This window comes from Miniopterus schreibersii (assembly GCF_964146895.1).
Source record: "Miniopterus schreibersii genome assembly, chromosome: 19".
In the NCBI taxonomy this organism is placed as follows: Eukaryota; Metazoa; Chordata; class Mammalia; order Chiroptera; family Miniopteridae; genus Miniopterus; species Miniopterus schreibersii.
Window position 1 is genome coordinate 35,735,877 of NC_138119.1, and position 72,089 is coordinate 35,807,965.

At 44.9% G+C, this 72,089-nt stretch overlaps 1 pseudogene across 1 annotated transcript; it reads right to left on the reverse strand.

The window, feature by feature from the left end:
- Positions 1-32,039: 32,039 nt before the first annotated feature.
- On the reverse strand, positions 32,040-32,629 carry LOC308549382 (large ribosomal subunit protein eL29 pseudogene; annotated as a pseudogene). The gene has a single exon. The product of its transcript is annotated as a large ribosomal subunit protein eL29 pseudogene (transcript).
- Positions 32,630-72,089: the final 39,460 nt, after the last annotated feature.

A 72,089-nucleotide genomic window follows, 5' to 3' on the forward strand; every position in this document is an offset into this window, starting at 1 on the left:
TGCCTTCGGGGCATGGTCGCTGCTCCTCACTGGGCAGATGTGCCAGCTCAAGCCAGGTGCTGCCCTGGGGGCTTCTGTGGTGCCCGAGGGCAAGAGTGGGTGCAGACTCGCTCCCAACCTATGGAGCCTGCGCCCCCGCGAGCCACGCGAAACCTCCCGCCTGGCGCTGTCTTCACGGTATTACTTAAATTTATTTATGGAAATGTCTTTTTATTATTAATAAATAGATGTTTATGGATAAAAATAATACAAAAATATGCTTAACACTCACAGAATCAATGTTTAATTTTAATGTAATCTTTTTATTCTTATTTTCTTCCTCTCCCTCTCCCCCTTGCCCATTCCCTTTCTATGTCTTTCTATGTATACCTGTATCTATAACTTCAGAAAAATACACATCTTAGTTTAGACTCAATTTTTAATCTCTTTTTATTACTATCACAGCACAAATATTTTTCCTTAGCTTTCAATATATTTGAATATACAATTTTCGATGACTGCATAACATTCCATCACGTGGAAGTGCACATAAAAATGCATCAGGCCTGGCTGTGTGGCTCAGTTGGCTGAATGTCAACTTGTGCACCACAAAGGTCGCCGGCTCGATTCCCGTCAGGGCAGACACCTAGGATGTGGGTTTAATCCCTGTTCGGGGCACGTAAACGAGGTAACTGATCAATGTCTCTCTCTCTCTCTGTAAAAATCAATAAAATTTTTAAAAATGTATTTAATCTCTTATTGTTAACATTTAGATTGCTTTCATGATTATACCATTATAGAGGTACTATGTAGGATGAGCATATTTTACATAATTATATACTACTCTTTGCTAATTTCTTCAAGATAAATGTTTAGATTTTGTGGGGGAGCTTTTGTTTGTTAGTTTTCTGATTTGTTGTTTGTAATCCTCACCTGAGGATATATTTTCTTCCCACACAAGCCCCAACTGAGGCCGGGGCTCCAACCCGAAACCCAAGTCCATACCCTTGCCTGGGAATCAAACCCACGACTCTCTGGTGCGCTGGCCGATGCTCTATCCACTGAGCCACACTGGCCAGGGCTGGGTTTTGTGTTTTTTAACAAGTTTCTTGAGAATTCTTCTTTGAGGGGAGTTTTTTCCTTTTGTATGGATTTTATCTTTCTTAATAAGACTACCTTTTTAGCATTGATAAGTATTTAGAAATTTTAATCAACCCATTAGTTTTAGGCCAATTTCTTTGATATATTTCTTAATTGATATAAGCTATTATTAAACCAAGACTTATGCTCTGTCAAATAATATATATTTCCTAAGGGTGTAATCAAAATAGTCACCAACTTTCTACGAGTTTATTCCTTTAACCTTTGAACCAACACCGGGTTCTTTCCAGGTGCATCTGTTCGGGATCTGGAGTCGGTGACTGTGCGGAGGACCCGGCTTTGGCCCAGGTAAGCTGGAGTCCGGGCTCTGCCACTCCATGTCCTGGGGAAGTAATCTTTCCTCTCTAAATCTCATTTTATTCCTCTAAATCAGTGGCTTCCAACCTTTTTCATCTGGTGGCTCTCATAAACTAATTACTAAACTTCTGTGGCACACCAAAAAATAGGTGTAATTGTCATTCATTCACACCAGACAGCTCTTGTTGCCGGGCACGTGTGGCTCAGTGGCTGAGCGTCGGCCTGGGATCCAGGCGGTTGCGGTTCGATTCCCGGTCAGGGCACATGGCCGGGTTTTGGGCTTGATCCCCAGTGGGGGCCATGCAGGAGGCAGCCGATCAATGACTCTCATCACTGATGTTTCTATCTCTCTCCCTCCCCCTCTCCCTTCCTCTCTCTGAAATCAATAAAAACATATTTAAAAATTTTTTTAATAAATTTCAAATTTTGTATGGAAATTCAAAAAACCTAGAATAGCTAAAACAGTTCATGTGTTACTGCCCTAATTATAAGATCTAAAACGATTCTAAAGGAAGCATAGGAGAAATCTTAATGACATTGATTAAGCAAAGATTTCCTAGATATGACACAAAAAAGCATGAGCTACCAAAGAAAATGTTTATATATTTGCCTTCCTCAAATTTCAAAAGTTTTGCTTTTCTAAAAGACACTGTAAAGGAAATGGAAAGGAGAGCCACAGACTGGGAGAAAATATCTGCAAAAGCATATTCAAAAAAGAACTTCTGTCTCAGAATCTAAAAGCCTTCTATGATTCAGCAATGAGAAGACAGCAAGCCAATCAAAAAATGGGGAAACAGTTGAATATTTCACCAAGGAGAATGTACAGATAACAAATAAGCATGCGAAATATACTCAGCATCATTAGTCCTCAGGGAAACGCAAATTAAAAGCAAAATGAGACACCAGTACCCCTCCTCCGGGAGGGCAAAAATTACCAACCCAAGTTTTTACTTATTTATTTTAATCCTGAGGATATTTTTTTCATGGCCTCTCAGAGAAAGTTGAAGGGAGAGGCAGAGAGAAACATCGAAGTGAGAGACACATCAGTTGGTTGCCCCCAGCATGTGGCCTTAAGGGGCCGGATGGAGCCTGCAAGTCGGGTGCGTGCCCTTGGCCGGAACCGAACCCCGGACCCTTCAGTCCACTGACAGACGCTCTAACCACAGAGCAAACTGGCCAGGGCCCAAGCCAAGTTTTGGCAAAGATGTGGAGCAACTGGAACTCTCACTCGCTGCTGACAGAAATGTAAAATAACAACCACTTCAGAACACAATTTGGTGGCTTCTTAAAAATTTGCACATACATCTACCATGATACCCAGTAAACCTGCCTGTGGGTATTCACCCAGGAGAGAGCAGGATGTGTCCATTCAAAGACTAGTACGCGAATACCTACAGCATGTTTATTTGTAAAAAACTGGAAACACTAGAATGTTTATCAATAGGTAAATAGCTTACAAATTGCCTTATATCCATGCAATAAAACATTAATATGGAAAAAAGGAAAGAAAAGGAAAGAAAAGTGCAAACTATCGATACCTGGAACAAATGGGTGAATCTCAAAATAATGGTGCTGCGTGTAAGAAGCCAGATTTTGTTAAAAGGAATGCTGTATGATTCCATTTACCTAAAATTCTAAAAAGTGAAAACTAATAGATAGTAATAAACAGTAGATCAGTGGTTGCCCATGGATTTGGGGGAGTGATGGGGACACAAGGAATCTTTCAGGGGAGATAAAAATATCCATTATCTTGACATAGTGATGGTTTCACTGGTATACATGGACCAAAATTAACCAAATTGTACACTTTAAGTGACTGCAACTCATTGTATATCAATTGTACCTCGGGAAAGCTGTTAAACAAATCAAGAGCTTTCTTTATGTTTTAAAGACATCTTGAAAAGGCTGGTGTAGAGATCATGGAAATGGTCCCCCAGGAAATGAGCATCCTAAATCCCTGGACTCTGTGCCAGTTGTAACTTATTATTTATACAGTAAAGCATATGAATTAGAAAACAATTTAACACCCTGGCCGGTTTGGCTCAGTGGTTAGAACGTCGGCCCCGGGGACTTAAGGGTCATGGGTTTGATTCCCATCAAGGGCACGTCCCTCTGCTGCAGGCTCCATCCCCCGCTGGGGCGCCTGCAGGAGGAGGCAATCGATGTGTCTCTCTCACACATCGAAGGTTCTCTCTCCCCCCTCTCCTCCCTCCTCTCCACTCTTTCTAAAAAAAAAAATCAGTGGAAGTGGGTGAGGGTTAAAAAAGAAAGAAAACAATCTTGCCATGATTGCCTTAGTGTCCATGACAGAGGAAGAGCCAGCGCAAGAGAACCACTGGAGGAGGGAGGCAATTTACACAGTAACTCAAGCCTGCATGTGAGTGCTGGGCCCAGGCTCTGCATTTATAACACTGAGCCAAAGAGCTCACCCCACCAGCAGAGCGGAGAAGCAGAGAAGCTCCTTATCCACACTGTATGATGCAAGACGCATCAAGTCCCCCAAACACCTCCCTCGCCATACGGCCTCTAAGGCCTAAATGTTTCTAATGGGTCAGAAGCTGACGTTTAAAGCTTCTCTCAGGAAAGCTATTGCTAAGACATTCTATGTTTATGGGGAAAAATCCACGTAAGTGACCTGCTCAGTTCAAACCTGTGTTGTCCAAGGGTCAACTGTAGTTGTGTTGCCTGGGAACCTGGATCTCTTTAGCCTTTCCTATGACTTTTATTTCATCAAGAATGCCATGTCATATTCTGAGTTTTAAAAAGTCAGTAATTAAGTATTCTTTGGGAAATTGGCAGAAAAGGTAGCAGCAAATATCCTGCCTAGGTGTTTTATAGAATATTAAGAATGAAAATTGGGAAATCTCTGGTAATTAGAATAGTGAAGACTTCCAATTCTAAAAATGTCTTTTACAGTTCTGATGTCAAATATTAAAAATGGAACTAACTACCCTGGCACTTTGGCGTTGGCAGAGAAAAGCAGGGGGATGCTTCTCAGAGCAGAGAAGTTCCGGTGGAGGTCTTGCTGAGGACAGTGAAGCCTCTAAGTCTGAGAACAGTGTAAAACTATCAGGAAGCTAAGGTCAGTCAAGGTATCTATCGAGAGAGAGTCCAGAAACGTTGCGAATGTTCTTGGCAGTGTGCAGGTGAGTCAGTTACAGCCCAAGAAAAGTCTCCAGAAACAACTGAGAGTTGTTCTCGAAAGACTTATTCCATATACTGCTTTGATTTCTAAAAGAAATAAACTAAATATTGATCATTCACAAGAGGGGAGCCAGAAAGGAAATACCGTCCTCTCAGAGACAGTAGCCCCTGGACTAGTGAAGGAAGTTCTGATTGCTGACCTTCAATAGTGAGAAAATGAAATAAGTTAAGGGCAAAAAGAGAAATGAGCAGGGGCATAAATAGATAAACTGAAAACATTGGAAAGATTAAGGAAGAAAAAACACACATGGCTGAAAGCTATCAAATCAGGAAGGGTATGGAGAAGGTGAACCTGGAGTCATTTAATCGTAGCTTACAGATAACCTGTAAGGAGGACAGACTGAGCATTATTAATTCCAGTTTACAAATTGGGAAACCAGTGTTTAGAGAAGTTAAATGAGCAGGGTTATACAGCCCTCGGAGGCGAAGCCTCTTCTGCCAGGGCGCTTTCCACTCTGTGCCCAGGCTCTGACTCAGTGCAGGGAACTCATTACCACAACGAAGCAACGCTTAGAGGCGGTGGGCAGACAGTGGGACGCGAGGAAAACTCCCGAAGACTCGGCCCTCAGCGCTTCCCTGCGATAACCAGCATGTGCTAACTGAACAACGCAGAACTAACTAGGGCAAACGGGAAGACTAGTGTAGAAAGGACGCGGGGCTGAGTCCCGGGGAATAAGGGAAGGAGCTATCAACATAGAAAAGGGTGGAAGAAGGAAAATTTTTCATAAAGCTGATGGTCTTCATGTAAAAGACACACCCGACCCCTTGGGGGGCCGCACACCAATTGCAACAGCACTTAAAATCACTCCAGATTCACCCTGCAAAAGCTTTCAGAGACTACAATTCTTCCTTTGAAATATTAGGAAAATATAATTCTTTGTAAATGCATACTTTTTGGAAACATCCCAAAGTCATCTGAAACAAGTTATTTTCCGAACAAATTCAGTGGGTTTCGTGAGCAATGAAGCTGAGCGATGCCGTCGGGGAGTCGAGGGTTCCGAGAGCTGCCTGGAGAGGGAGCAGAGCGGGGCTGGCCTCCCTCCAAGGCCCCGAGCCCCGCGCCCGCACCGCTCCCTCCCCCTCTCCCTCTCCCTCTCCCTCTCCCTCTCCCTCTCCCTCTCCCTCTCCCTCTCCCTCTCCCTCTCCCTCTCCCTCTCCCTCTCCCTCTCCCTCTCCCTCTCCCTCTCCCTCTCCCTCTCCCTCTCCCTCCCCCTCCCCCTCCCCTTCTCCCTCCCCTCCCCCTCCCCCTTCCCCTCCCCCTCTCCCTCCCCCTCCCCGCCCCTCCCCCTCCCCCTCCCCCTCCCCCTCCCCGGGAGCCCATCTCCGTGGCTTCCTGGGAGACAGTGGGTGTTTCCCGATTCTCTTCAGTGGGGTGAGTAATTGAAAGCGGAGCTGTGTTAGTGCTTCTTTGAAGGGTGTAATTAGGTAATATCCCGCAAGACGGGAACTGTCAGAAGGCTTATAGAATGCAAATGAGAGGGCTGCAGGCTGCTCCGCACCATCTCATTTGCAGAATTTAAGGCGAAACAATAGACATGGACCAAGAAGCTACATATATTCAGCAGAATTGCCGGAGAGCCCTGACTCCTGGCCATCAATCACGGGCGAGCATCCACCGCTAAAAGCCTGTCTTCGCTGTTCTTGGACCCGAGATCGAAAGGCGGGTGATAAAAGGTAGTAGGCTGAATGAATTAACACACTTCTGCTATTATATCGTTGTTCTCAAGCTTTCCTAACCAGGAGCTGTTTGGGAGCATCTGAGCATATGGTCAGTCCACACCCGAATTCTCTTGCTCACAAAGCTGTCAAGAAAATACTTCCATTGTCTTTCCTTTCCTTTCCTTTCCTTTCCTTTCCTTTCCTTTCCTTTCCTTTCCTTTCCTTTCCTTTCCTTTCCTTTCCTTTCCTTTCCTTTCCTTCCCTTCCCTTCCCTTCCCTTCCCTTCCCTTCCCTTCCCTTCCCTTCCCTTCCCTTCCCTTCCCTTCCCTTCCCTTCCCTTCCCTTCCCTTCCCTTCCCTTCCCTTCCCTTCCCTTCCCTTCCCTTCCCTTTTTCTTGCTTATTGAATTTACTGGGGCGTCACTGGTTAATAAAATTATATAAAATTCAGGTGTACCATTCTGTAACACATCATCTGTATACTGCATGGTGTGGTCACCACCCCAAGTCAAGCCTCCTCCCGTCACCACTTACCCCCTGCACACTCTTCGACCCCCCCTGCCCTCTGGTAATCACCACACTGTTTCTGTGCCTATGAGGTGTTTTTTTACTTAATTCCTTTACATTTTTCACCCAGCCCCACAACCCGCCTCCCCTGGCAGCTGGCAGTCTGTTTTCTGTATTTATGAGTCTGTTTCTGTTTTGTCTGTTACTTTCGTTGCTTAGATTCCACATATAAGCAAAACCGTAAGATACGTATGGTACCTGTCTTCCTCTGACTGGCTTATTTCACTTAGCGCAGTGCTCTCAAGGTCCATCCACGTTGTTGAAAAGGGAAGATTCCCTTTTTTTTTCTTTACCCGCAAGTAGTACTGTGTGGTGCAAATGTCCCACAGCTTCCTTAGCCACTCATCTACTGGCGGGCACTGCGCTGCTTCCAGATCTTGGCCACTGTAAACAACACTGCAGTGAGCACGGGGCGCATATATTCTTTGGAATTAGTGTTTCAGGTTTCTTCAGATACATTCCCAAATGTGGGATCGCTGGGTCATAAAACAGAAGTGGGGGGGAGACAAAGGAACATAGGTGAAAGAATAGGTTACTTTAATCTTGAATCATTTACTTGCCCAGTATGGAGGGGGAGTCAACAGTTGGTCCCCACTGGGGTCCTTCTTTAAGTGAAGGTCACATCTGTAATTCTCGACCTCATCTCTCATTTTCACGCCGGGAGTTCTGGGGAACACAGAGACGCGCAGCTGAGTGTCAGCCGGCCCTGGAGAGCTTTCTTAATCTGCTTTGCCGGTTTTACGGTGGATAAGACTAAGTTAAGTGTATTTGGATCAGCTTGGATCTGTATTTCTCCATATGGCTTAACCCACTCTTTTCTACATTATTTGCCCCTTGACACTCTGAAAGAGAGGAAAAAGAGCTTTTTAGATTTGGGTTTTAGAAAGCCAGAAGGAATGAGTTTTGTTAGCCCACTTTCAGAACTTATCCACAGTCATTTATTGAGCACCCACCTTGCTGGGCACAGAAATAATCCCAGTCTCTCCTGAGGAGAGAGCTTGATGACAGAATTAATAACACCGCAGAAAGGGGCCACAGGACTGAGAAAAGTGGCCCGTGGAAGGAGGGAGCGCAACGGCCTAGAGGCAACCTAGAAAGACAGTGTCGCCGCATAATCCACTCGAGCCTTCGTGTTACCCTCCTGGAGTTTCTCAAGGCACCGGTTTTGGTTATTTTAGGTTTTAGAGACTATTAGTAACAACATTATACCCAACACACTTGCTCTCCTGAAACCGGAGCTGTCCTTTCTCCCATCAACTTCTGTAACGCAGAAGACACGCCAATTCAGCGCGCGTTCCCAACGCCAGCCTTGCTTCTGCTCTTTAATGAGTGGGCTGCTCTCGGAGATTGACATTGGAAACAGCCACACGTAAATGTGACAGATCAGGACACAGAAGCATCCTTTTCGTGCTCGCCACATTATCTCAGCACCCAGAATTCAGGAATTAATCTTAAAAAGTAACTGGCATATGAGCTGTTGGAGCTGCCATTGAAATTCAGCTGTTCCTGTCCCTGAGACCCAAGATATTGGTTTAATTGTGTCAAGTTAAAGAAAAAACAACGATAAACTGGTTATATGTAGAAGAGGGTATGTGGAAAAGAGTGTGACTGGACCATAAATTTTAATCAGGTTACGGGAAACGTCAGAGGCTAGCAACTTTGCCTTGGGCATCACCGCATCTGAAAGTGGGACTGTGGAGCTAGGTACCTTGAGCTGCCTCTGCCAGGAAGTGTTTTGTATTTATGTTTCTGAGCAACACATTATATATATTTACTACATTGTACAATTAGCAAAGATATAAAGCATGTGTTATTCTAGTCCTACTATCATGTAAACAAGCAGCGCTGGCTGCTTTGACCCAGCGGAATAGGTATTTCTCAGAGCCCTGGCAACGCTCATGTGCATGACCTACGTGGCACATTCACTCACACAGTTTCCTCTCATTCATTCCTACATGTTCTTTAAAAGTGGGGCCCCCGACCCTACCCACTAGGCCTCTCCCTAGAGAATGGCTGTGACGGCAGCAAGTCATTCTAAAGATCTGGGGCCGAGTGGTTAAAGAGAAAGGAGCCGTTTGGTGAAACCAGACATAAAAGGGGACATTAAAAGTAATTAACTGATGTGTATTAATTACTTTGGCAATAAGTTATCTGGCAGTAAGCCTCTCAAAATTCACTGGCCTTGAGTTGTTTACAACTTTATTTTAACCCAGCTTCTTTTTTTAAAAAATATTTTTATTGATTTCAGAGAGGAAGGGAGAGGGAGAGAGAGAGAAACATCAATGATGAGAGTCATTGATCAGCTGCCTCCTGCAGGCCCCCTGCTGGGGATCGAGCCTGAAATTCGGGCATGTGCCCCAACTGGGATTTGAACAGTGACCTTCTGCTCAACCACAGAGCCACGCAGATCAGGCCACCCAACTTCTGGATAAAAACACTTAATGAGGGAAAAAACATAGTTATATACAAAACAGCTGGTTGATGGAATGCTCACTAAGTTGGTCGTCTTTGCCCCTGGGTTAGGTTACCCACACTGATTTTGCTCTGTATTGATGCTTAACTGTAGAATTACTGCAAGACGCTTGGCTAAACCTCATGCAGAAAGTGTGTGCGTGTGTGCGCATCCTAAGGACTGTGCTCCCGGGAAGCAAGCCATGGCTCAGAGAGCAGGTCACGTTCCTGCAGGAAGCGCTCCAGCTTAGGAGTCGAAGAGGACTGGGGTCAAATATCAGCTTCTCTCCCCTATAACTGTATTATTCATACAAAAAATAGAGGGAGCATTGCCCCTAGTGACCCGCATGGCTGACATCTTGTCTGTCGCAGCACACGGCATCTCCCCTTCAGCTCCTCTAATGCAGTCTCTGTCAGAAAGACAGCAGCGCCTGTTCCTGATGTTCAAAGTTACTCTTAAAAAGGCATCTCAAGGCTGCAAAAAACTAGAAATCAATAGAAAAATCATTTCACTCTTTAGCTTCTCTAATAGAGAAGTAACTCGTTTATTTCCCCTCTTTTATATTGAGCAGTATATAAAATATTATAAATCCTACTGATGCCTTCCTCATAGCTGGGTTACTTTTATCACTTTTCTTGGGATAAAAAAGAAATAAAAATATGGTGGAATCTCAGTGTTATGGAATAAATGTTTATGTTAAAATTTATATGTTGAAGCCCTAATCCACATTATTATTTGGAAGTGGGGCCTTTGGGAGGTAATCAGCTTTAGATACCGTCTTGAGGCTGGGGTCCCCATGATGGGATTGGTGTCCTTATAAGAAGAGGAATAACCTAGAGCTCTCTTTATTCCATGTGAGGACACACCAAGAAACTGGCCATAGGCATTCCAGAGAGTTATCACCAGGACCCAAACATGCCGGCACCTTGGGCTTCCCAGATTCCAGAACTATGAGAAATAATTGTCTGTTTAAGACATCAGTCTATGATGTTTTGTTATAGCAGCCTGAGCCAAGACACCCGGCTACACAGTATTTCTCCAGAGGTTAACCTTTTCTTTTAATTTATCTTTACTGTTGAAAGTACTACATATGTCTCCCTCCACCCTGCCCCACCCGAGGCCTTCACCCCACTATTGTCTGTGTCCATGGGTTATGCACGCATGCGTATGAGTTCTCAAGTTATTCTCTCTGCCCCACCCCACCCCCGCCTTCCCTCTGAGATTGGTCACTCTGCTCCATGCTTCTTCGTCTCTGGATCTATTTTGTTCATCAGTTTATTTTGTTCATTAGATTCCACATATGAGTGAGATCATGTGATACTTGTCTTTCTCTGACTGGCTTATTTCACTTAGCATAGTACTCTCCAGGTCCCACCATGCTGTCTCACTGGGTAAAGGTCCTTTTTTTTCTTTTTTACAGCTGCATAGTATTCCCTGGTGTAAATATCTGAGAAGATGCTTAATATGATTTCAATCGTCTTGAACTTATAGAGACTTGTTTTGTGTCCTACCATGTGGTCTATCTTTGAGAATGTCCCATGTGCACTTGAGGAGAATGTATATTCTGCAGCTTTGGGGTGGAATGTTCTGTAAATGTCAGTTAAATCCATCTGACCTGGTGTGTTATTTAGAGTCACTGTTTCCTTGTTGATTTTTTGTCTGGAAGACCTATCCAGTGAAGTCAGTGGGGTGTTAAGATCCCCTACTATGCCTGTATTGCTGTTGATCTCTCCTTTCAAGTTGAAGGTTAATTTCTTAACAACCTCATACGTCTATAACACATCTGAGAAACAAGAAGTATTTTTTAAAAAATCATGAAAATCCCCTACCACCACAACCTTGCCCCTGCCCCTGGCCCCTGCCCCAAAAAAGATAATAAAAGCTGACAAGAAATGTAGATCTTTGCTGGTTGCACGTGTGTTGACACACATGCAACAGCTGCCTGCATGGCAACAAAGAAAGGGCCAAAAGCACTTTAAAAACAGAGCTAACTATTTTGTGTTTTAATTTCTATTTTAAATTGAAATATAAATGATGTGAATGGAAGTCACCATGAGACTCATTTACGTCTAAGAACTAGGATGGAGCCAGGAGGTCACGAAGAGCTTGCCTTAAATACGCCCCCGATGACCTTTCGAAGCAGCTGGGAGACCGCACCCGAGCTTCGCCCCCCGCTCGCCGTGCCAACCAGGCCACCTGAAACCCTCAGCCTGAACGGCGCCCGTGCCGTCCGCCAGCAGCACCTTCACTGCGTAACTAAGGGGGGCTTGAGCTCCGGGGCCTCGGTGCTGCTGGCGGGGCGCATTCGGAGCCTGCTTTCCTCTGTTTCTGCAAAGTTGGCGTTTTAGCTCTCACCGCTAAGTGAGTTCCCAGTCTCTGTCCCTCCCGGTCTGACTTACATCACTTAGCATCATGCCTGGGGGCCTACCCATGTGGTCACAAACGGCAGAATTTCCTTCTTTCTCGTGGCTGAATAGTGTTTCATGATGTATATTTATCCACCGCATTTCCTCAGCGCCCGCGTCCCCGCGCGACACTCTGGCTGTTTGCGCACCTTGCCTGCTGTGAATGCGCTTTAATAAACCCAGGAGTGCAGGCAGCTCTTTGAACTCTCCTGTTTTCATTTCCTTTGCAGATAAACCCAGAAGTGGAACTGCTAGATCACATGGTAGTTCTATTTCTAATATTCTGAGGAACCTCCATACTGTTTTCCAAGTGGCTTAACCAACGTACATTCCCACGAACAGCCTACAAATGTTTTCTTATCTCCACATGCTCACCAATACTTGGTATCTCTTATCTTTTTGACAACAGCCATTGTAACAGATGTGAGGTGATATCTCATTATGGTTTAGATTTACATTTCCCTGATGATTAATGAGTTGACCACCTTTCCATGTATCTGTTGGTCACTCAAGTGTCTTCTCTGGAACAATGTCTATTTAGTCCCTCTGTCCATTTTTTAAAATTGGATTTTGTTGTGCTGTGGTGTTGTATGAGTTTTTCATGTAGTTTGGATATCAATCCCTTATCTGCTATGTGGGTTGCAATACTTTTCCCCATTCAGCTTGACTTTTTATTTTGTTGATGGTTTCTTTTGCTGTACAGTAGCCTTTTAGTTTGGTGTAGTCTAACTTGTTGATTTTTGGTTTTGTTACTTGTGCTTTCGGTGTCATATCCAAAAACTTGTTGCCCGACTGAGTCCAATGTCATGGAGTTGTTGTTTTTTCTGTTTTCTTCTAGGAGTTTTAAGGTATCAGGTTGTATGTTTAAGTCTTCAGTCCATCTTGAGTTAGCTTTTATGAATGATGTAAGATAGGAACCTAGTGTTGCTTTCTGCATGTGGTTCTCCAGTTATCCCAGCATTATTTGTTGAAGAGAATGTCCTTTCCCCACTGAGTGTTTTTGATTCTCTTGTTGAAGGGCCTAATTTCCAAGTCTCTCTTCTGTTCCAATAATGTGTCTGATTTTATGCCATACCATCTTGTTTTGATTTCTGTAGCTTTGTTGTATAGTTTGCAACCAGGAAGCATGATGCCATTCGGCTTTATTCTCCTTTCTCAAAAGTGCTTTGGCTATTTAGATTTATTTATGGTTCCATAAAATTTTAGGATTGTTTGCTCTATCCCTGTGGAAAATGCCATCAAAATTTTGATAGAGATTGTATTGGATCTATAGATGGCTTGGGGTAGTATTAAAATTTTAACAATATTAATTCTTGGAATCTTTGAACATGGAATAGGCTCTCTTCTGTTTGTGAGAGAGGCCACTGTTTTATAGAGCAGCTCAAGCTGGTCCACTCATCGAAGGGATAAAGTTCCTTATACGCCTCAATACTGATACAGGCATCACTGATGATGCAATTCTTTTTTCCAGAAAGATAATCCTCAGACATCAATAAATTATTTTTTAACTTTATTTTTGTTGTTTACACTATTACAGGTGCCCATGTTTTACCTACTTTGCTTAAGAAAGGTATGAAATACCTATTTTTAGATCATCCATGAAAAGGGACAGTTTAAGATTCAAGATATTTTAACACTTGAAGGAACCCTTTCCCCATATATAAAACGTTCATGTATGTTGACAAGCTCATTCTGGGTGACAGAGGCACACCTCTGCTTGATAAGCTCTGCTAGTGAATCTCACAACATTTTTAATTGGAGGGCCTTTTTCTTTTATAAATACGAATGAGGCTGGTAATATTTAGGCTTGCAATTCTGAATACTAACCAGGCGAGAGCTATAAGTGTTCCTTTGTGTCAGTTCTAACAGACCTGAATAAATGATTCAGCTGGTTTTTCTTGCGCTATTATCAGATTTCATTACCGTTGGTTTATCTGTGGCACGTGGAGTAACTGGGATGAGTTCACTGGCACCCCCAGTAATACGGTCTGTGTGGGACTGGAAAGAAGAGACATAACCACATAGTTTCAGAGTTGGAAGGGGCTAGAGATACTGGATCCAAGAACTTTAATTCAGAGATGGAGAAATTGAGGTCCAGTGACTTGCTCAAGGTACATGACGGGTTAATCCACAGCCAGGACCAGAATCGAAGTCTCCTGATTCCCTGCCCAGTCCAGCACCTGCAACGTTATGCCTCTCAAATGTGAGATAATAGTGAAGCATCTGTAGCAACTTTGAGATATTTTCAAAAATGCCCCAGAATCCATGAGTCAATTGAAAATCACTATTTACATTTTTAATGAAAGCTGCTTTTCAAAGAATAAAAATGCAGAGTGATCTTCATTCATTAACCACTCTAAAAATGCCTAACTAAGTACCTAGTACTAACTACAATTTAGTAAAGGAGAAGCCAATAAGGGAGATAAAGAAAACAGTTCGACTGATGCTATTGTGTAGTTAGTATGCAGCAAGTTTCTGAAAGCACGTTCCTGGCCCAGGCTCCAGGAATGAGGGGGCACAGAGGCTTTCACCCAGCAGCAGCTCTCAGTCAGCTGGTCTTCATTTCAGAATCCTGCATGGGGTTTCTTTATTAAAAGAAACTATTGCTAGAAATAATCTCTGAAAACCACAAGAGTGCTGGACTCAACTCCTCAGCTGGGATTTTCTTGCTTCCTTGGATTTGAGCAGACTCCAGCCTCTTGCTGGAAGACAGAGTCCACACTGATTTTCACAGCCAGGTGTTACGCAGGTTTCCTTTCCTGCCACTGGTTCTTTGGGCTAGGGTGCCTGGCATGGTTTTGAGACCCTTCACTCCTCAGGGGGTACCTTTGCAGTTGAGGTATCCCTCCCAATTCTCAAACAGCGCATGTGGTGCAGGGCCTGCCCTTTTCAAGTCTTTGCATTTCCTACCAGTCTCTTTGTGGCTTCTTCTGTAAATCCTTAGTTATAAGTCTTCTGTTCAGCTAGCCTTCAGCTGGTTACTCAGGTTAATTGTTCTATAATTAATTTGTAATTCTGGTTTGGTCCTGGGAGGAGGTGAGTGTAACTTTTCACCTATTTCACCACCATCTTGGATCTTCGTGTGTATAATTTTAAAATCTGATTTTCTCCACTAATGTATTGTAAATATTTCCTCATTTAAATAAATTCTTTAACACCATAATTTTAAATGACATATTATAATTAATTTAACAATCTATTGTGATTAATGAATGAAACAACTAAAAGACAAATGAAAAAAATAACAGATGAGGTTTTGTTGTTGTTTAAATGTTTTTATTGATTTCAGAGAGAGAGGAAGGGAGGGAAACAGAAGGAGAGAGAGAGGCAGAGAGAGAAACACACAATTGGCTGCCTGCCGCCTGCCCCCTACTGAGGACCAAGCCCTCAACCCCAGTCTGTGTTCTGACTGGGAATTGAACCGGCATCCTCTTGGTGTATGGGGCAGTGCTCAACCAACTGAGCCACAGAGACCAGAGATGGATGGGTTTTTAATTCATAGTTTCAGATGAACATACTGGCCTTCCCCCAAATTAGTTAATGAAATCATTTCCAGCTTTCCTTAAGGACAAATGAGAAAGAATGCAGAGCAAAATTAATTATCCAGAAAAGCATGATAGAAACTACATCACCACAAAAAGTTGAAAGAACCTCCAAAATCATCAGTTCAGTGTTTATATCTATAATCAGTCAAGCTCTCTGTAAACCACAAGAACTTAACTCTTTTCCCCACTTCTCTTTATCCACAGATACTGCCTAAATTTATTTTTGACAAATTCCTCTTTCTAGTTCCTCCATCTTCTTTTCTAAGAAGTTTATGGAATCGGGGGCTTCACTGGTGCTTCATGAAGGAAAACACAGACCCTATCCCTTTCCCATTTATTTCCTGCTACATCAACATTGCACACAATTTTTCTAAAGTCTGTTCTGATTTGATTATTAGACTCATTAGCCACAAATATTCCAAATCCAATATAAATTACATAAAAAGATTCTGATATAGGGGAATGCACTGCCTTTCGTATTCTGATATTAACAACTGAACCCATTGAAGATCTGACTGTTAAAGACAGGTGAATCAGCCCGGCAGGTGTGGCTCAGCAGCTGAACATCAACCTATGATCCAAGAGATTGTAGCTCAATTCCCTGTCAGGGCACATGCTTGGGCTATGGGCTCGATCCCCAGTAGGGGGCGTGCAGGAAGCAGCCAATCAATGACTCTCATCATTGATGTTTCTCTTTCCCCTTCTCCCGTCTCCTCTCTGAAATCAATAAAGACATATTTTAAAAAAGAGAGAAAGGTAAATCAAGGCTGATGAGACTTGGCCACAAAGAAATAGAGGTAAAAGTTTTTACACTAAAAATATGGTGTCAGAATTTAGGTTGTAATTATTATGTTCTTTGCTTTTCTGCTTTCATTAATAGATTTCTAACAGGCATGTGAGATGAGAATAAATAAAAACCAAAACTAATTCAGGCAGCTCTTCAAATATAGATATTGAGCCTTTTATGGCAAATAAAGGGGGTGAGGGGAGACAGAAAGGAGGGGACTCATTGCTTTTCATAAGATCTTCATCCATGACCTCTACAGTCACTTCTTTGAAGAAGCTGGATAAATCCCCTGCCTGCTTGCCTCAGGAAGCCTCAATGCTAAACAGTGGCAATTAAAAGTTTCATTGGGCACTATTAAACTATCAGTCAATGAGTTGGAGTGGCAGTGGCAAATGAGTGGCAATGAGGATTGTTAAATAGTCACTGTTTGCAAGATACATCAGTGGTAGGAGTGTGCAAATTAAGATTTCTCCTGTGACACCAAGTGACTAGGAAACTTATTTAATCACATCCCTAAATAATTAGAAGCTCCATGCCTTCATTAAGAACCAAAAATAAGTACTTGCACTATGTGCAGGTAAATGACAGCAGGGACATGCAAAAGTTGTTTTCTAGTTCAGACTCAGAAAATGTCATTTTTATTGGTTGAAGAGAAAAAAATCCCTATAATAATTTTGTGATAGTGCTCTCATTAGGAGCCATGAGGGAGCTCAAGAAGCCCAGAGCTCTCATAAAGTATCCTGTTATTTCCATATCTTCCTCAATAACAGTTTTATCGTAAAACTAACATAATGAGACTTTCTATGCTTTAGCCCTTTTATCTGGGGATTCTCAGTGACATTAAACACATTCAGGTTAAGATGAGCTTCATACCAAAAGTCTCCGGTATCTAGAGATCTACACAGTTTGCATTTGATAGGTTATTTTTCAAAGAAATTATATTTAAGTTTCTTTGGAGGTTGTTTTGGAAAGGAGTGCAGAGGTACAGGAGAGTAAGTTCATCTTTTAACCGGTCTTTAATGGGGGGGTAATATGTCCACTCAACCACTGGAGGTGGTCTCTTGCTCCATCTCTGCTGGGATGAGCCTCTGCTACAGATGCTAAGTTCTATACAACCTTGACAGTCTTCAGTTTAAGTGGAAGTAGAAAGAGGTGACTCATTCCCTTTCCAAATATGTTCTGAGCTCCTACTAGGCACAAAGCTCTTGGATAAGCACTGAGGGGGATAGGGCATTGAATCACTTGCAAAACCTGACTTTAAGAGCTTATGCACTGATATAAAAGATAAAGCAAGTTCCTCACTGATAGAAAAGATAAAGCAAGTTCCTCAACAATAGTAATACAAGATGTAGAGAGAGGGTGCTTGCAAGTGCCTAAAAGATTTCTGGAAGGCTATAGAAGACACTGCTAAAGTTGCCTGGGAAAAGTGGTTGGGGACCAGGAGAGAGAGATTATATCATCTAACAAGAGCAGAATACTAGGCCACAAACACAACTTAACAAATTTAAAAGAATAGAAATAGACCACATTCTGAGCCACAAACACACCTTAACAAATTTGAAAGAACAGAAATCATACAATGTGGCTCTTAGACCAAAATGAAATTAACTAGAAAGCAATAACAAAAGATAATTGAAAATCCTAAACGTTGTAGGATTGAACAATATACTTTTTTTCCACGTTTCCAAATTTAATATATTTTCAGTAGCTGTTGATACTTTTTAAAAAATTTATCTTTATTGTGGAAAGTATTACAGGTGTCCTATTTCCCCCCCCCCAATTGACCCCCTTCATCTCGCTCCCACCCCCTCCCCAGGCCTTCACCTCCTTTTTGACTGAGTCCATGGGTTATGCGTGTATGCATATAACTTCTTTGGTTAATCTCTTCCCACCCTCCACCCCCCTTCCCTCTTCCCTCTGAAATACGATCATCTGTTGCATGTGTCAGTGTCTCTGGATCTGTTTAGTTCATCAGATTCTTTTGTTCATTAGCTTCTTGTTAAAGAAGACCCTTCAACATTTCCTGTAGTGCTGGTCTAGTGGTGATGAACTCCTTTAGCTTTTCCTTGTCTGAGCAGCTCTTTATCTGACCTTCAGTTCTAAATGATAGCTTTGCTGGGTAGAGTAATATTGGTTGTAGTTCCATGTTTTTCATCACTTTGAATATTTCTTGCCACTCCCTTCTGGCCTGCAAAGTTTCTGTTGAGAAATCAGCTGACAGTCATATGGGTGCTCCCTTGTATGTAATTAATTGCTTTTCTCTTGCTGCTTTTAAGATTCTGTCTTTGTCTTTAACCTTTGGCATTTTAATTATGATGTGTCTTGCTGTGGGCCTCTTTGGGTTCCTCTTGTTTGGGACCTTCTGTGCTTCCTGGACTTGTAAGTCTATTTCTTTTCCCAGGTAGGGGAAGTTTTCTGTCATTATTTTTTTCAAATAGGTTTTCAATTTCTTGCTCTCTTTCCTCGCCTTCTGGCACCCCAATAATATGAATGTAGGGCCTCTTGAAGTTGTCCCAGAGGCTCCTTATACTATCTTCATATTTCTGGACTCTTTTTTCTTTTTGCTCTTCTGGTTGGGTGTTTTTTGTTTCTTCATGTTCCAAATTGCTGATTTGATTCTCAGTGTCTCAGTCTCTACTGTTGATTCCCTGTAAATTATTCTTCATTTCAGTTCATGTAGCCTTCATTTCAAATTGGTACTTTATTATGTCATCGATTTTCTCAATTATTTTTGTCATACTCTTCCTAATATCCTTGAGCATCCTTATGACCATTATTCTGAACTCTGTATCTGTTAGCTTGCTTGGATCTATTTCATTTAGTTCCTTTTCTAGAGATATCTTCTGTTCTTTTCTTTGTGACATGTTTCTTTGCCTCCGCATTTTGGCTGCTTCCTGGTGTTTGTTTCTAAGTATTAGGTAGAGCTGCTATGTCTCCTGGAATTTGTAGAGTGGCTTTGTGTAGTAGGTGTCCTGTAAGGTCCAGTGTCTCAGCCTCCCCAGTCACCTGAGCTGGGCCTTCTAGGTGCTCCCCTGTGTGGGCTGTGTGCACTGTCCTGTTGTAGTTGAGCCTTGGTTGCTGTTGGCGTCACTGGGAGGAACTGACCCCCAGACCAATCAGCTGTGAGGACCAGCTGCAACTATGGCCAGAGAGTTGCTGTGCTGGAGACACCCTATGGAGCAGGATTTATTTCAGTGGAGCTTTGGTGTTCACCAAGTGCCCCCCTTGAGTGTGTCACTCATGGATGTGGTAGGGTTGTAATCCAGTGTGGTCAAGTCTGACCACAAGATGCCCTATCTCTGAGGCCTCCCAGGAGGTGAAAAGTCAGCTGCTACTTGTGCTGGGCTTGGTGTTGCCCAGGAGAGGCCAAGCTATGAGCCAATGCAGGCTGCAGCTAGTGCCAGGCCTGGGGCCACTTATCAAACAGTATGGGGCCCACTGCTGCTTGTTTGAGAGATTTTAGGAAAGTCCTAAGCATAAGGCTTGAGAGGCCACTTGCACAGGAAAGCCACTGGAAATGGCTTGGATGAGCCTGCATGTAGGGAGGGGGTGGGGCCTCCGGGAATCATGGGGTGGGGCCAAAGGTGTGAGTCAGGTGCTGGTGATTCAAATATGGCGCCTGCCTGCCTGCCGGCTGTGTGCAGGGAGGGCTCACCAAAGGACCAAGGGTCTCTGCCAGCTCTTCTGTCTGGGAGAAAGCCACTCCTCCAGCTCTCACCCCAATTTCAGGCGAGTTAGTTCCTCCCCAAGTGTCCCAGGTTCCTTTTTGGCTGCTGCCTGGCGCTGGGGCTCAGAGGGAGCGCGTCTGAGTGAGTCCATGTGCAGGCCCTTTAAGAGGAGCTACTGGGGCTCCAGCAGTCTTTGCGACCTTCAGAGAGTCCCCGCTGGTTTCACAGCCGGAAGGTGTGGGGATGTCTCTTCCCAGCCCTGGAGCCCTGGGCTGGGGGCCTGATGGGAGCTGAGACCCCTCACTCCTCCGGGAAACCTCCACTGCAGAGATTCCCTCCTGGGTTTCAGCTGCGGCACCGGGTGTGGGCCCATGGCCTCGTCTCTGTGATTCAGCCCTGCTCCGCCAGCGTCTCCGCCCCTCCTACCACTCTCGATGCTCCTTCAGCTCCCTGGTTGTACGGCTTCTGTTCAGCCAGATTTCAGGAGGCTCTGAGTGGTGATGGTTCTGTATTTTAGTTGTAATTTTGATGTGTTTGCAGGAGGCAGCAAGTGCAGCTGTTACCTATGCCACCATCTTGTTTCTCCCCTAAACAATATACTTTTAAATAATACATGGGTTGAATAAGAAATCCCAAGAGAAATTTAAAAATATTTTGAATTAAATGAAAATGAAAACCAACTTATCAAAATTTGTGGAATACAATGAAAATAGTTATTTGAGGGAAATTTATAGCATTGAGTACATATGTTAGAAAAGGAGAAAATCAATAATCAATAATCTAAAATCAATAATCTAAGTTTCCACCTTAGGAAACTAGAGAAAGAAGAGAATATTAAATCCAAAGTAAACAGAATAATAGAAATAATGCCAATTACAGTAGAGATCAATGAAATTGAAACAGGAAATCAATAGAAAAAAATCAATAAAACCAAACTCTAGTTCTTTGAAAGATTAATACTCTGAAATCTTACCATTTGTGACAGCACAGATGCACCTAGAAGGTATCGTGCTAAGTGAAATAAGCTAAATAGAGAAAGACAAATACCATATGATACCATTAATATGTGTAATCTAAAATACAAAATAAACAAACAAAATATAAACAGATTATAGATAAAGAGAACAAACTGATGAAGGCCAGAGGGTATGGGTGTTAGGGGATGAAGTAAAAAAAATCTTTAGACTAAATAATTAATACTTTTCTAAACCATAAAAGCACCAGGCTAGATGGGTTCACTGGTGAATAATACCAAGCATTTAAGGAAGAAATGATACCAATTCTCTACAATCTCTTTCAGAGGATAAAAATAGAAGAAATGTTTCCCAGCTCACCCTGTGAGGCCAGTGTTGCCTGAATACCAAAACCAGACAAAGACATTACAAGAAAACCTCAGACAAAAATCCAAGATGGTGACAGATTAAGTGGAAGCTACACTGATTCTCTCCCAGGACCAAACTGGAATTACAACTAAATATAGAAAAATCATCCTGAATAATCAACTGAAGACTAGCTGGAGAAAAGCCTTATAACCAAGGACGTAAACTGGAGACTGCATAGAGACTGGTAGGAAGTGCGGAGGTATGAGAGGGCTGGATGGGCTCCCACAGGCAGCAGCAGAAGGTCCAGAGGGATATCTCAGTTTGGGGGGCGGGTTCCCACTGAGACTCTGGGGCCTAACCCTCAAGCTGGGCTCCCCAGCCAGAGCCTCAAATCTGAGAAAGGTGCCCACATAACATCTGTCTGTGAAAAGCAGCAGGATTTCTGTCTGCCAGGGTGACCCAGCTGTAAATGCAAGCACCCTCTTAAAGGGCCAATGCACAAAGTTTCATGTGCAGCCACTCACCTTGGGCTCTGGCAGAGAGGGGACAGGGTGGACTAGAACTGTGTGAGGAAAATCCAGGGCCGTAGGCTCTGGAGTTGAGCTCTTGGAGGGCACCCATCTGGATTCCTCTGCTGAATCATTCTCTTATACGGCAGAAGACATCTTTCTCAGGCAGACATTTACCCCCCCAAGCAGCTTTTGCCTGGAAGGGGGGAAGCAATTGCCCCAAACATTGGAAAACCTCTTGCACCACGCTGTGGAGTTTAAGCCCTGCTGTGGTCTATAGCCTGAGGCTCATTAAGAGACTGCAAATAACAATCAGACTCTGGGTGCTTTGAGTCATTGCCTCATCTGCTTCTGGACCCAGGGCTTGGAAGCCTTGGTGCTCATCTTGGTCCTTTCCAAATGCACCCAGCCCCAGCAGAGGAAGCCACACGCTTCAAACAGGGTTCTCAAGGCCAGTCACAAAGAGTGTCTAACATTGGCCTGCGCCAGAGACCTTCCAAAAAGACCTGGAGTCCTAATAAATCTACTTAATACATAGAAACAAACCCAAACAGGCAGCCAAAATGAGGAAACAAAAAAACAAGCCTCAAATGAAAGAACAAGAGAAGTCTCCAGAAAAAGAGCTAAATGAAATGGAGATAAGCAATCTATAAGATATAGAGTTCAGAATACTGATTGTAAGGATGCTCAAAAGCATGAGAAAAGATATGGAAACTATGAAGGAAATGAAGAATGACAGAGCAGAAATTAAAATAAACAACAACATTGGAAGGAATAAACAGCAGATTAGGAGGAGTGGAGGATCAGGTCAGAAAATTAGAACACATGGTAGAAAAAAATCACTCAATCAGAGAAACAAAAAAAACCAAAACAATTAAAAACAGAAAGACAGTTTAAGGGAGCTGTGGGACAACATGAAACATAACAGTATTTGCATCATAGGAGTGCCAGAAGGTGAAGAAAGTAAGCAAGGGTTAGAGAACCTGTTTGAAGAAATAATGGCAGAAAACTTCCCTAACCTGGTCAAGGAAAAAGTCACACAAGTTCAGGAGGCACCAGAGTCCCAAGCAAGAAGAATCTAAACAGGCCCATGACCAGACACACCATAATTAAAATGCTAAAAATTCAAGACAAAGAGAGAATCTTAAAGGCAGCAAGAGAAAATCATTCTGTTACCTACAGAGGAGCTCCCATAAGGTTGTCAGCTGACTTCTCATCAAAAACTCTACAGGCCAGAAGGGATGGCATGAAGTATTCAAGGTAATGCAAAATAAAGTTCTGAAACCAAGACGATTCTATTCAGCAAGGCTACCATTCAAAATAGATGGTGAAAAAAGAGTATATATATATAGAGAAACATAGGCACAAAGAATTAAAATGGCAATAGTTAAGTATCTATCAATATTTACCTTAAAGATAAATGGATTAATTGTTCCAATCAAAAGACATAGGGTAGCTAAATGGATAAGAAAACAAGACCCAAATATATTCTGTCTACAAGAGACCCACCTCAGAACAAAAGACTCACACAGGATGAAAAATACTCAAAAAACTTCTGGAGGACTTGTGGATATTGACAAACTGATTTTAAAGATAATATGGAGAGCCCAAAGACCCAGAATAACTAAGACAATGTTGCAGGAGTAAAACAAAGGTAAAAGACTGATATTAAATGATTTCAAGACTTTCTATTAAGCTCCAGTAATCAAGACAGTGTGGTACTGGTGAGTGAATACACAAATATATCAATGCAACAGAATAGAGAGCCCATAAAGTAGATTTGCATAAATATGGTCACTGGTCTTCAATAAAGGATCTAAGGTGATATAATGGAACAACAATAGGCTCTTTAAAAAATGATAGTGGAACAACTGGGCTTCAACATGCAAAAAAAAAAAGGATCTAGACACAGACCTTATATACCATTCACAAAAATTAACTCAAAATGGATCAAAGACCTAAATGTAAACAAAACTACAAAACTCCTAGATGATAACATAGGAGAAAACCTAGGTGACCTTAGATATGGCAATGACTTTTTTACAACACCAAAGGTATAATCCATGAAAGAAATAATTGATAAATTAAACTTCATTAAAATGAAAACATCTCTATTTTGTTTATTTTATTCATTAGATTCCACATATAAGTGAAGTCATACTTGTCTTTCTCTGACTGGCTTATTTCACTTAGCATAATACCCTCCCGGTCCCTCCATGCTGTCCCCAAACGTTAGATTTCCTTCTTTTCTATGGCCAAGTAGTATTCCATTGTGTAAATGTATCACAGGTTTTTTATCCACTTATCTACTGCTAGGCACTTGAGATGCTTGCAAATCTCGGCCATCGTAAATAAAGCTGCAATGACCATGAGGGTGCATATATTCTTTCGAATCAGTGTTTTTGGACAAAACAGAAACAGATTCATAGATACAGAAAACAGGCTGACAGCTGTTAGATGGGAAGGGTGTTGGGGGGCTGGGTGAAAAAGGTGAAAGAATTAAACAAAATAAAAAACACAACCCTTATAGACACAGACAATAGTATGTTAATTACCATAGATAAAGGGGGTTGGGGAGGTAGAAAGGGTAAAGGGAGAAAAATGGTGATGGTAGAAGACTTGACTTTGGGTTGTGAACAGACAGTAAAATGTACAGGGATATATTATAGAATTGTATACCTGCAACTTATATAATTTTATTAACCAATGTCACCCAATAAATTCAATGAAAATAAAAAACATTAAAAACTTCTGCTCTGGCCTGACTGGTGTGGCTCAGGGGTTGAGCATCGACCTAGGATCCAGGAGACTGAGGATCGATTCCCTGTGAGGGCACATGCCCAGGTTTCGGGCCCGATCCCCAGTGTGGGGCGTGCAGGAAGCAGCTGATCAATGGCTCTCTCATCATTGATGTTTCTGTCTCTCTCTCTCTCCCTTTGTCTCTCTGAAATGAATAAAGATATATTTTTTAAAAAACAACTTTGTTCTGTGAAAGGCAAAGGCAAGAAAATGAGGAGACAAGCTACAGACTGAGAGAAAATATTTGCAAAAGAAACATCTGATAAAGGACTTATTCAAAATATACAAAGAACTCTTAAAACCTAAAAAGAAGACAAACAACCTGATTAAAAAATGTGCCAAAGACCTTAACAGACACCCCCCCACAAAAGACATACAGGTGGCAAGTAAGCGTATGAAAAGGTGCTCCACATGATACATCATCAGGAAAATGCAAATTAATACAACAGTGAGATACTACTACACGCCTATTAGAATGGCCAAAACCCCAAACACCGACAACACAAATGCTGGCGAGGAGTGTGGAGCAGCAGGAGCCCTCATCCATTGCTGGTGGGACTGTGAAATGGTGCAGCCACTTTGCAAGACAGCTTGGCAGCTTACGAAACTAAACAGACTCTTCCCGTGTAATCCAGCTCTCAGGCTTCTTGGGATTTACCCAAAGAAAATGAAAACGATGTCGTACAGATATATATTGAAGTTTCATTCATAACTGCCAAAACTTGAAAGCAACCAAGATGTCCTTCAGCAGGTGCACGGATAGACAGTAGAACATCTAAACAATGGAATATTATTCAAAGATAAAAAGAAATGAGCTATCAAGCAACGAAAAGACACAGGAAACTTCAAATGCATTTTACTAAGTGAAAGAAGCCCTATCCAGAAAGCAAATACTGTTTGGCTCCAACTACACAACATTCTGGCAAAAGCAAAACCATGGAGAGGATAAAAGATCAGTGGTTGCCAGGATTTGGAGGCAGTGAAAATACCATATGATGTTATAATGATGGAAACATGTCATTTATTCACTTGTCTGAACCCAGAGAATGTACAACACCAAAGTGAACTGTGATGTAAACTATGGGCTTTGGGTGATTATGACGCGTCAGTGTAGGTTCATTGATTTTAACACATGTACCACACTGGTGGGGATGTTGACGGTGGGGGAAGCTATGCACGTGTGGGAGCAGAGCACATGGGAAATCTCTGTGCCTCAATTTTGCTATGAAACTAAAACTGCTCTAAAAAATAAAGCCTTTAATAATAATTTTAAAAAGACCAAAGTATTGATACATGTTACAGCATGGCTGGACCTTGAAAGCATTATGCTTATAGAGAGAAGCCAGCCACAAAGGCCACATAGCATTCCAGTGTATACAGTTTCCAGAGTAAGGAAACCCATTGACATAGAAAGTGAATTTGTGGTTGTTAGGAGCTGCAGGGGAGGGGCATGACTGCTATGGGTAAGGGTTTCTTTTCGAGATGATGAAATGTTCTGGAATTAGTGATGATAGCTACCCGACTTTGTGGATATACAAAAACCCACTAAATTGTACACTTTAGAAGAATGAATTTTATGGTATGTGAATTATATCTCAATAATTTTAAAAAAAGAATTAACCTTGAATTTTAATTAGGTGAGGGGGTGATCAAATCACTGACTTGGTTACACTATTTCGTTATCTGCCTAGGTCACCCCGTGTTAGTACTCGGTTTGGTCAAATAGTCAACCCAATAGCCCCGCACAGTTTGAGTCACAGGTAGAAGGGAGAAGGAACACTCTGTGACTTGACTCCCTGTTAGACTCTCAGCTGTCATGGCTGAGGCTGTCTCTTTTTATTGCATTTGTAAGTGTGCACTCAGGCTCTCGAATAATGGACAGAGCCAGCAGACATAATACACAGATTAATAATAAAACCAAATCATGGGTGGAAAGAGCAAATGACTGGCACTCACTTGTCAGAACAAATTCACCGCAGTGGGAAAAACAGCCTATTGGATTCAGCTGCTAAAACAGCAATTTGAGAAGCAGCTGCCTTTCCAGAATGGACTGTCTTCTGAGGAAAGTGAGAGGGAGGGGGGCTGGTGAAAGACCGCACCCAGGATCGCTCGGTCCACGCCTTTCAGAGCTGTGCAACCAGCGTGAACCGGCATCGCGGGCAGGGTATTTGCTTTTCGGTAGCGGTGTGTGGTTGAAACACGGCTTCCTAACCTGCACTTGCCAGGTCAGAGAGAAGGCTTTTCCCGGAAGGACTAAGGATTGGGCAATTTTTGTATTGCTCCTCTCACTAGTACATTTTGTGAACTTAAAACAATCATCATACACCTTGAACCCCGCAACCAAAAGGGGGAGTCAAGAGCAGGCCATGCATAAAGTCTCTGCAAAAACAAACCCGTACAATTAATAAAATCTGCTGCACAGCCTCTTTTCCCAGGAGTGAGCGAAGTAGCCAGGTGCGGCTGAAACTGCCCGCCTTGGGGAAGTGGAGCCCCTTCTGTCTGGAGTCCTGGCTTCTTTCCTTGGCCTTGCTGACCCTTAGGTAAGAGAAGAGAACTCTCAGCTTCTCCGAGTGGCCAGAACGCTCCTCCCGTTAAGCAGAGCCTGAGTACTGTGGAGTCGAACCAGGGCACCCATCCTACCTCTGGCCCTATCCTCTTGTGTAGCAAGGTGGTAGGTGTTCAAAGTCCCTGGGGAGGCCCCGCTGCCCCCAGCCTGAGACTCTCTCAGGAAAGATTCATGTCTCTGGGTTAAAGCTTTGCCAAGGAGAGGTGACATTAAACTACTGACACTGTGTAATTTAACTTCATGGAATCATAAGAGTTAGAGCTACAAGTCACCTAGAGTCTAACGCTCCTTGTTTCTGAATCTAAACCAAGCCTTTCCTGCTTTGATTTACAACGGCAGAGGTGTCCCTGCTCCTGTCGAAGCTAATTCCTCTCCCTGTTCTCTGGATCCTGCCCACCCTCCTCCTCAAAGGACCGCCCCCCCATCCATTGTATCTTCTCCTTCCAGACCATCACCTCTCCTCCTTGGCTGACTTCTTTCTTTTTTGGGGGCGGGGGGGGTGTAACCAAATTACTTTATTTGAAGGAATGGTACAAATGAAAGACATAAGGGGATGATTTGGTACAAGTTATAGGAAAGGAAAGGAAACTCCAACATGCAGGTACTGCTGTGGTGACCAGGGACGTCACCCCCGGGCTATGGGGAGCCAGCCTAAGGCTTAGCTGTCATCGCTGTCTCCCAGGGTGTGCGTGTCAGAGATACTCCGCCAGGCCAGTCTCGGGGCCCCCAACCTGCACAAGTTGGTTACGTGGTCGCCCAGTTCTTTGATGGATTTCACCTGTCACTCAGGTAATGAGTCTCAGTGAAGTCACACAAATGAGGGTCATTTTGTCAGGGGCCAGTTTATGCAAGTGGCTGTCATGGTGGGTGGCTAAGGAGGAGCGGCTGCGAGGCACTGCTCCTTATTTAATACTGTTCTGCTTTCTCCTGGGTTCACAGAAGCGCTGTTTCCCTGCGGTGGCCCGTCTCCTCCACTAGTTTTCCAGCTCATCCTGGAAGGTGCAGTGCAGCCCGGCCCCGCAGTTATTAGCACCAGGAACGGTCCGTGCGGGGTGGGCCCGAGCAAATGCTGCCGGCTGGCTGGCTGATGGGCTGACCCTGCCACCCCCCCGCATCCTAGGTGAGCACTCGCCCCGCAAACATGACAGCCTCCCGTCTACAGATCCCACCTCCAGAGCGGTCTCCCTAGGCCTCCCCTCACCTACCCATTTCACCCCTTCTTCCTCTCCTGGACCTTCTAACTTCGTTTTTCTCCCCAAACTCTCATTTGAACCCAGTGCACACATTGGTTAGTTTTGGAAAATGCTTCCCATTTGCCCGCCTCACTCTGGCTGCCCTCATTCCCATGGAGCCCACCAGTGTGCATGGGACGGCGGCACAAGAGCCCCCGCGAAAAGCGAGGAGCTCCGCACGGGCTGCCAGGGAGACAAACCGCACACCTCGGGGCAGAGGCGAGTCTGCGGGAGGGCGAGCTTCCTGAGCTCAGCTCCGTGGAGCCGCATTTGGGGGACGTTTCTGGAGAAAGCCTCTGAGCAGGGAGGGGGCTGGAGTGGGACGCGGCTCCGGCCACCTGGACGGAAGGACTCGGATGCGAGGCAGATCTCGGGGGTAATGAATTTCACAGTCCTCTGTCCTTGTTTTGCTTCAGTCTCTGCCTAGGAAGAGACACCCGCTTGGAGCTCATTAAAGGCAGGGACAGGGAGGGAGTGAGAGAGGCGAAGCAAACTTCCACTCCAACCCTTCTCCCCGCGACACTGAGCAGGTAGCTCTAGGAGCGCAGGTGGCGCAGCGGCCTCTGGGCTCTGTGCTGAGCGCAGCTCCAAGGTCGGCGCATGTTTATGCACCTGCAGTTTTTTGGGTTCTTTTATTTTTAGAAAACAAGTTTTGGTTAATTACAGGATTTCATTGTATTTTCATACATATAATAATCTAGTTTACCATGTAAATAAACAGCCAAGGAGGGCAAAATGTTAAACACGTGTTTAAATAAGATACAATATGTGCAATGAGACATAACACACCCATATCTCAGTGTTTGATTTCCACAATAATACAAAACAGGTCATTTGAGGCCATGCCAAATATCAGGGATTAGGCAACCTTTAAATTCCTGCCAAGCAGGACAGCCTACGATTTTGTGATCTGAATGAAGAGTAAAAAATTCAGTGCATCATCCACATGTTTATGAGAATCCAGCTGTTTGATGTCAGGTAGACAAACACCCAGACAAGTGACAGAGGCATTCCACTTTCAGCCAGATGTTGTTGCCTTGTGTTCCTTTAGCTTGACACATAGCAAAGTTAAGTGACTTATTCAAATCTGTGACAAAGTCTTCTGAACACACTGGCAGTGGAACCGTTTGGAGGTTTCCCATTTTAGTATCAGTAGCAACAGTGTTTGGCTACTGCCCACTGAGAGCTCCTGGGTCCACGAGATGAAAACAGTCAATTCAGTTCTCTCCATTTCAGGCTATTTGCTCTCCTCTCACTCCCCTCCTCCCCACCCACCCAACCCAGCTAAGGTCTGTGTTAACCTGGACTCTGACCCATGACAGAGTGGCCTCTTCCACCTCAGGCCTGTGCACTGTGGCCTTTGTCCCTGAAGCCCTCCTGTTCACGGTCATCACTGTGCCTCTGGGATGTCATTATCTGGGCCATGGGCTGGTCAGGTCAAAATGTCTAGCCATTTAAAATGTTGATTGCAGGATAGACAATCACAGCCTCCATTCATGCTCCCATTATCATGGTCCATAATACAGCTCATCTAGATTTGGCTGTGATTCTCGGGCCTGGCTGAGGTGACGGATGCTGATCAGAAGTTCTATCCACACTCCATAAATCTCAACGCTGCCCTTGAGTTTGCAGCTGCAGCTTCTGTATGCAGAGCCCTGTGCTGCTTGCAAATCAGCCTCTTTGACTCAGCCTCTTTGGGTTTCCTTGCCTTCTGCTGAACTTCCCAGGGCCTGATTACTGTCCATTCCAGGCCCATCTGTTCCTCTCATGCCCAGATGTCTCAAGCTTGACCATTCAGTTTGAAATTGTGCTTCTAAAGCATCTTCCTCTGCGACCTTTCCTGGCTCCCTTTCTTCCAGCACCCTGCACCCTCACTCCCTTCACCATTGCCTCCCTCCAGCTCTCTGCACAGACCCTGCTGTTGCTACTCAGGCCCTGCCTGAGTCTGGATAGTGTGTCCCTGGCTGCCCAGAAGTCTGGTTCTAGACCAAACTCCCTATGTGACCTTGAGCAAGTCACAACACCTCCCTGGGCCTCACTGCCCTTATCTGAATATGAGAGCGTTGGACTGAATCAGGTCTGAGGCTCCCTCCGGTTCTAAAATTACATTCTCTCTCTAATACTCTGAGACTGGCTGCCTTCCAAAGGGTCACTGCTCATCAATCTGCCTGGTAGTTATGCAGGGATTTTGGGTGGGGGAGGGAGTTAGGTTCTTGGACTAATATATTGAGAAATTATAAATGTGTCCACTACCCTTCTCATCTTCATGAGACCCCTCCTTTCCTTACCTGTCCAACTGAAAACTCAGGGACCTAACCATACCCATTATGACAGTGTTGTCACTTCCCCAAATTGCACAGTAAAAATAGAGAAAGGTGCAGGTAAGCTCAGCATCCTGAGTGTTATGCCAGCATCGCCGCCCTGGGCCCAGGGTGGGGGTGCATGGTGGAAGGAGGTTCTGAACAGGGGAAGGAGAGGGAGTGAGAGTAGAATGGGGGAAGAGAGGCTTAGAGACTGGGGGCCGGTGCCTGCATTCAGAACACAGGGGGAGTGCACACCGGAGCATCCAGTCAGCACTGTGCGCTAATTCCAAATAAACTTGGCACTTAAAAAAAAGTAAATTAGCATATGCACAGTATTTGGATGTCTCCAGTGTTTAGACTTCCAGATAAATAATCATCTGTGATATTAATAGCTTGTCTGTCCCTGGTATGGATAGTCCAGGGCACATCAGGTTAAGTGCCTCATATGTTTTTACAGGTAGCATCAGGGCAGGATTTTATACAGTGAGCATCAGGGCAGGTTTTTAGGTCACAAAGAGTTTGTTAGTCTAAGGAGGGGGGTCAAAGTCAGAGGAGGGCATTTCTACACCCTCCCCTCATGTGGATGAACCAGTGGACATTTTGCTGTTGTGACTGGGATTTTTAGAATTTAAAACCAGCAGCTGATACAGTGATGGACTTTTCCACAACATAGTCCTGGTGGTGATTAAAAAGTCAAATCTCTTGAGATTATTCCAGATTTTGGCCTGTAAGCTCAGGAATGTTTCTGAATAAGCACCTCTATTTCCAAATTAAATCATAAGCTATCAAGTGCATGTCTTGGGTAAGGTTAACACAAGGGGAGAAGGGACCCCCACCTCTGTTTGGAGCTGGCCAGAGGTGCCATCCTGCTCTGGTGAGATGCGCTGCTGTCAAGGGAGCAGATGCCCCGGGAAAATTCACTCAGGGTCCTGCTCGCCCAGCAGCTGCTTTGCCCTCACATATGCTCCTGGCTTTGCTCTCCTCCCTTCCCTGATACCCTCCAGTGTCTCTCCCCTGTAATCCGCTGGCTGAGAGCTTGCTGGTAACCCTTTCGGCACCCCATTCCCCTTCGAATCAACTTCTCATTGGCCAGGAGAGCCTTAGGTCAGGATATCCCTGCTCCCAAAGTTTCTGGAGTGAGTGAAAGCAGGAGGGACCACCAGAGTGTTTGGGAACCAAGGTGTTAATACTTCATGAAAGGACAGTCACTAGATTGCTTAGGGTGGGGAGAATTAGTCTAAAGAACTGGACTGGATTGTATCCGAGTTGAGCTGTAGGCATGAAGGGGTGAGTATAAGGCTTTGACAGCAGCTGCTGGTTGAGCCACACTGAGGACAGGACAGCGCTGATTTGGAAGACACCCTGAGCAGCTCCTGGATCAGAAAGGAGCCTCCAAGTGGGAGAACATGGGGCAAGTCTCAGCTGGAGTCACCTGATGGTACTTTGATAATCAGGATCTCTTTTTTTTTTTCTTTTCCTGGCTCAGGTTTATTTGTACAAATAGCACAGGAGGAGACCAGCTCCATGCAGACAGCAGCTCGGGGGTCACATCAGTCCTTCTGTCCTCACATCCGCAGACAGAGGCCCTACTGTGGAGCCTTCGTGGGGGCCTGGGCAGCTTTGGGAGCTGAGGCCTGGGCACCTTTGGGAGCTGGAGCTTGAGCCGAAGCTGGGGCTGCACCTGCACCCGCAGCCTAGGGCTGGGTTGGAGCCTTGGCCTTGACCTTGGCCTTTGCCCGGCACAGCCTGAGACCCTTGGCGATGCGGGCATGAGCACGTTTCCCAAGCTTGGGGTGAGCGATGTGGGCAAGTCGACTGGGCTTGTGGCTGCCGCCCTTTGGCATCCGGGCCTTGACCTCCCCGGGCTTTACAAGGGCCTTGAAGCCTCGGCGTGAGCACTCATGGCCTTGGCGCTGTTGGCCTGCATCTTCTTCAGGCCCTTCTTGTTGTGCTTCTTGGCAAAGTGCATGTTCCTTAGGAACTTGGGGTCTACCCCTTTAAGAGATTTGTACCTTTGTGATCAGGATTTCTTGATGCCATTTCTGTGCCATTTTTGGGACTGGTTGTGGTTGGTGTGGTTCTTGGACTTGGCCATCCCTGGGCCAAAGCCCGCGGCCACAACATGATCTCTTAACTGCTGAGGAGATGGTGGTCCAGAAAGAAGACGAGGAATCTGGAAAAGGGGGGAAATCAACCAGGTATGATAAAATATTTTTATTGTTGTTTGGGGTGGTATGGGGGGTGTTCTACAATTTTACAGCTTGCAAATACAATCACAAATACTATCTCATGTAATTTCTGCAATTACCCAATATAACTGAGTTGTTATAATTAACTCCATTTTGCAGTTCATTCAGTCATTCAGCATATTTTGAGAGCCTTTTATGCACAAGGTGCTATGTTAGATGCTCAAGATACTACAACAGACAAGACTACGTCAACAGTTGAAAAGCAATTGCAATGAAGTGCGATTAATTATGTTTGGGGGAAAAAAGTGTGCCAGCAGGAAGATTTAATCTGGTGTAGGGAAGAATTTTCAAAAGGAGTGACATTTAAATTAGAGCTCAACGGTAAGTAAGGTTGAGCAGGTGAGGGACAAGACTGGGAAATGCTACAGGTAGAGGCACAGCTGATAGGAGACCCAGAGACAGGAAAGAGGGAAAGCACGAGCTTGGCTCAGCCGGGAACTGCAATGGGGTGACCACAGCCAGGTAAAGCGTGTCAGGGGGTGAGCTGGAAGAGATGAGGCTGGAGAGAGAGGCGGGAACCGAGCCTTGGAGGACCTTGGGAGCCGTGTTCAGGAGGGTCAATGAGACATAAACAGATGGCAGTTTCCTGACCTGGGCAACTGGTGGATAGTCATGTGTTTTTAGCGGGGGAAGGAGTCTGAGAGGAAGAGTAGGTTTTGAGAAAAAGGTGGCACATCACGCTTACGACATCATGTGTTGCTGTCGCATGGGCACCTGGAGAAAAGGCCTGGAGCTCAGGAGAGGAGCGTGGGCTGAAGCAGCAAAGTGGTAGTATTTCCATATGATCAAGTAGGTTTTATTTCCAGGATGCAAGGTTGGTTCAAAATGCGCAAGTCAATTAACATGACACACCACAGAAACAAAATGAAGGGTTAAACATTATATGATCGTATCCTTAAGGGCTGAAAAGGCATTTGACATAATCCAGCATCTATTTATGATAAAAAGTCTCAGCAAAGTGGGAATAGAGAGAATATAACACAACAGAAAAAAGGCCATATATGACACTCCCACAGCTAACATCAAACTCAGCAGGGAAGGCTGAAGCTTTTCTGTAGGGTAAAGAACAGGACAAGCATGTCCACTTCACCACTTTTTACAACATACAGGGTGGGGCAAAAGTAGGTTTATAGTTGTTCGTATGGAAAATAATACAATAATTAATAAATAATAACACAAGAACAAACTCTGTGTTTTGCATACTCACAACTTTAAATCTACTTTTGCCCCATCCTCTAGTATTGGAAGTCTCAGCCATGGCAATTAGACAAGAAAAAGAAATAAGCCCTTCAAATTGGAAAGAAAAAGGTAAAGCTGGCATTATTTGCAGATGACATACTATAGAGAGAGAACCCTAAAGATTCCACCAAAAAACTATTAGAACTGATCAACGAATTCAGCAAAGTAGTAGATACAAAATTAATATTCAGAAATTGGTTGCATTTTTATATAGCAATAATGAACTATCAGGGAGAGAAATTTAAGAAAACAATCCCATTTACAGTTGCATCACAAAGAATAAAATACCTAGAAATAAATTTAACCGAGGAGAAAACTACAAGACGTTGGAGGAAGAAATTGAAGGAGTACAAATAAATAGAAGCTACACAGGGCTCATGGGCAGCAAAAATTGGTAAGCTGTCCATACTGTTCAAAGCAATCTACAGATCCACGACAATCCCTGTCAAAATCCCTGTCAAAATACCAATGTGTTCTAGTTTCACAGAACTAGAATACATAATCCTAAAATGCACATAGAACCACAAAGTACCCAATTAGCCAAAGCAATCTTGAGAAAGAAAAACAAAGTGGGAGGTATCATGAGACCTCATATGAAACTAGACTATGAGGCTACAGTAATCAACACAGCACGGTACTTGCATAAAAACACACACAATTCAGTGGAACAGAACATAGAGCCCAGGAATAAACTGATGCAGACGTGGTCAATTAAACTATGACAAAGGAGGAAACAATATACGATGGAGCAAAGACAATCTCTTCAGCAAGAAAACTGGGAAAGCTGGACAAATAGATGCAAAAAAATGAAACTAGGCCACTTTCTTACACCATATACAAAAGTAAACTCAAAATAGATTAAACACTTACATGTAAGATGTAAAACCGTAAAACTTGTTTAAGCAAACATAGGCATTAAACTCTTTGACATTAGTCTTAGCAATATTTTATTAGATATATCTCCCTGGGCGAGGGAAACAAAAGAAAAAATAAAGAAATGGGACTACATTAAACTAAAAAGTTTTTGTACAGTGAAGGAAACCGTAAACAATAAAACAAATAAACTTACTGAATGGGAGAGGATATTTGCCAATGACATCCAGTAAGGGGTTAATATCCAAAATATATAAATAACTCACACAACTTTACACCAAAAAACAAACAATCCAATTAAAAAATGGGCAGAGGACCTGAAGAGACATTTCAAATCCCAAGAGGACATAGAGATGACCAACAGACATGTGAAGAGATGCTCAACATCACTATCACCAGGGACATGCAAATTAAGACCACAATGAGGCATCACCTCCCACGTCAGAATGGCTCCATTAATAAATCAACAAACAAGTGCCGGCGAGGATTCGGAGACAAGGGAGCCCTCATGCACTGCTGGAATTGTAAACTGATACAGCTACTATGGAAAACAGTGTGGAAATTCCTCAAAAAGTTAAAAATAGAACTACCATGTGACCCAGCAATTCTAAGGCCGGATATTTATCCAAAGAAATCCAAAATACAAATTCAAAAAAGACACATGCCCCCCTATGTTCACTGCAGTATTATTTACAGTAGCCAAGACATGAAAGCAACTGAAGTGTCCATCAATAGACGAGTGCACAAAAAATTGTGGTACATATAGATACAATGGACTATTGCCCAGCCATAAAAATGAATGAAATCTTGCCATTTGTGACAACACAGATGACTTGGTATTATGCTAAGTAAAATAAGTCAGACAGAGCAAGACAAATACCATATGATTTCACTTCTATGTGGAATCTAAAAAACAAAATGAAAGAATATACAGAATAGAAAAAAAACTCATAGGTACCAAGAACATTTTGATGGTTGTCAGAAGGGAAGGGGGTTGGGGACTGGCACTTATAAAAGTAGTCATGGGATATAAAGTGTAGCATAGGGAATATATTCATTAATATTGTAATAACCATGTATGGTACCAGATGGGGGCTAGACTTATCAGGGTGATCACTTCATAAGTTATATAAATATCTAATCACTATGTTATACATCTGAAAGTAGTACTCTATTGTATGTAAACTGTAACATGAAAAAAATTTTTTAATTTTTTTAAAATGGCATAATTAGGGGCAATTCTGCCTCCTACACACCAGCAAACAAACATTAGATAGGTAACTACCCACGAAGGGCCATTGGTGCTAGGACCCTGCACAGCCTGCAAGCTGCAGGGCGCCCAGGGTTAGAGCAGCCCCCTAGTGAGGGGCAGCTGCCCACAGAGCAGCCAGGCCCGGGGGCAGCGTGGAGGAGGAGCCCGTGTGCTGGCCTGCTCTGTATTCTCGCTACAGTGAACCGTCACTGGGGATCCTATCTTCTCCTCAAAAAGGACATGGTGAAAAACAAATTACTGTGGATGACAGGTTTTTTTATAGCTTTTTTTATTGGGTGTATTACAAGTCACTGTAGGTTCATCTTTAATCCATGTTTGTGATCTCCCATAGCACAGTAAGCATCCAGGCTCATAATTATCAAAGAAAGGTGAGTATTCATGTCACCTATTTCTGCTGAGGAAAAGCGACTGTTTTCAAATATTTTTAATGTATGTCAAAATCAAAGGTCATGTCTAATTAGTGAATTACCCAGTTCCGTTTTTATTGATTTAATTAAGGTTTTGCTATATTGTTGGAAAAAAATTGAACATAGTTGATTAACATTACAGTTAAGATATTTCATTTCATAATAAATTATTCTCAAAATTAAAGACAATAATGTATCTATTTGACATAGTTTTATGGTACAAATTTAAAGTTCTTCGGATTGTAAGGTGTATTACAAATAATGTTGATAGCCACTTTATTTGGAAATAAGGTCACTGCAGATGTAATTAGTTAAGATGAGGCCATAGAGTAGGATGTGCCCTTAATCCAAACGACTGGGCCCTATATGAAGGCTGAAGACACAGGGAGACTCCACCGCATGACGGTGGAGGCAGAGATCAGGTTTACACAGAACGCCGGCCCCAGAAGCTAAGCGACAGGCACGGAGCACACTCTGCCCCAAAGCTCTGAGAGAACAGGCCCTGCTGCCACATTTCAAACCTTATCCTCTGGAACTGAGAGAGGGTAAGTGTCGTTTTATTTAAGCCACCTCGTGGGTGGTGATTTGCTGTTGCAGCCTGGGAAACAAACACAGGGACTGATATAGCCATAATCCCTCTATTAGCATCACTCAACTAATTAAATCTAGTGGTTTTATTTAGACATTTTTGAAAGGAAGGTGAAAACACTACTTGGAAAACGTATATAGTTTGATTTCTCAATAAATATCAACAGTGAACAGGAGAGGGTGCTGCTGATCAGAATTCAGAGCAAAGAATCTAGAAACTCTACAGACCCCGGCAAAGCTCCATTCCAGCCAAGGCCGGTGTCGCTCCCAAATGTTCACAAGTAAGGAAAATGCGAAACTCTGCTCGGAAGTTAGGAGCATTTACAATTTAAATTCCCTGATTTTCACCCGCAAACAGCTGACGTGAGCTGAGCTTGTACGCTTTAGTGCAAATAGCCGCCCTGGCCGCGCCCCCTGAACTTCTCTTTTCTCTGCCAGCGCAGACCCCCATGCTGCGCGGCTGCCCGCGGCCCAGGCCTGTCCCCAGCCTCCAACCTCACCCTCCGAGCGCTAAGGAGCTGGCGCTGTGCCGTGGGGACAGGCGGGAGGGAACTGCGAGAGCAGGCTGGGCCCAGGGAACAGACGTTAGGGAGACAGGGGCAGAGCGAACCCTCCTGCCGTGGCACGGATGCCCAACCAAATGCCTCTCCTTCAGCAAGGCCAGCGAAACCAGACCGCGCACGAAGGAAGTGGGGACGGAGGGAAAGAAAAGGGGGGAGAGAAGGGATGTGAGGGGAGCACAGCTGAGAGGGGAAGAGCGGCAGGGGGGAGAGGGCCGGACCCTCCTCAGCGCCTCCCCAGCTCCCCAGCACCTCCAGAAGCCCGTGCCACACCTCCAGCCTCTGCCAGCACCTGTCTCCCCAGATCACCCAACCCCGCCAGTTGCTACCAGTGTCTAGGGACTGGCTGGACCCTTACGCCTCCCCGCAGGCGCCTGGCGGGGAAGAACATGGTACAAAGAATCCCCTCCGACAGCTCGCAGGTCCGCAGCCGGAGCAGCGTGTTCCGGCCACTCTAGGGAGAGGTATTTAATTCATTCTCCCCTTGAACTATGTAACTGTCAGGTCCTGAGTACTATTAGCCTTTAATTTAGGGCTTTATGAGTTAAATAAAATTTAAAGGGCTAGTGTGAGAACAAAGGGCACTAGGTTTAACATTGTTATAGGAAAAGGAGCTACAATTACCAGTAAGCATATGAGAAATAAATTTTTAGAATACAGTGGTTCATAAATGAGATGCCAAATCAACACTATAACTTTTTGACATCAAAATAAATGAAATACATATTGATTTTAGAAGACAGGCAGACACACACGCACACACCCCAGTTGTGTATTGCGTCACCGGTGAAGAAAAGGCTGGGTGTGGCTCTGTCAAGACGATCTCAAATAAACGCAGGACTAAAGCGTTAGACCTTGCTTCAGGGTTGACCAGAATGAAAGGGTGGTGAGGAGAACCCTGGAGCAACCAGTTAGCATGTAGAGAGGGGGCAGGCCCTCGAGAGAATGAGGGCAGGTGCTCAGGGTGAAGAGTAACATGGGCGATAATTCCGTCCAACAGATTGGAAACAAGCAAACAAACAGACACAAACGAAACAAATCAAAACCCTTCCAAGCAAAGTGATCCACAGATTCAAGTGCGAGTCAGGAGCTGCCAAAGGAAGTGAGAGCCACGGTGCGCGGTGGGCGCGTCCGCACCTGTACCTGCGCCCCCGGCCGGGCCATCTGCTCCGCCACCTGACCGAGACTGGAAGGGGCGCGGGGCGACCTCACACAAGCTGGTGGCGGTGTCTTGGTGTTTCCGCTGCCTCTTTTGGACCGACTGATGCTTAAGGCTCTGCCGAAACGAATAGAAAGAAAAGAGCAGTCACAAGCGACACATCAAGTAACAGGACCGTAAAAATGTGATGAAGGAGCATGTGAAAAATCAGTGGAGCATGTGAAAAATCAGTGCACACATATGAGGCGTGCCGTAATGAAGGCGTGCCGACTTTACCTATGAAGCAGTTATGTCAGTTTAAGTTACTATTTCCTTTACTTCTCCACGGAAAATATTAACTGACGTCTTACTATGCGTCAGTCACTCTGCTAGGCCCTGGGCATGGAGAGGTGATGAAGACACAGCCTCTGCCCTGTCTGTATGGATCGTGTGGGCCAGCACAAGCGAGAACATTAAGTAATAATTAACTATGGCCGTGATCAATGCAAAGACGGAAAAGAGCAGTGCGCTACCACAGAGAGGTCTCATCTAACCTATTCTTAGGGTGAGGCAATCAAAGAACCCTACCAGGAAGACGCGGCACTTAAGCTGAGACCTGAAAGATAAGCGGGGGCTAGCAAGGTGCAGAGGACGGGGGGGGGGGGGGAGCAGCCTGGCGGAGGGACCAGCCATGACAAGGCTCTGGGGTGGGAGAGCTCAGTGCGCCTGAGGAACTAAGGGCAGGAGAGAGCAGCGGAGAAGAAGGCAGAGCCCAGAGAGAATTAGGTGGTTACTCTTAGTAAAATGGAGTGGATTTTAAGCAGTTGAGTAACATGACCTGATTATATTTTTAAAAGATCATTCTGAATTCTGGGTAGAAAGTGAATTGGAAGGGGTTAGAGTGGAAGATATTTGATGATGGTGGTGATAGTGGTGGTGGTGGTGGTGATGGTGATGGTGGTGGTGGTGGTGGTGATGGTGGTGGTGGTGGTGATGGTGGTGATGATGGTGGTAGTGATGATGGTGATGATGGTGGTGATGATGGTGATGGTGGTGGTGATGGTGATGATGGTGGTGGTGGTGGTGATGGTAGTGATGGTGATGATGGTGGTAGTGATGATGGTGATGATGGTGATGATGGTGATGGTGGTGGTGATGGTGATGATGGTGGTGGTGGTGGTGATGGTAGTGATGGTGATGATGGTGGTAGTGATGATGGTGATGATGGTGGTGATGATGGTGATGGTGGTGGTGATGGTGATGATGGTGGTGATGGTGGTGGTGGTATTGATGATGATGATGATGATGGTGGTGATGATGGTGGTGGTGATGGTGGTGGTGATGATGATGGTGATACAGCTCACTTGTTGAGCACTTACTATGTGCCATGAACCATTCTAAGCATTTCACCCTGATAAACTCAACTCTCACTATCACACACCCCAAAAAAGTGCCACTGCTACTACTCCTGTTTTCTGATGAGCAAACTAAGGTTCAGAGAAGTTAACCAAACTGCCCAAGAGTTCAGGAGGAGTAAGTTATTTCAGAATAGACTCAAGCAAAATGCAGTATAGTGTGGCTCTGAGCTGACACTTCTGACCACTGCTCTGCTACTTGTTGGCAACTTAATGACCTGGTGGTGCAAAAGCACCTAAGACCTGAAAGCACTATGCTGACCTTTAATGTTTGCTTGTGTGTAAAGTAGAGGTTCTTAACCATTTTTACATCTCAACTATACCTCCTTCCGCCCCCAAGAAACTGATAAACACTGTAGGCACTCTCCCTAGTCACCCTTTATGATGCTCCGGGTAAAATTACTTTGTAAATGAAATTCAAGTTGACCAACTCAAAAGCTTATAACGAAAGGATTCTATTCAGCTGGAAATAGGGTACTTCACAGTCTGTTAAATAACAGTAACAGCAGACAAGTTGGTTAAGGTTTAGTCTGACCATGGTTCATTATTTCAGAATTGCTAGCTAACTAGGGAGAACTTTTTTCATTTTAGAGGCAGCAGGGTCAAGTCCAGTTTGATTTGGGAGCTATACACAGGATAATCTGAATATCAGACAGCAGGGAGTGAATATTATATACACATTAGGTTGCATCTAAAACATTTCTTGTTTTAGATGCAACCTAATATGAAAAATTAAGATTTGAGATATGGAAAATTACAAAAGTAAAAACAAAAAGAACTTAATTATAAATTTCCACGTATTGGTATGAATGCATGGTTCGTGCAGAGCAAATACCCAACAATGAATGATTAACTACAGAGAAAGATAGCAGAACCCTTAAAACATTCAAATGTCATGAGTATCACCTATATTTAAAAGTTCCTACTAAATAATTTGACATCTGTTAAGATAGGTAATGCAGTTTGCAAAAACTGTGTCAATATAATTATTTAAAATAAATGTCATGCTTTTGTTATAAATTATGGAAAATTAACTTCTGAAGTTTACACCTACCCAATGACCTAAATAAAACTAAAATGTTTAGTGGAATCAAGTTGTGCCCCATTATTTTTTAAATATATTTTTATTGATTTTAGAGAAAGAGGAAGGGAAAGGGAGAGAGAGATAGAAACACAGATGAGAGAGAAACATCAATGGGCTGCCTCCTGCACTCCCCCTATCAGGGATGGTGCCCACAACCCTGGCATGTGCCCTGACCAGGAATAGAACCGGCGACCTCTTGGTATATGAGTTGACACTCAACCACTGGGCCACACTGCCCGGGCAAGCTGTACCCCATTATAACTGAAATATTCTATATGGATATACTTCTACTCTAAAATGACAAAAAGGATCTAAGGAAAGAAACCTTAGCAAGGAAGAATTAGAACTCATTTGCACAGTTTTCATGTAAGGCTTCTACCCCGTCTATGGCAGATTATTTACAAAAATGGTCACAATAACTTCTCTGTGTCCATATTCTTGGGCAGTCCCCTTCCACACAGACTCTGGGCTTGCTTTGGCCAACAGAATAATAAATGTAAGGCAAGCGGAGATTGAAAAGTGCTTACGTATTGGGCTTGCCCTCTCTCACTGTTCTTAGAAACCTTGAAGCCACGCCCGGCCAGGCGTGGCCCAGCAGTTTAGCGTCAACCTAGGATCCAGGCGATCGGGGTTCAATTCCCGGTCAGGGCACATGCCCGGGTTGGGGGCTCGATCCCCAGTCGGGGGCCTGCAGGAGGCAGCCGATCAATGACTCTCTCATCATTGTTTGTATTTCTCTCTCTTCCTCTCCCTTCCTCTCTCTGAAATAAATAAAGATATATTAAAAAAAAAGAAAAGAAACCTGGAGGCCACGTCAGGTGACAGAGCCCGCTAGCCTGCTTGATGACGCGCTGCACGTGGCTGGCTCAGGACTCCCGCCTCTGCCCACAGCCAGACGTGAGCGGGGTCACTGGCCACAGACACGCGCGAGCCCTCCTGCCACATGCACAGGGAAAGCTGTCCCAGCCGCTTTAATCCGGGAGACCTTGGAGTGGCTCCTTACCGAATGAAAGGTGCCTGATACGCTTCACAGAACCAACTCACTCCCCTCACCTGAAGTGATGAGGGCGATCTTTGCTCCGCCTCATTAAAGTATCGCTTTCCACACTGGGTCAGAACCTACTAGTGAGGGAAGCCAATCCTTTAAAAATTACACAGAATATAATGAAGCATATCACATGTGCATGGGTTCGATTCCAGGCATAATTAGTAAGTGTGGTGCACACAGACACACGGACAAGCGGACACATACAAATGTAATCGTGTGTGCCCCGGGGAGGAATGCAAACTGCATCTCGTACTACGAGTTCTGGTTTAAAAACTCTTACAGGCCCGTCTCCAAATCTGAAGCAGTCCAGAGAGTATGGAGTTGCATACCTTCCTTTGTTAATACTGTGGGGAAATTACCTGCGACGAACATTAACTGAACAGATAAACCTAATGTTGAGGCATCAATATCAATTTTAAATTCTCAAATTTAAGATTAAAAATTTACCTGGACTCTGGCCAGTGTGGCTCAGCCGCTTGGAGCACCACCCAGTGCACCGAAAGGTCTCGGGTTTGATTCCCAGTCAGGGCACGTGTCCAGGTTGCAGGTTTGATCCCAGGTCAGGGCGCGTACAGGAGGCAACTGACTGATGTTTCTCTCTGGTACGATTTATATTTTTACACATAAGATATCATGAATCATTAAAAACAATGGCGGGTTAAATAGTGTAACTGACAAACAGTATAAGTATTAAGTTTCTTCACTCACCAGTTACCGTATTTAAAACGTTGCCCTTCTCATCAACGCCAGGGCCTGTGCAGGCCCTGCCAGCAGTTCCACTGGCTGCTTCTGAAGGGAAAGGCCTCCGTGGAAAGAGCCTGGAGAGGGTCTGAAACGAGGTGTAAGCGCCCAGAATGGACAGATCCCCTATTCGGCTCAAATAAAAATGAAGGAAAAGGCAAATCCTAAAAATCCCCAAAGCCAAATTTACTTTCGCTCATGCAGTCAGAGACCCCAATTTAATCACTGAATCACAGGTTCCCCCGCTGAGCACATGCTCGGTGAACACCCACTAGGTGCGGGCACCGAGGACATGCAGCGTGTGCCCGCGACCTGCCTCCCAGGCCCCGCAAGGGGAGGCGTGAGGGAGACCAGGCCCGCGAGGCCGCGCTGTCTCCGGGAAGCCTCGATGACCTGACGATTTCCATCCGCCCTGTGACCCTGGACCCCGGACCCCGGGCCAGCGCGGGGGCTCTGAAGCTGCCTCAGGGCCGCAGCCAGGACCACCCGAGGGTTAAGTCCCTCAGGGCACCCGATCTCGAAGGAATTCGCCCCCAGGTCTCAGAGCTGTCTCAGGAGCCCTGTGACTCGGCACAATCCTATCCCTTCTTTCTCACCGGAGAGGAAACAGGATAAAACAAGCAAAAGGCAAAAGCCCGCCTTTTATCACTTCCTTATAGAGCCACTGACTTTAAAATATTTACATACGTGTTTTTAGTTCTATGGCAAAGTCTATCCCAATAATACAGGCTAAAATGTAAAATCTTACGGACAAGCGCTATTGTACTCGGCCCTTTTCCCAGGGACCCCAGGCATTGAAAGTGCCCCTGGGCCCATTACTCACCTTCCAGTGTGCAAGGTACTGTGATTTCATGCAGGACCGAGGGGGGAGGCTGGGGATCTTCTGGAATGACGGGCTCCTGTGACACACTGCACACACCCCGTAGGAGCCCCAAGACCCGCACCACTGTCTGGACACAAGGAAAGATGCTTCATTCAGAATGTATTTTTTGTGCACCTAAAAACTGTCAGACAGGGTGCTAGGGTAGAGCAGTGAAGAAAATGGGCACTCAGTCTGTCAGGATTACAGATGCTGGAACAACTAGCCGGTCATACGGTTAAAAACAGTTGGGATCCTAACCACCCATCAGCAAACGCGGCAGCTCTGCCCGCCAGCGCTGAAACTGCAGGCGGGGCCCGCTCTCCCAAGCGCTCGCCTTTCTTTCAGGCTCCGGGTGCGTCCTCAGCACGAAACTGTACAAAACAATTCAGAATTTAGGTTTGTGTATCATACATTTAATCTATAAACTTAATTCCAGTGCTGGGCCGTTACATAAAGAACTCAAGGCTAATTGATAGCGGTATAAACATTCTCACACTCTTTCAGCTCCCTGTCTCTCCTTTTCTAATACATTTGGCTGACTTGTAAACTGTTCCTTAGAGTGGTCTGAATTTCTAAGTTTCGGCTTGACAGCTCTCTGGCTTGACTGGTTAACTCATATATCATGTCATCAAATAATTACACAGCCTGTAAAAACAAAGCAGGTTATTAATAGGAATGGAAATCTCTAGAAAAGCAAAGATATCTTTTTAAAAAATCAGATGATTTTTATTTTGCATCAGTAACACCTTTGGGATATTGTCTAGTTTAATAACTGCACCTAATATATATACATTATATATATATATACACACACATATATATGTATATATATATATAACATATACAGTGTGTGGCAAAAGTAGGTCTACAGTTGTGAGTATAGGAAATGGTTTATTCTTGTATCCTTATTTATTAATTATTGTATTATTTTCCATATGAACAACTATAAACCTCTTTGGCCCCACCCTGTGTAATATATATAGTCATTCTGCAGTACAGCCTCTTTAAAAAGACCTCAGACAGCCCGGCAGGGCGTGGCTCACCGGTTGAGCATCGACCTAGGATCCAGGTGATTGCGGTTCGATTCCCGGTCAGGGCACATGCCCGGGTTGCGGGCTCGATCAATGACTCTCTCATCATTGATGTTTCTATTGCTCTCTCTTCCTCTCCTTTCCTCTCTCTGAAATCAATAAAGATATATTTAAAAATAAAAAAATAAAAAGACCTCAGACAGAAATTGACTTATTTCCCATTTCTGTGGTTGGAATCTAATAACAAAAATTCAAAAAATCATTCATAGCTCATTTCTTGGTGAAGGAACAAACATTAGTGTTACTCTTTTCATAATAAAAGATGACAGTCTTAGCCAATCAACATTCATGTGGGCATTTACAAGGGGCATTCCTGGTAGAGACGGTGAATTTGTGCTGAATCTCCTACTCATCTGTATTCTAACCAGTTCCCCTTTTCAACCAACTCAAAATACAGTTCCTGGGTGCGAGGCACAGTGTGTGACCTCAGAACTAAGGATTTTGTCTATGAAAAGTTAGCCACCTAAAGATCTTAATGCTAGGATCTTTCTAAACAATTTAAATGGCCTACACATTGCAGAAATAAGCCCACAGGCAACACACAAGGTAATTAAAGAGAATTCTGCTTCCCACTGTTTCCCACAGGCCTATTGGTGCTTGACATCCTGTTTCCATGTGCACAGCAGCTGGACCTGTCCTCTGGTCAGGAACAAATCCTAACAGCAGCCGGGCCCGTCCTCTGGTCAGGAACAAATCCTAACAGCAGCCGGGCCCGTCCTCTGGTCAGGAACAAATCCTAACAGCAGCCGGACCCGTCCTCTGGTCAGGAACAAATCCTAACAGCAGCCGGGCCCGTCCTCTGGTCAGGAACAAATCCTAACAGCAGCCGGACCCGTCCTCTGGTCAGGAACAAATCCTAACAGCAGCCGGACCCGTCCTCTGGTCAGGAACAAATCCTAACAGCAGCCGGACCCGTCCTCTGGTCAGGAACAAATCCTAAGAAGCTTTTTATATAGTGAATCTGAGTAAAAGCAAATCTGATGGTTTTCTGCCTCAAAGCTAAACTTAGAAGAAATCCATTTCAATAAAAGAATAAGTTATCATAAATATATGTTTCATCTGGCACCAAAGTACCTTTACTTCTCTCAATTAAACAAAAAGACTGCTTTTCAGAGAAAAAGTATATCAAACATCTAAAAAGTAATAATATAGTCTGTAAACACGTTTCTCTTAGTTATTTGATTTTACCACTATTCCAGCTGTTCTTATCCTAAGACCTCTTAGTAAACCTTGGGTCCATTTCTCCAGACAATGCTATTTAACAATTACTAATAGACTCTACAGAGAAGACATAACACAGGCACTCACTGCCTTTATCAGCCATTCCAAATTTCCATTTAATAGCATTAAAATACAATTAATTACAATTAATTAAAATGCAATTAACTACAAATAATTTAAATTCAATTAGTAGAGGATCCATATTATCTGAAAATATAATAGTTTTTAATCAACTAATTACTCTAACACCACTATATTCTCGCATTGTATGACAAATATGTTTGCTATATTTTTTAAAAAAGGGCCACATTTAAGAAGGATCTAAAATGGAGATCAGACTTCAACAGCCTTTGTAACCTGTACGTGGATTAACTGATTAAGAGAATAGTACTGTACCTTTAGCAGCACTTGTGAAAAGAAAGTCTGTTTCAAAGTCAGGTAGTTCATAGGAGGGAAAAACATTTCTACAATGATTTTCAGAATTTCTATAAAGCAAAATAGTAACACATTTTGTAGGAATATTAAGTGAAGTCAGCTGACAAAGGCCACTGTTCTTTCCACATGGGGAGCGTGTAAGCATGACCAGCAGAAAGCCCCGCACAGTTTCAAACGCCATAAGCTCATAGAGAAACTATTAAGTAACTGAAAGAAAAAACAAAAGGGGTGGGGGAATTATGTCTAGCAATCAAGGACCTTTCCTGAATAGGAACTGTACATAATTTTTAGAGATTATTTAAAATCCATAAAAAAATGTTTATAGTACTTTAAAATAAAACAAAAAGGTCCCAAAATAGTACCCCAATTTTAATGCATGTAAACATGTACACACCAAGAGTAACAGAGAGTCTGGCAGAACGTACAGAAATGGGATGAGCATGTTCTCTATTAAAATCTTAATCATTTCAGACCCATGGGTGTTTTATAGTCTTCTGTTTTTCTGCATGTTTCAAATTTTCTGCAATGAATATGTATAACTCACACTCAGGATAAAAAATAATTCTGTTACTTAAAAAAATTAGACCCCAACAGGCAACATAAATTCAAAATTATAACCATTCTAACTAAAATGTGAACTCTACCGTCTAGTCTTTACTCTTTACCTCCTCTCCTGGCTAAGTAAGTAAATCACATCAAGTAAGAGCAATGAAGACAGATAAAGACGAGAAAGCCAACTTTTTCCAGGTGACAAATGTGTCATCACCTAAACCATCAGCTTCCTGTGACCTAGAAACTAATTTCTAAAAGCCTCTTCATGCCAGAGGCTGAAAGCAGCAGCCTGCAAGTTCATAAGGTCTAACCACGGTTTAACAACTGGCGGTTAAAGTCTACCCTGTGCGTATACATGTGTTATTACACAGGACGTGCTGGCTGCCGATCGAAAATGGAGTTTAAAACTCTAAGTACTGTAATTAGAAGGGATTTGGGCATTTAAGTAACCGAGGATTACAGAGGCTGTAACTACAACAGGGAAGGATTCAATTTGAAGGGAATACAGTGCTGTAATGATAAATATGACTCAGATCTTAACATCAAAATAAATCATACAATTAAAATAGTTTTACTTACAAATATGCTCAATCCAACTGTCAGAATGCTGATACATGGAGTAAAATACTTAAGGAAGATCAGAGTAATAGACTGTTCACTACTGAGAATAAATTTAAAAGGACCATTCTTGAAGTTTAAGCAATGATCCTTATGAGACTGAAACTAGACTCAAATTACTGGCATAAATTTGTTTTTAAAAAGTTAATGCTTACTAAGTAAACAAACAATATTTTAAAAATACTTTATGGAAACATTTTCAAAATTGGTCAGGGATATTCTTGCCTTTTCAAGGTATGTGTGGCCATAAAGTATTTTGACAGCTGACAGTGCTACATTAAGCTCTGGGTTTCTGGTTCTCACTCAGGAAAGCGATTTCTCCCTCCTCAGCATTTCTACAGTACTTTATCTGTACCTGTCTTAAGTCACTCACCATTTTCTATCTTCTCTCCATATTATTTGCACACCTTTCTTACCAACCTTACCACACATAGCAGGAGCTTACAAAATGTCACAGTAAATCACTCTCACAGTAATCACATTATAAAACACATACTCGTGTACCATCAAGAATTGTTAGAAATGTTACAATATAAAAATATAAGAATCATTAAAGAATGCGTCAACAAGAAAAAAGAATATCCCATGACCCCATCTCGCTAATAAGATTTTTCTCCTGAAACTTAATGTATGATATATATTTTTTGCAGCAGTGATCAAAATGAAGTGTAGTCATTAACGTGAGTCTGGTAGGATAGAATTTGCCCTACAGGAAAATTTCAGCAAAGGTCAAAAACAATTCTAGTCTCTTCAAAAATTAAATATAAGTATGATTGTGAAGACAAGCAAGTAAAGACTGAGAAATATGTAAAATGCAAAACATGAAAATGTTTCAGCAATGGAACCGTGGATTTATTGCAAACTTTAATTTATTGACAATTGTGTTGAAAAGAAATATCGTCTAATGAGACTTCCAGGCATTTAAAAAACACAATGTTTTTAGTCCTTTAGTCAGTGCTTAGTATGTGCCAGGAACTATTCTCGGTGCTGGGATAACACAGTGAAAACAAAACCCTGCCTTTGTGAACTCGAGTGTTGTGAGGGAAAGTGAAACATGAACAAAACAAGATTTGTGCTCATGGTCAAGTGCTCTTTAGAAAACCAAACAGCACCAAGTAGTAAGTGTCGCAGTCTGGGTTTGGGAGAACTCCCTAAAGTGGAGGGCTCTGAAAGGGCCAAGCGTGGTGACATCTGAGCCACGGCCCGAGCGATGAGCTGCAGAAAGGGCTGGAGAACAGACGAGGCCGAGGGACCCGCAGCAGGGAGGCCTGGAGGCCGGAGCGGGCAGGGCGAAAGGGGACGCCTGTCACAGGCGGCCGTACAGTGAGCTTGGATTTTATTTCTAATTTGTTAAGAAGCCACCGGGGGGCTGAACCGTTTTTGGAGAATGGATTACAGGAGGACCTCCGGAGACCATTAGCAGTAGACCCGGTGAGACACGATGGGGGTTGGAGTGAAGTGGCAGCGACTGGGGATGGGGCTACGTGGACGGATTCAAGATGCCGCTTGAATTCAGAGGCCGCAGAACTTGATTAGCTGTGGAGTCAGGCCTGCGAAGCCATTCACAGGAAGTCCCCTTAGCGCTGGTGACAGGCGGTGACTTAAAGCAGCACTGTAACAGAGCGGATTCTTCCAAAGGCTGACGGATATAAACCCGAATCGAGCTCCTGCTTCACAACGAAGGCCTTTGAGTGGAACTGTGTGATTCGAGGCCCCGCTGTACAGTAACCCGGGCAGCAGGGCTTGGCGCCTCCCGAATGGCCAGCGTGAGGGGCGAGACCCGGGGCCGCGGCCCCGCGAGTGTGAGGGGGCCCGGAGGAGCGGCCCCTGCCCCTCGCTGCCCTCTGCCCGCACCCTCCTGACCCGCGGGGACCCAGCTCGCCTTCCAACGGGACCCTGCGGCGGGTGGAAGGGGCACGTGCCTACCCGCTTTGCGCGGGACCCTGCTTCGTGCGCCCTGTGTCACGGGGACAGGGAACCCGCCTGCCAGAACTGTGTGGTCCGAAGCAGGCCTGGCGCCGCAGGCGCAGCTGAGAGCCGCAGGGAAGTTGCTGCCACTTCCTACGGGCCTCTCCAAACGTTCGGTGCCCCTATTTTGTGTTTGTTCTGCCACCAAACTAACCTTTACTGGTTATTCCGGTCACCCCACCCCACGCACTTAGGGCTGCTGGTCCCACTAAGTGCGGCCAGGTCATGTGGGTGCACTTGCGCCAAAACAGACCCGCGCAAGTCTACAGGGCTGCACATTACAGGGTGCATGTGGGTCCCTGTCACGCGGGAAACAGGAGCAGGCCGAGTGAAGGGCTCCTGGCAGGTCGGCAGGTAAATGTGTTTGCACAGGGTCGGGGCAGGGGACAGACACCGAGTAGCCAGCTCCTCACTTCCTGCCCGAAACCTTTGACCTTCTGTTTTTCCCAGTTGTTGCTGCTGCTGTTCTCTTATTTGTTTTCACTCTTCATTCTCTAATCCAGCTCTTGCCCCCTGGAGGGGCTGTGTGTTTCCAAATCTCGTTATCTCCCTCACAACTGTCACAGAAAAAGCAGCGAGCTGTATGGGGGGATTCTTGTTTAATATTATATTTTAAGGAAATGTGTCATTTTGCTTTGTAACAATTTTATTTCTTTTTTTCCCCTCCAGAGTTAAAGACAAGCAAAGACCTCTAAATATTTGTAACTGTGTACAAGCCTAAAGAGAAATTGACCCAAGCGAAACTACTTTGAATAACTGAGACAAGTTTATGTTCATGTCACCAATTCCACCCAGAAACGGAGGAGTCTCCCCTCGAATTGAAGGACTGTGCAAGGATGACCTTCCAATTTAATTTCACTAAGAAGACCGTCTGGAAAATGAAGTAACGCCCCTCGGAGATGGAGCTTTGACCCCGAACTCCTCAGTAGAGCCTCCAGTCTCAGAAAGTCTAAAAGGTAGACGCAGGGCCACACAGAGTTCTATAGAGCATTCTGACTGGCCTCGGGATCCCTCGTGGGGACCTACGTCAGTGGGACACACAGCTCCCTCCCCAGACACACACAACTCACTCACGTAGCTAACAGTTCAGGGAACCTGGAGCCTCCTGAAAAACAGCCTTGCTTGAGACTTGCCGAAGAGCAAGTCTTTTATAATCAGATAATTGGCATCTCACCAGGTAAATGCACAGGTGTAGCTCCAGAGAAGATATGTGGTAGTGAGATGCTTATACCAAGGGTACCATTACTGTAAAAGCCACAGCTACAATTCCAGCCCCCCACTAGATAAGGCAGGAGAGGCCTTGAGACCCGGGTTGGCTAATCGAGCAAGTACAAAGCATTGGACAGAGTCCCATGACAACAGCCAGTATCAACGATTTTGAAACAAATAGGTATCTCTCAGTTCTCCAAGATGAATTATGCCGCGGTCCAGCCACACCAGGAGTCAGGGGTCCCGAAGGTGGGCAAGGCGTCGGCCCTGGGAGACAGCAGACTACACGACTCAGGTGGTGTGACACTGTTCCACTTTATTGAGAATTAACATAATCTTTTATACTTTCTTTTTTGGCTACGATTACATTTCTGTGGTTAGTAAAGCAGGGAATACTACTCATAGTACAAGTTTCGATTTCATCAGAATGGAACAATTTTGACTTTTATTTTTTTAGAATAGAGGAGAAAGGAAAAATCAGTGACCTACAGAGTGATAGATGCGGCTTTGTTTGCAGCAGTAATATATTAGCTTGTGAGACAGATATTTTATATAATATTTGCCTGTGGTTACTACTTCTTGTGGTTATATTTTAACTATGGACGTATCCATAAGTTATTATATTCTTCTTGCCATTTTCTCCTAAGAAAAGAGTGCCTTTTGCCATAGCTATGGATTAACTGCTTAAGAATGCTTTTCTTTTGTTCCTTTGGGAGCAAGCACCAGCGTGGCCACCTCCTTGCCGAGCGTTTCATGAAGGGCAAGTTCTCGCACTGACCATGCCTTCCACTTACATGAACTGTTCTGATACCGTTCTCATTGGAAGCACCTGTGTAAGGCAGAGGAGGGTCTGGTGGCCTTTCCACACTGTTAGCCCCTTTAGGGGATGCCTCAATCTGCCATTTATTCTATGTGCTACCCAGGGTGGTCCTTGCACAGTAGGCGAGGGGCGATGGACCTTTTCTTGTCCTCGACTAATCTTGCGATCATAGGTGGGGGCACTTGAGGATAGGCGGGTGGGTGAGCTCAGCTTTCTCTAGTTCCTCCATAAATTCCTTATTGGGGGCGCCAGCTACTACTACTAACAATTTGTTAAAGCATCCAGCACATGTGGTAGTAACTGGACTTGGGGAAGTCGGGATTTCTTCAGAAGTGAGAACATTGTTTACCATTCCCAGATTAGTTATTGATTTCACGACCCAAAATCCCCCCCCAAGGAGGAGAAGGGATATTACCATTAAGCCAATTACTCCCACCCACAGGCCACGTCCTCTCCCCAAAAGACGCCTTCCGTGAAGCTTCCTCTCCACGCCAGACCTTGTCAGACGACATGGTTGGGAGAGGACGTGGCAGAATTAGACTCCCAATGAGGTGTCATCCAGGCCTGCTCAAGTAGAAGGGACACACGCCCTGCACAAGTACGTGGCACAATATCGGCCCTGAGGGAGTCACTAAAAACAAGAGTCAAAGCATAAGCCCAGTCCTGGGAACTAGATAACTCTGGAGTAACAGCCCAACAGGGACACACCTGCCCAAGCAAGCTGGCAGCAGAAGAGCCTCGAGACACAAATGCACAGCACACCTCCTCAGGTAAATAGTTTAACTCCATCATTCAGAGGCAGAGGTAGGTTACAACAATGAGCTTTGGGGTCCAGTACCTTAGGTTAAAATTCAGTTTCCCCATCTGTAAGACAGGGTTTATAATCATAGCATCTCCCTAACAGAGTCCTATTAAATGATAAGAGTTTAACGTTGAGCACTTACCATGGTTCCTGTATATAAGTGGGAATCATTATTTCCAAGAATTCTCATAAAATTTAGTTATTCCGTTTTCTCAAATAGGAAGCTGTGTTCACTTTGGTAAACTGTGCCTTTACGGTTTACAAATCCCAGTTCAGAATTTGGAGAAACCAGTAAGCTCCAGCCCCGGTGCTGCGCAGCGCCAGCCCCGACGCCCTCCCTCCGCCTCGAAGTGTCCAGGTTGTCCTTCCTGGACGCCTCAGGGTTTCGGTCGTTAGGAATGAGGAAGGGGCTGCCGTGTAAAAGCTGCACTAAGAGCTTCCTTTTGAACCTCAGTCCCCGCCACGCAGGGCCCTGCCTCCTAACTTCCACTTGTCAGGGGCGCCCGCACCCTTCGTGGGGTGTCCACTGCCCAACGGGCCTTTCTGCCCCATCTGGGGACGGGAACCAGGAGCTGCAGCGCTTCCCTGTGTCCGATGCAGTCGCCAAAGACACAGGCGCTGCAGTGTCCCCGGGATGGGGGTCAGCGCTCAGCTGGACAGGTGGCATTTTAAGAGGAGGGGCTGTGTCTTCACTTTTCAGTGCCGTCCAGTGTTTTATCCCTGAGCTTCCTAGACAGCTAGTTGACAAGGAGGCACGGCGGGGAGACTCTGGGGCGCCACTGCCCGATGCTTCGCCTCCACTTCGGTCGGATTTTCCTGAGCTTCCCTGGTCGTCTCATCTCCGTGTTACGGTGGCGGTGGTGAGGCGCTTGCTGATGTTAAGGCTTTTCTTTGGGTGAAAGTGCAATTCAAAGTCACTGTCACCATTTGGGTGCAGCCCAGCGGAGAAGCCGACTGCTGTGTACGATCATCTTTTACTTCAGCCCAGGGCACAGCCCCGGCTCGGGGCTGCTCGGGGAGCCACAGTCCACCGGGTGTCATCTCAGAGTCCTCACTCTGTCTCCCCGAGGAGTTAAAAGTGAACTCAGACAACCCTTAAAAGGAGGCCCATCGTCTGTAGGGAAAGCTGTCCAGGGGCAGTGCTTTCTCGGGAGAGGGATTAGTCCTCTCGCTGAAAGAAACTAGGTAAAAATTACAATAAGAGCCATCAGCTTGGTAGCCTAAGTATCGCTTAAGAAAGGGGGCATTTCACCCTCCAGAACGGGGTACGTGGCGCTGACCGGCCTTCCCGGGGTAACCGAGGGAGTGCCGCAGCCGGGCTCTGCCGGCGAGCCGCTGGACAGGGAGCCCGAAGGCGCGCCCCTGGCCCGTGTGGCCCCTCGGCAGGCTCGGGTGCGCTCAGTCTCACGGGCCCCGAGGGGCTCGGCCGCTGCTGCTGGCCGACGGGCGCCTTTGTGCAAAGAGGGGGACGCTCTGTCCCCTGGGCAGACTCAGCCCGTGTCAGAAACACGACGGGCAATGGAACCGGGCAGTTTTCAGCTTCTCTAGTGCCCTCAGCTCTTCTTAGCCGCCCTGGGGCCTAGTCCTACAAACTCCCACAACTTTCCAACTGAGAAGATGGAGGAACCCGGGCAATAAACCGATGAACATCAAGAGAACCAAGGGATACCCACCAAATACAGGGTGACTTACAGCCTCTGTGGGGGCGACGAGCCAGGTGAGATGGACCTGGCAGCGGGTGAACCGGGGTTAGAGCCACAGAGGCCGTGTTCCCCGGTGACCTCCCCCTGCACACTGCGCTGAAGGTTACCAGGTGAGCACTGAAGCCACACGCTACTGACACCTGCCCCCTCGCCCCACCCGGGACTCAGAGGTTCCTCGGCGTCCTGCACGTAGCCACAGTGCGATTCTGCAAGCCCCCTGCCATCCCCAGCGGGCCACGCCGGGCGAGCGCAGCCCCCACAATTCTCTCAGCCTGCGCCGAAGCCTCCAACAGCCCGGCCCTGAGGCTCCACTCCGGGCCCAACATGAGGGCCATCGGGCGTCCAACCAGCCCTCATGTCTCAGGTCAGGGGCCACAGGTCAGGGCTTGTCCAAATCTTTCATGTGTGTCCAACATGTCCTAGGACTCAAAATTCTCCCGCTATTCTTGGCTAATTAACTTTCGGTGAATTTCTATAAACTTGATTCTGAACCTGTTTTAAATAGCGTCAGATAGAATGTTTGGGGGCCCGCTTTTTAGGGGCAGTGTGTGAAAACATAGTGAGGCCTAGGCGCTCACAAGGCGCCAGGCGCTGGCCGGCCGCCCCACCCCACCTGCAGCAACAGCCCGGCGCCAGCTGTTGGGCCGTCCTTGCGTTTCCAGACTGTGGTGGAGTCTTTTTTCCCCTGAGCTTTCCACAGATTGAATGGTTTCCTGTTTGCTTTGCTGTTTTGAGGCTTCTCCAGGAATTTTACAATGAGAAGCAAAAAGGATCCTCTCCTAAGGGAAGTGCCTCGGAGAAACCTTTTTCTAGGAAGAAAGGCACAGAAGTTCCTAACTCTCTGAATTTCAGTTCCTCTAACAGGGGCGTGTTCGAGCCTGGGTTTTAAACATGAAATCACCATTCTCTTAACTTTGTGACTGGTTTCATTTTCCCAGAGTGGAGAAGAGATCTTACTCTGTTACCTCCCGCAAAACACTTCGGAAACTCCCCCTGCGTCCCACAGCCCTGCAGTGCAGCAGAGGGGAAGCCTCTGCCAGAGCCGGCGTCCTCAGAGACTTTTATGTCTATAGTAATTTGAGCTTGCTATCAACCGTTATTATCATAGAGACGTTTTACCCATTGCTTAAAAATAAATGACAAATCTAGGTGGCTGGATTGTAAATTATTTTACCCATAGTTGGCCCAGAGAGACACCCTGGGTGGGCCCACTTGGTCCTATGTAATCGTGCACGCGGTTTTCTGTGTCTCAGGGAAGTTCAGTCATAGGAAGAACTGAGCCCCTCCCAGATGGATGCCACCTTCCAGATCACACCCCTCGTGTTTCATTTTCTCCAGTACTTGCAAATCAAACAGATTCTAAAGCCCAAATCGTCTTCACTCCAACAAGGATTCACAGACTACTTATTGTTGTAGAGAAGATAATTTCCTTAACTTCTGTTAAATGCAACACTTGTAAGAAAAGTTTACTCTTGTGTTGTGTAGTAACTGAACACACTTCCAGTGACACCCACTCCTCCCTGATTTTTGAGGAACTGGTGTAATGAGTATTGATAAACCTCCAAGTGTATTTGACTTCTGGGTGTCCCTTTTACTGTGATTTGTGCATTTCCTTTGTTTGAATTGAGGGACTTTTTCAAATCTAATTTATGAAGGGTCAGAGATTAACTAACGGGAAACCAAACAATAGATAACTGATAGCTTTGAACTTAGTCTCAGGAGAGGGATGTATAAAAGCAAAAACAGAAAACCAAACAGACAAAGCCAGGGTGCTGAGAATGGGAGGAGAGAGATGAAGAATGATAGAGACAAGTATGGATTTATATTAATTAAAATTTAGAACAGCAGAAAGAATTCTGAGAAAGGTGGAGCCCAAGGAAAAAGGCCAATCAGGGAGTCAAGAGGTTGCCTGGATTTCCCACAACAGTTAACTTTTAAACAAGTGACTGGAGGTGGGATGTCTGGTGACTCAGGGCAGAGGAGACAGTCAAGGGACAGGGTTTTGTGACTAAGAGGCCAAGAAGCATTCGATGACAGCTCAGGGGACCGCGCTGTACCCCTAGAATTTCCTCCCAGTTGCAGTTGCTTTTTAAAATTTATCTTTATTGTTGAAAGTATTACAGATGTCCTCCTTTCCCCCATTGATCCCCTCTACCTGGCATCTGTCCCTGCCTGACTCCCCAGGCCTTCTGTCTCACGGGGCAACGCTGTGAGCCTTGTACCTGGAATGACCACATGTCCCAGTTTGCCAGAGAGAGTCCCAGTGGCCAGTTGTACCAATCCTGCATCCCTACCCTGAACCTTATCATTTTGTGGAATAAATCACAATTAAAACCACTCAGTAAATAAATACTAATTTCCAAGTTTAGTCTTTTAAAAACCTACACCCAAGGCCTAGCCGGTTTGGCTCAGCGGTTAGAGCATCAGCCCAAGGACTGAAGGGTCCCAGGTTCGATTCCACCCAAGGGCCCGTACCTCGGTTTCAGGCTCCCTCCCCGGCCCCATCAGGGCATGAGTGGGAGGCAACCAATCTATGTTTCTCTCTCTCTCCCTCCCTCCCTCCCTTCCACTCTCTGAAAAGCAATGGAAAAAATATCTTCGGGTGAAGATTAAAAAAATAAATAAAAACCTACACCCAAGATTCAAGGAAAATGTCGCCTTGCTCTCTGTGAGGCCTGTAACAGACCCCTGAGCACAAAGCGTTGGGTTTTACTCACCACGCAGAGTGGGCCACCTGGGAGGGGTATTTCCAGGCGGAGTGACAGGGGTGTGTTGTGGCTCAGGCCCAGGCCCAGGCTCAGGCCCAGGCCCAGGCTCAGGCCCAGGCCCAGGCGCAGGCCCAGGCGCAGGCCCAGGCTCAGGCCCAGGCGCAGGCCCAGGCGCAGGAGCAGGCTCAGGCTCGGGCCCAGGCTCAGGCTGTGCCCGCCCCCCTGGCTCACTCAGGACCACAGGGACCACGTCTATAGGACAGAGGGCTCACGGAGTTTTCATAAAGAAATAGGAAAGTGGGGTCATCATGGAAGACGTTCTGGGAGAGAGTTCACCCCATTATGACTACCTGAGCTTCCTTTTTCTCTCTTTTTAAAAATTTTATTTTTTCTTTCAGTTTTATTGAGATATAACTGACATAGCACCGTATAAATTTAAGGTCTACAGCACAATCACTTGGCTTGCATACAATCAGAAACGATTACCACAAGTTTAGTTAATATCCATTATGTCATATGGATACAAAAAAAAGACAAAGAAAGAAAAGAAAAAAAAATTTATGTTTTCCTTCCAATGGGAACTCATAGGATTTTCCTTCTTACTGTCATATAGACCATGCAGCAGTAGTAGCTGTGGTCACCAGGCTGAGCGTTAGTTACGTCCCCAGGACTGGTTTATCTGACCCCTGCCTCTGGTAACCACAAATCTCACCTCTTTTTCTATCAGCTTTCTCTTTAGGTAAGATCATACAATATTTGCCTTCCTCTGTCTGACTTATTCTACTTAGCATAATGTCCTCAAGGTCCATTCATGTTGCAAACGGCAGGATTTCCTTTCTTTTCACGCTGCGTAGATTCCATCATGCGTGTATATTCACATGTTTTCACATGTATCACATTTTCTTTATCCTGTCATCTGTTGATGGGCACTTAGGTTGTTTCCGTGCCTTGGCTACTGTAAATGCTGCAGTGAACGTGGGAATGCAGATAGCTCCTCGACGTACTATTTTGTTTCCTTGAGCTATGTAACCAGAAGTAGAATTGCTGGATCATAAGCCAGTTCTATTTTTAATTTTTTGTGGACCCTTCATGCTTTTTTCTCTTTGATTTTAACACTTCTGCTCCTCATTCAAGGTCCACCGTAACCCTGCCTCCGCGGAGCCTGTCCTAACCTTTGCCCACTATGTTGGCTCTTTTCTCTGAACTTCTCTAGAACATGCCTGTGTAACACTTACCCTTAAATACAATGTGTTACAGTCATCAGGACCATATACTTTACCATCAAACTGGGACACTTGAGAGTGAAATAAAGCAGTTTTAATAGTTTTTCTAGGACACCGGGTATAAACAAGGACTGTCCTGGGCAAACGTGGATAGGTAGGCCCCTGATATAATGCTGATTACCCTCCCAGGGAAGTTTTAATGTCTTCAAAGTCAGAACCAAATGTCTTAAATTCTTGTATTAGCTCGTGCTTCATCTATAATAGGAGTTTAGTAACTATTAGTGAATGGGCTCATTAATTTCTGGAAACATTCGGAATGACCAGATTAGATAGTATTTCTATCATCATTTAGATGCAAGAAATCAAGTTAGAAAGAACTGTTAGAAAAATCAAGTTAGAAAGAACAAAACGTTGAACATGCAAACAAACCCCATCCTGCTCCCAAATCTTGCGCCGTTAGCAAAAGGCTACGAGGTGTGACAAGCTGACACATGAACTTCAGTCACGTTTCGTTTGTGTGACGGTTCACGTGGGGCTCGCTTGACCCAGTTGTACTTCCAGGGGAATGTAGGGCAGTCACACTGCAGTCAGGGCGACCCTCCTTTGAAGCTGACCGACACAGACGCAGGACAACGCCGTGATCTGGCCTTTGGGCCTCAGACGGGATGTGAGGTGGGGACGTGATGTTGTCTCCCCGCCTCCCCGTGATGGGCTGGTTGTCTTACCCCATCCAGGTGTATCCTTTCCCCTCCATTTCTGCGCTAGTATTAAACTATTTTAAACAGTGCACCTTTATAATGTAATTTTGTCAAGCAAGACTTTCCTTTTCAATCTGTTGGGGTTTTTTGAAGGTGCAGTGAGTGTAACTTACTCTTCATATATGTTTATTTTTCCCAGGTAAACGTTACAACCATTCTGACAATTTATAAACATTTCCTTTGGTATTTTGCTTGATATTATATTAAATATATAGCTTAATTTGGTGATAACTGGAACACTTAGAATATGAAATATTCTAATCCAGTATTATGGTATATCTCCCTACTTATCCAAGTTTTTTTCTTAAAGTTATTATTAACATTTTTTAGTTTCTTCACATGTTCTACAAATTTTTTCCTATGTATCTTCTTTTCTTTTTTTAATTATTAAAGTGAATGGAATTTTTCTCATTATATATACATATTTTAATTTTTTCCTCTATTTTTATTGTTGACACTATTACAGATGCCCCATTCCCCTCCTTCGCTCTCCTCTGCCCTACCCCACCCCACCCCTTCCCTCTGCCAGCACCACACCTTCTTCCCTCCAGTCCTTCTGCCCCCCTCCCCTCTGACAGCTGTCAGCCTGTTCCATGCATTCATGCCTCTGTTTCTATTTTGTTTGTCAGTTTATTTTGTTCATTAGATTCCACATATACGTGAGGTCGTCTTTGTCTTTCTCTGGCTGGCTTATTTCACTCGGCATGGTGATCTCCAGGCCACTTCCTGATGTTGCACAAGGTAAGATTTCCTTTTTAAGCTACTAGTTTGGGATAAATAGGAAAGCTATGTATTTTGGACATTGCCCTTTCCTTGAAAATTAGTCTTTCCCTTGACTTTATGGCACCTCTCTGTCCAGGAACAGCTCAGATCTCACCTGGAGAAGCAGCACAGAGGAGAAGGGCCTCTGGGTTGAAGCGATGTTTCCACTCTCAGTTCTATACCTTAGTAACTGCATGACCTTGAACCAGTTAGTTAACTGGTTCTGAGCATCGGTTTCTTCATCTGTAAAATGGGGATCATGAAACTAACATCCTGGGTTTGCTGTGAAGATTAAAGAAACAATATGTGCTAAGCATTTACTAAATTCCAATCCCTAGCATGAGGCACATAATAGATGCTCAATAAATGTCTGTTGAATAAATATTATCAACAGAGAGTTATAATCCCCTAAAAGTAGACCATGAGTGATTTGCTTTGCACTTTTTAAAAGAAGACTATTCAATATTAGATGAAGGGTTACAAAGCAACTTTGGATCTAGAATCTGGTACCATGAGTACATTAAGGAGTCAGAGTAGGGAGGCTTCCTGTGAGGGAGGTGGCTGCACAGGTGGTGTGACTGAGGATACCCAGGTACCCCTATTCATACAGACTCCCCAATCCTTTGCCCAAAGGATATGAAATGAAGCAGAGAGCCTGCTGCAGGGTCAAACAGTTCTCCCTTTGGTATCCCTTTGAAAATACAATTATATTAGGACACTAATACTTTTATGTAAATTATTTCATCAAATCACTTTTTTTTCTGTAGTGGTGAGACCTAGGGACCATGATACCTCTGGTGCCTATGGAAAGAGACCACACACACACACACACACACACACACACACAATGGAAAAGGGGAATCCAAACATTAATTATATTTGCATGTCATTTTCCCCAGTAGTTACCCTGAGAAAGGGAACCCATCTATAAGTGAAAACTCTCATTTTCAGCCCAAGGTATTTTTCGCCGTCATCATGGTTTGTAAATCCCGCAGCTCTCCGGAGGCTAGCAGGCGTTGGTCATTTTATGAACTGGGCAATTTCAGGAACAAAGGGTGGAGAAGAAAGGTACAGCAGGCCAGGAGGTCGGGGAAGCGGCAAACACCCTGTCTTACCGTGTTAGTCATTGGGGACTGGTTTCTGATTGCGAAGGGAAGTGTCTTCTGAAACAAATCTTGTTTGAGAACTGTCTGCTGTCTGGACAGGTCAAGTATAATAACAGTTTTCTTGTTACCACCAACAGAGTTCTGGGAACAGTGAATCCCGTGGGCCCCAGTGAACCTTGGAACTTTCTTTCTTTTCTTTTTTTAATATGTCTTTATTGATTTCAGAGAGAGAAAGGGAGAGGGAGAGAGAGAGAAACATCAATGATGAGAGTCATTGATCGGCTGCCTTCTGCACGCCCCCTGCTGGGGATCAAGCCCGCAACCCGGGCATGTGCCCTGGCAGGGAATCAAACCGCGATCTCCTGGATCCTAGGTCGATGCTCAACCACTGAGCCACGCCAGCCGGGCTAACCTTGGAACTTTCTAAATGGGGCTTCAAGCTTTCTATCCTGAACAAGAAACAATACCAAAAGTTTTCCACTAGAAACATGTCAATGACAATGATTACATTTTAAAATTCTGAGCAAACAATTGCACCCAATTTTCCAGAGACTTTTCTAGGGTATTACTCTCATGTTTTGCTGACATCAAAGAACAAAAATCTAAAGTCTCCTTTCTCCAATGTTGCAAATCATGTAATCCATCCATCCATCCATCCATCCATCCATCCATCCATCCATCCATCCATCGTCATTCAGCCAGGAAGAGCTGGGAGAGCACTTAAGAGCAAGCCTGTGTGCTAGGTCATATAAACGTTCAAAAAGAAGAATGAAATCCTGCTCATTGTCTCAAAATATTTACATTTCCCATGGAAAGAGAAAACGTTAAGACCCCTCACCTCTGTTCCCTTTAAGGAGAGTGGCCTCGAAGGCGCTGCTTCTCCTTGCGGGTCACACTGCCTCCTTGTCGTCATTTCCGTGGCCTGTCCTCCTTGGGCTTCTGTGTCACCGCACCACTCAAAGTGCTCTTCACGCCATATCTCCAAATTCGGTGGTCACCTTCCGGTCCTTATACTACTCACTGCCCAGCAGTGACCCTACCTTGCACCGACCCTCTCTCTCACCTCCCAGGCCGCTGCGCCTTCCTGGCTCTCCTCCTAGCCCGTTCCCTGCTCTCGCCAGTCCTGGTTCCCTCGATAGTCATCACATGCACCCCGAGGTCCAGGCCTAACTGCTGCTTTATCTGCACCTACTGAGTCTCTCATGTCCTCCCACGGCACATGCCAATGACTCTCAGATTATTTTCTTTGTCTCTCAACTTTTTTCTGAGCTCCACTCATACACAGCCACCTGCTTGAAATCTCCATGTACACATCTAATGGGCATCTCAGAATTAATTTGGCAAAACAAAGCTTGTGATTCCTACTCTTTCCCAACCTCCTCATGTCAGTTCATAGCACCCATTCATTCAGTTGTTCAGGCACAAATCTAGGAATTGTTACAATTTTCTCTCATTTCCCTACTGCCACATATGATCCATAAACAAATTGTGTTAGCTCTGCCTCCCGAATAGATCTTAAATATGAACCACTTTGATTTATTTTCACTGCCACAGTGCAAACTTAATCCCAGTCTGGGCAGTGCAAATAGCCCCTGACTGATTTCATGACTCACTCTTGATAACTAATTCTCCATAATTATACATTTAAAATATAAATAGAGTCCCCCACCCTTGCTTAAAACCTCTAATGATTTTAAAATGCCCTTGAAATAAAATCTAGTTTCCATAGCATGACCTATAAGGGCTCTAGTATCTTGCCCTGTTTATAATTCCAGCCCCAGCACGTCCCATCATTCCCTCCTTGGTCACATCACTACAGGAACAGTGTCCTTTTCATTCCTTCCAGAGGCCAAGCCTGCTCCCACCTCAGGGCATTTGCATGCACTATGCACTCTGCACCCCTGTCCCCACATCCCTGCACACCTACCTTCTTGGTATCTTTCAGGCTCAGCTCAAATGTGGTCACTTTCTCGGAGAGACCCCTTCTAACCAGCAAAGTTCAGCAGCCTTCCTTCCCTCGCCTGGCCGCTGACCAGAGCTTGGCTTTATTTTCTTCGCAACGGGCATCACTGTCTGGAATCCCCTTGTCCGGTTATGCTCACCTGCCTGCCTCCCGCTCCCTCTCCGGAAGCTCAGCTCTGGGAGGCCTGTGCTCCACCTGTCCTGCCCGCTCCCACCTCCTCAGTGCTCAGCGGGCGGCCTGCGCAGGGAAGGCTCTCGATCAACATCTGCTGCGTGAAGGAGTGAAAGAGCCTTCAGCCACCCCATCACATTAGGGTGATGTCCAGGGTACTTCAGGGGTGCGCAAGCTGGTCCCTGCCCCCTCTCGCGCCTTACCTTTCACTACCCAGCTCCCCTCTGGGCTCCTCTGGGCTTTGACCCTGGACTGTCACATTTACCACCTCTGGGCTTTTGCATATGAGGCTCCTTCCTTGGTGCTCTTCCTCCTCTGCATCCGTTGTTGCCTGGCTAGTTCTACTTGTAGGCCTCAGCCTGGACTCCATTCCCTCCGTGGTGGGAGCTGATAATCTTTCCAAGCTGCTTCCTGTTCAGACCAGAAAGCTTGGAGTCCTCATTTAGAAAGTTCAGGGCCTCCTTGTGTTCTTGGAATTGGATGTCTCCATAAATGTCCGTAACAACAAAGATCTGGGAGGTTTGGACTGAGGCAATGGCGTGGCAATTCCTGATGAAGGCTTGTTTGAAACAGCCTACCACCACAGCAATCAGAAAATAGCTGCAGTGACTAACAGCAATAAAATTCAAAGGTTAGGTGAAGCAAGGTGTTTCCTCTGCAAACTGATGGCTTTTGGTTCCTCACCCCCTGTCCTTCGGCCCCTGGGCTCTTCACTAAATGGTTTTTAGGGAGTGATAGTGTTTGGGACGTGGTCTCTAATCACCAAATTTCATGAGCCTATTTCTAAGTCAAAGTCAGACATCTGGTTAACTTAAAATGGACGATATCCTTGAACTTGAGAATGGGAATTTGTCATTTGTAACTGGCACATGGAAGATAGTTAATACGTGGTTGTTGACTTTTTTTTCTCATGCCCGAGTATTGTGGAGCAAGGGATGGGGAGGGATCAGTGTCCCTCTAGAGGTCCAATGTGGAGATGGCCTCACCGGTCCCTGGGAGAGAGGAGCTGGGAAGGACACAGTTCCGGAGCAGCCAGACAGGTGAGAATTCAGGAGCAGGAACCGGCTGGGAAAGCTGTTGGCTAACCCTTCGCACCCCAGGTCCCTGCCCCTGCCCTTGCTGGCCCTTTCCTGAGTAGAGGCAGGGGAGAGGGGCCGAGCTAGCGCTCAGCGAGTCACCACACTCTTATTTATTCTGCCTTCGTCTTTCTTGTCAGTTCAACCTGGAATGTAGGTCTGAGCTTAAACCCCTCTTCTGCCACTTACAGTGTGACCCTGAGCAATACACTGTACTTGTGTTTGCCGAACCTCAGTTTCTTCGTCTGTAAACAGGGAATATTAACTTATGCCTCCCAAGTGGTGTGGAAGGTCTGTAACCTAAATGTAGGCAAATGGCTGTGGTCATCATGTTGGTAAAGTTATTCCAAGATATGAGAACAGAACTGTTTGATTTAACTCCATGGCATGTTCCAGGTTCAGAAGGTAGGGAATTAAAAGACTTTCTCCTTAAAAGTAACTTCCATTCTATCTCATCTCCTTCTTCCACCACCAAGCCCTCAGGAAGTGACAAACTTTACATGGTTAAGAATCAGTCTCGTTTAGTGTTTAACATCCAAATGTTCAAACCATATATTGGAAAACCGGTGACATTAGTGTTGAATGCATATATATATTCTAGATATTGTTGAGAAGATAGAGAGAGGCCTATGCATTTGCAGTAGACAGTCCCCAGGGGGTTATGACCACTAACAGTTCTGAGATGTAGATGAATGGGGGCGTCAAAGGGAGCTCCTGCAAGTTCCTGTGAGGACAGGTGCATGGTCCACATGAAGAAGTGCGAGGCTGTGAAATATTAATGGGTATAAAATTTGTTAAATGTGTTCTGGAAGACATTTTGTTAACAGCTATCAGGGTTTTACCCACTGACCCACCCATTCCATTTCTTTTTCAGAAACACCCATGTAAATATTCATATAAAAAGTTGTTCGTTGTAGCACTGTTCATAATAACAAAAAGAAAAAATTAGAAACAACCTACACTATGGTACATATAGGTCATCAAAATACTACACTCCCACTAAAAATGTTAATATAGACCTACCTACATTTTGGGTGAACTTGGCCTAGGTCTTCAGCTACTGACTTGTTAACCCTGCACCCCAGAATCAGACTTTCTCAGTCATGACCTCTCCTGGCCAACACAAGCGTTGTCCTGCAGGGGCAGACGCCTTACGCCGCATATCACAGAGCAGGACACAAGGTGTCTGTGGGCGGGCAGATCCCAGGGAGAAGGGAGGGGAGGCTGAGGCACTGGGGGGTCAATTCTTTTCCTGAGCTCTCAGTGTAGGGAGTGGGCAGCAGCCAGAAAGGTTACCCCAGTGAACCTCTCATCACAGCGTGACACTCATTCCATGCTCTTTCAAGAAGAATTTCTATTTTATCTCTTTTCTACAGCAATTAGCACAGTGGTTGGTACAAGAAAAAGGCCCAATAAAAACTGGGTGAATGAGCTGTGCTTTTATTGAGCCTTTTTCATTGACTCTATTCTGTCATCTCCAATCTGTTATTACAGTGTATCTGTAATTTTAGATACTCTATTTTTTAGTTCTAGGATTTCCACCTGTATTTCTTTTATAATTTCCATTTCTCTGCTGAGATTTCCTATTGGCTCATTAATTATGATCGCATTTTCCTGTACATTATTGAGCATAATTATAATAACTGCTCTAAAATCTTTGTCTCAAATTTCAACACCTGAGTTATTTGGGGGTCAGTCTCTATTACATTGCCAGTTTAAAAAGTATGGGTCACCCTGGCCGGTGTGGCTCAGTTGGTTGGAGCCAAAAGGTTTCAGTTCTATTCCTGGTTAGGACACATACCCAGGTTGCAAGTTCAGTCCCCATTGGGGTGCATGTGGGAGGCAACCGATCAATGTTTCTCTCTTTTTCCCCCTCCCTTCCTCTCTCTAAGATCAATAAAAAAAAATTAAAAAGTATGGGTCACATTCCCTTATGCATTCATATATAGAATAATATTTGGTTGGCACCTAGACATCTTTTTATAATCCTCACCTGAGGGTATTTTTCCCCTTGCTTTCCAGAGAGAGTGGAAGGAGGAGAGAGAGAGGCATCGATGTGGGAGACACATCGACCAGTTGCCTCCCGCACGCGCCCGGTGCTCTAACCCCTGGGCACCTGGCCGGGGCCCACCTGGGCATTTTTAACTATTCATTGTGGAAACTGGATTCTCCGAAGAGGACGGAATTTTCTTCCCTCCTGGCAGGTGACTCCCTGAACTGGAACTCCAAGCTCTAGCCCCCCTGCACCGGGCAGCGACGGGCGTGGTCCGTTCCCTGGGCCTGGGCGTCCGCTGGGCCTCGGCGAGCATCGCGCGGTGCGGGCGTCGGCCCGAGAGCTGGCACCTGGGCCTCTTCCCCTGACGCCTCCTTTTCTGGATTCCTTCCTTCAGCTTCTGCGGTTGCCCTGGGCTCTGCCCTCTGGCTCTTCAGGTCAGTAAGACGTCGGGTTTTCTAAGTGCAAGCGCTCTGAGGCAGGCTTCTGGAAAAAGTCGGTGCCGCTTGCTTGCCCCACGCGCAGACCCTCCAGCGGCAGCGGGCTCGGGGGGTCGCCTTCCTCACGGCCCGTGGAGCGTCTAAGCATGACCGGCCTTCGGACGGCTTTCTCCTTCGGAAAGACTCTTAGCTGCTTCCTTATTTCCTGTTTTTCTCAGCCATATTAATTTTATTTCCTTACTTTCTAGCTCAGATATTTTCTCTACTTGAAGATTCAGTGACTTATCAAGTGTCCCTCATATTGTTAAATATAATGTCCTTCACTGTATTTATAATATATATAGTATAGTACAATTAAAAAAAAAAAAAATGCTGGTCTTTGCAGCCAGAGAATCAAGGTTAGAAGCTCATATCTCACTGATTAGCTGAATGGCCTTGAGAGACTCACTGACTCTCCACTAACAGGTTTTTCGTTGGTAGAACAACAAGAAAAACAAAACACTTATTTATTGAATTGCTGTGAACACAAGAGATAGCTAACATCGTCTCCCCGGCCTGGGCATCCAGCATAAAACAGGTCCTCAAAAACAGTAGCAATAACATTTTTAAAACTAGACTTTATGTTTAGAGCAGTTTGAGGTTCATAGAAAAATTAGCACAGAGAATCCCATCTAACTCCCCCACCCATGCAGAGCCCCCCCCTTAATCACATCCCCCACCTGAGTGAAACATTTCTTACAATCCATGAACCTACCTGATACATCATTACCACCAAAATCCACAGCTTACATTAGGGCACACTCTTGGTGTCATGCATTCTATTGGTTTGGACAAATTTATAATGACATTATCCACCATTACAATATACAGAATAGTTTCGCTGCCCTAACAGTCCTCTGTGGCGGCCTGTTCATTTCTGCCTCCTCCCAACCCCTGGGGACCACTGACCTTTTTACTGTCCTCACAGATTTGAGTTTTCCAGAATGTTCTATAGTTGTAATCATAAGTATGTAGCCTTTTCAGATGGCTTCTTTTATTTAGTATTTTGCATTTACGCTTCCTCCATATCTCTTCATGGCTTAATAGCTCATTTCTTTTCACCACTGAATAATATCTCATTGTCTGAATATTCAGCTTATTTATCCACTCTCCTATCAAAGGGCATCTTGGCTGGTTCCAAGTTTTGGCAATTATGATTGAAGCTGCTATAAACATCTGTGCCCAGGTTTCTATGTGGACGTGAGTTTTCAATTCATTTGGGTAAATACCAAGGAATGTGGTGCTGAATCATACAGTCAGAGTCTATTTAGCTTTATAAGAAACTGCCAACTGTCTTTCAAAGCGGCTGCACAGTTTCGCACTCCCACCAGCGATGCGTGAGGATTCCTGTTGCTCCACAGCCTCACAGCGTTTGGTGTGGTCCCTTGACTATATTATCTTTTTCAAGTAAATAATGTCAGTGCTGTCTTTTATTTATAGTCCATCAATTCATGAGATGCTCTACACAGGAGGAGTTTTTAACTTTGACCCTCCTCTCTGACGGCACCCCTGCTGCAGACACGCACAGGAAGGGAAGCTCTCCTGCAGGACTGTCACCTCTCGCAGTTCACAGGGAACCAGGACAGGGCATTCAGTGCCTCATAAATTGTCTGGTATACAGGAGGCACTAAATAAATGTTTGTTGAATAGATAGGTGGGTAGGTAGGTAGATAGATCCTTACCTCTAGATAATGTAGTAGGCAGGGTAATGGACCCCTTAAGCCCCCCACAAAACACACCCAAACGCCAATCCCTAGAACTTATAACATACATGTATATTACATGGCAAAAGGGACTATGCCGCTGTGATTAAGGGTACAGACCTTGAGACTGTCCTGGACTAGTGAGCCCAATGTAACTCCATGAGACCTTAGAAGCAGAAAACCTTTCCCGGTGTTCTAGATTAATGACGAGATGAGCCAGAGGGAAAAGAAGAGATTCAAAGTGAGGGAATGAGTTTACCTACTGCTGCTGGCTTTGAAATTGGAGGGAAGGGGCCACAAGCCAAGGCAACATCGAGAAACTGGGCAGAGCCCTGAGTTGACAGCAAGCAAGAAAGCAGGGCCCTTAATCCCAAAACCACAAAGAGCTGAATTCTGCCAACAGCTCGCATGAGTCAGAAAATGGCTCTTCCCTGAGAGCCTTCAGAGAGGAACGCAGCCCTGCAACTCCTTAATTTTAACCAGAGGAGCCCTGTGTCAGACTTTTGACCCACGAACCGTAAGTGTTGTAAGATGCTAAATTTGTGGTAATGTATTACTGCAACGATGGAAAGCTAATACAGAAAACATTAAGAGACAGAGTGAGCTCTTCCCTGAAAATTTTGCAGATATCTGGGCCTGGGCTGGACAAGCTTCTCCAAAGATTAGTTAGTTCTATAGACAACTATTATGGCCAGTCCTCCAGCCTCACTTTCTTAGGCTCACTGTGTGTCTGGTATATCCACAGAAAGTTGAAGCTGGACCTGGGTAGCTGGGAAGAAAAAATGGATTGGAAATGAGTTGTGCTCGGAGGAAGAAGGTAAGAATAGGAAGCTGGCCTGTCTCTCATCTGTCTCAGGCTGCAGTCCTGTGAGTTTTCCCCTTTGAGGCCGTCGCTGGCAGTCACAGTAACATGAAGGAACCTGGGTCTTAATGAGGGATATAACAGTAAAAAGGGCTCTGACTTCCAGGGACTCCAGGGTCCCATAGCACTAGGTGAACAAAGCCAGTTGGAAATGAGCTTCAATGGGGGATTTCCTGAACATATTGCCCATTGTTAGAAAGCCGGGCTGGCTTCCTTATCTGCAGCTGTGCCAAGCACTCACACTATGCTGCCTCTAGAGACATGATATTAGTGGTTTCTTTTCAATAAGCAACTTCTTAATAAACACACGAAGAGCAAAAGAGTCTAATGGCTTTTCCACCAGAAGTGGAATTGGCCCCCAACAGGAAGGGAAGCCAGGAGGCCCCTGGACGGACTGGCTCCCGACTCTGTGGTGTATATTTCCTTATTTTACTTCTCAGCAGCGGCTGGAGCTTTGTTTCAGACTGTCAATCTGATGAGTATTAAGTCATGTGAGTGTTTAATGCAAGGATAGTTTGTTGCTTGGAGAAGGAAGGCCTAGGTGGGCCCACCCAGGTACGTGCAGTTAGTAACCACAGTGAGTAACGACTCTGATTCTATTGAGTGCCCAGTCGCTGGCCAGGAACAGGTGTGCTCTGGCCCATCTCACAGGCAGCTTGAAAAATTCAATCAGAAACTTCAACGTAGACATTTAATAACTAAGTCTCCAAGGTACTATTATTAACTAGAACCCTAGGTGACTTTTAGGGATGATTTTATAGATTGATATAACTGACAGTGGGCCTAAGCCAGCAGACTAAGTATGCCATCTATGATTGATTGACAGTGTCTGCACTGCTAAGATAAGTTGTTTCATAAATACACTAGAATAGTTTCCACCCAGACCTGAGGCTGGAGCTCTGTCCAGAGCAGGTCTGTGTTTTCTCATCTGATGCTACCTAGAGGGATCTGAGTTCACTTGGCAACTTAGACCTGCTTGTATGTGACCAGCTCATCTATTTTACATCTCTTTGCCTTAAGCATAAATATATCCAGGAAGGAAACCCTTAATCTTAAGAATTTTAGAGTATTGGTTTAGAATTAATGAAGGACATCCAGACTTGGTGCATATGAAGAATACAGGAGAAGGGTCCGCAAAGACCCCCAGGAAATCAAGCATGTTACTCTTTTAAGAAGGGGACTGCGGATCAGTTCCTCCCTAACCTGCTGCTCCCCTTCTCCGAATACTCCTTTCCCGGCCGCTTGCCTCACCCGAGCCTTCCCTTCACACCCCAAGAGAGACTCCAAACTATTTCCTTTGCCCTGGTTCCTCCTCCTTCCAACACATCCTGTGTTCCATGATGACGTACGTTTTCCTTCCTTTGAATGTGCACCATCTTGCTTGTGCAATTAGGGATCTTTAAGGTTTTGCATGATCTGTAAGAAAAGGCTGACTCCTCAGCCTGGGCATTGGAGCTCTCCCTAGTTGGACCTCACCCGATGACACGGCGGTGGCAGTTGTCCACTCGCTGGCTCCATGCCGGTCACCTGAGTCTTCAGGAGTAGTGTCCTCTCCCCAGCTTGGTGACTCCACCGTATCTGGCCTACAAGCCCACGTTCTTGTCTCACCCCCTGGAAAGCCTCCCCCGATGCTTCAGCCAACAGTGGTTTTTATGTATCCTGAACGTCAGGACATTCTTCTGACTCTAAGTCACATTTACTCACAGATAATCTCGAGATATTCCACGTCGACTTGCTTGCTTTTTATTTTCATTCAGTAACCCATTCATTCCACAAATACATATTAAAAGCCAAGTCAGAGTCAGAGTTCTGCCTTTAGCAGATTACAATCAATATGGCTGTAATGAGACTTTTACCTGCCAGCTAACATGTAGAAAAATAATTATAATGTAGCAAGTTCTGTGATAGGAGAAGTATTAATGTATAGGGCAGGGGGACCTAATCTACCTGGAAGTTCAAGAGAGACACTTGTGAGGTCAGAGTGGGCTTGTGTCTGTGATGGTGCACGCTTGTTTTTTCTTCCTCAGCTGTCTGCCCTAAAGGAGGGAATGTCTTTCATGAACGACAATTTCCCATTCTCAAGTTCAAGGATATCACCCATTTTGAGTTAACCAGGTGTCTGACTTTGACTTAGAAATAGGCTCATGCCCAGCCGGGCGTGGCTCAGCTGTTGAGCATCGACCTAGGATCCAAGCGATGGGGGTTCGACTCCCGGTCAGGGCACCATGCCCGGGTTTTGGGCTCGATCCGCAGTGGGGGGTGTGCAGGAGGCAGCCGATCAATGACTCTCTCATCATTGATGTTTCTATCTCTCTCTCCCTCTCCCTTTCTCTCTCTGAAATCAATAAAGATATATTTAAAAAAACAAAAAAAGAAAAGAAAAAAAAGAAATAAGCTCATGAAATTTGGTGATTAGAGACCAATTCCCAAACACTATCACTCCCTAGTGAAGGGAGTGAAGTGAAGAGCCCAGGGGCCGAAGGACAGGGGGTGAGGAACCAAAAGCCATCAGTTTGCAGAGGAAACACCTTGCTTCACCTAACCTTTGAATTTTATTGCTGTTAGTCACTGCAGCTATTTTCTGATTGCTGTGGTGGTAGGCTGTTTCAAACAAGCCTTCATCAGGAATTGCCACGCCATAGCCTCAGTCCAAACCTCCCAGATCTTTGTTGTTACGGACATTTTTGGAGACATCCAATTCCAAGAACACAAGGAGGCCCTGAACTTTCTAAATGAGGACTCCAAGCTTTCTGGTCTGAACAGGAAGCAGCTTGGAAAGATTATCAGCTCCCACCACGGAGGGAATGGAGTCCAGGCTGAGGCCTACAAGTAGAACTAGCCAGGCAACAACGGATGCAGAGGAGGAAGAGCACCAAGGAAGGAGCCTCGTATGCAAAAGCCCAGAGGTGGTAAATGTGACAGTCCAGGGTCAAAGC